Genomic DNA, 71325 nt, shown 5'->3' with positions numbered 1-71325 from the left:
CTGGCAGAGGAGACTTAAAATGGAACTGGGTAGATTCTTGAATATAAAGTTAGATGTGGTTGTCTGGGGCAAGTTTCACTAGCCAAGGGTCTGGGTTGCCAACTCTGGATTCAGAAATACCTGGTAATTTGAGGGTGGAGCTTGGGATGATGGGCTTTGGAGAGGAGAGAGACCTCAGTAGATATAGTGCCATAAGGTCCATCTTCCCAAGCAACCATTTTCTTCCAGAGAAATGGAATAAACCTATGTATTCCGGAGGTCATCTGTAATTCCAGGGGATCTCCAGCCCCCACCTGGAAGCTGGCAATCCTACCAAGGGTGCAGTATGTTTTGCAGAACAGAGCAAATAGCACCTCCAGGCACTGCAAGGCCACGGGTCATGTTCCATATGTGGAAGTCACATTTTTAGGAGGAGGGGATTCTGACCTCGGATATCAGCTTCAATAAGCCTGTACTTTTCTAGATTATTCATATTGTTCTACTACGCATTTTAGATTTATAGCTTTTGTAAAAAAAAGAAGCAAAAAAAGGAAATTTATATAGCTGTTTTCCTAACAAAGAAGCAAAAAAGGAAATTTATATAGCTGTTTTCCTATCCAAGCCAGCAGCTTGTTCCCATGAGAATTCCAGTCCCAGTATACTGTTGTTGTCACTAATCTTTTTTTGTGTTGTCTGAACATCCAAATGTTTTCTTCCCACAGTCTCAGCTGATGAAGACTGCAAGTGGTACATGGACAGGAATGGCTCATGGCACCCTGGCTTCAGCTGCCCCTTCCTATCCTTCTGCTGTGGTAATTGTTACCATCGCTTCTGCTGCTATGACCCCAACAAACTTATCACTGAACGGCAGCAAAAACACTGCATGGCATTCAGGTAAGAATGTAGCAGACATAGACGCGCCCCAGGGAAACAGCCACAACTACACTGCTTTATTATTTCCAGGCATCCACCTATAAAGTCCAGGGCTCATAAAACACATTGGATGGACCTGAAAGCACAAAAAAGTTTCTCTTTTTTGACAGCTTTGTGGGTCAGGATCTCTTTGTCTTCAAAAGTCTGGGCTACAAGAAATCAGTTTTAAGGACCCTCAAAATGTCCATGTCTATTCTATTAGACTGCATGCTGAAGATTACTTAACACAGATCCATAAATAAAGCAGCAGTTCCGTGGCACTTAAAAGACTAACAAAATTTATTCCAAAATAAGCATGAACACAGATTTGTTATTCTTTAACTGATAATCAAGATGATTCCTTCCAACCCCTATAGTAATTGTGAGGCAGCAAGAAGTAGGTAGGCCCGAATAATACCTCTTTCTCTGTCTTTCAGCCCCAAAGCAATTGCTGGTATCGCTTCAGCTGTGATACTTTTTGTGGCCATTGTTGCCACCATTGTCTGCTGCTTCTTGTGTTCCTGCTGCTACTTGTACCAACGCCGGCATCATAGTCAGACACCTTATCAAGGTAAGAGAGATCCCGATATCATTTTCCTTCTCAAAGACTATCTCAAAATTAGAAGCACTGCGAATAGCCATAACCTTCAGATTCCAGTGCAAATGCTGCATATCCACAGTGACAGAAAAGTGTCCTAATAAATGTGAGATGGTATCTTTAGAGGACTAAATATTGGAATACCTATTGGTACATATGAGTGCACATGTTATGGGGTGAGGGGAGCAGGTTTAAAATCTGAAAAACTACTGGAAAAATCTCATGGTCTCAGCAGAGTCTGGGGAATCACTTCTAACAGGTTGTTCTACTGCAGAAGCATCAGCTACCCACATGCTCACAGCCTATTTTCTGTACCTCAGATCACGAGATCCCCCTGTCTGGATACCCTGCTCAGGCTCCAGGACCTTACCCGATGGATCCCAAAGCAGGGCCTGCACAATTTCAGCCTTATGCCCCTGTGGCTCCTTATCCCCCTGAAGGTCCAACTGTGCAGTACCCTTTATACCCACCTGGGCCACCTTACTACCATCCTACAGGTAATGAACAAATGTGGGGGCAAATAGAAAATGAGATTTGTAGCATTGTCTTAAGCATTTCCATTGGACACAGCACCACATGAGCTTTTCGGGGCTGGGCTGGGCAGAAATATAAAAAAAATTAAGTTTTAAAAATATGGCTGTTGTTACAGCTCATCCATCTACTGAATAGGAGAGTGATAGTGGCTCAGTGATAGAATATATGTAGTCCAAAATTTAGTTCCCAAAATTTCCAATTAAAAGTTCTCAAATATCAGGTTATAGGAAAGCTCTTTGGCTTGGTCTGTGTAATGGGCTATTCCACTTCAGTTTGTGTAGAGGTTGGCCACATTTGTAATCCTCTTTCATGTAAAAACTCCCATACATTACAAAATTAGTACCTCTGGGAGAAAGGTTTTCACCTAGCCCCGTGGTGGCGAACCTATGGCACTCCAGATGTTCATGAACTACAATTCCCATCAGCCCCTGCCACCATGGCCAATTGGTCATGCTGGCAGGGGGTGATGGGAATTGGAGTGCCATAGGTTCGCCACCACTGACCTAGCCCTTTGTATGTGGTGCAGGGACAGAGGGAGAGGGAACTGTGCCCAGGGCATGACCTGCCCATGTGCACCCCTGCCCCCCGCCCACCCCCGCTCCTGGGAGAGGGTCTGGGGGTGATTTTCTGCCCCCTGTGATGCCAATGGTGCGCCCCCGGTGCGCGGCACCCCCCACGTCCCATTGCAGCTTTGCCACTGATGTGGTGCTACTTTTCTATATATGGGGAATTAATAACAAAGGAGAACAGTGAGCAGTGTAGTCCCACCCCTGCAGTCTGAAGTGATAGAGTCCATTTTACCACCTCAGCACTCTGCCACATGTCTAGACGCAGTTTTTCTCTACCGAGAAAACCACAGCCTGTCAGATTGGCAACACTGATCTAGTTGGACCAGACGGTCAGAATCCATACGACTGCTTAACATTCTCATAATAAGAGAGGAAAAGGGATAACAGAATGGCCAAGGAGGATGACTTTAGCTAGGTTATCAAGGAGATTGACATTAACTAGATTATTGCCGCGAGTTTTAGGCCAGCATCTTCAGGACAGCAGATACTACTGATGGAGTAAATTCATGAGAGGGGGGAAAAATCCCCCCTCAGCCTTGTACATTCTGCAGTGTGCTGAAGCAAGTTACCCATGCACTGGAGTCTTTATCTTTGTTCTGATTTCCAATCTCTTCCTTCCTCAGCTCCCCCACCCTACCTTCCACCACAGCCTTCACAGCCTTATACCTGAAGAACAACTTAATGGAATGCGTTTAACAGAAGCCTTTTGCCCTGGGCCTGCCAGATCTGTCGCCACCACAGAGCTTGTGTGAGTTTCCTGCCACACTCGAACTTCCGTATTGCCCTCTGTCATTTTCCTTACTTAGTTGTCTTTTGCACTGCATGATGTGAAGCATTTTTTTACTTTCCTCCTGTGCCCCCTTTCCTGATCATTGTCCTTCTCATCATCTGCCATCTGAACTCAGAAAAGGCCTGGTGTAAACACTGGTAAACTGGTTGTTGTGGGTTTTCCGGGCTGTGTGGCTGTGGTCTGGTAGATCTTGTTCCTAACGTTTCACCTGCATCTGTGGCGGGCATCTTCAAAGCCTTCAACAATACACAGCTGGTAAACATATTGCACATATTCTGTGCATTGGGAGACAAGCTCAAGGCCTGTGGATGTCACAGGAGAGCAAAGTCACCCTGGGACTTTGATCCACTGGATTCCCTGATAAGCCTCCAGGATCAGTTTTTTGTCTTAAGGAAGCTCTCAGAGCAATCCTAAGAACATTTTCCTGGAAGTAAGTCCCATTGACTGGTATTGAGTAAGCTTTTATGTAGGTCTGCTTAGGATTACTTCGTCACTTTGGAAAGATCAGTGTCAGGGACTTAAATGCACAAAATCTCTGGGGCATATGATGCAATTATACATTATTAAACCAATTAGTTGCCATCCTAGACAGTCCCCAGAAAGAAGGTAGCTGTGGAGCCCATGTATGTTATTCTGAACTTCCCAAAGAAAATTATGTGCAATACGTTGAAAAGAACTTAAGAGCTGCTTGTGACAGCCTCCTTCAAGAAACGGGATGAGTGTCAGAGGAGAGCATGCAGGCTTCTTAGCACTGGCGGGAAGAATTGATTATAGAAGCGGAGGAGTAGGCTCCCCTTTTGCGCCCATAAGCCAGAAGTCAAATTTGTCAAGAGTATTGCATGGGCACAAAAATAAGGATGACAAACAAGGATGTTGCTCTGGATTGGGCATTATTAATTTTCTTTGACTTTTCCCAGGAAATACTGAAAAGTGCCTTTGATCCTCTCTCATGTTGTCTGTGCAATATGTGAATATTGTTAACAAGGAGCCCATCCTAAATCAAATATATATTCTGCCAACATAAGTTTCACATTCATATTAGAAACAAATTGAACAAAGGGTCATGTACAAAAACCTCCGCCGAACCATGATTACAAACACTGTTTCATAGAATGGGTTGAAACGTGGCTACTTAGAAAGAACAAAGGCTGATTTTTCACAATAAAAATGCCCCGCTGTTGGCACGGAGAATAGTCGGGGCAGCCAGGAGTTCTTCACAGCTTCCAGTGCTGCAGCATGTCTGCCACGTTATTGCCCCGGTGCTTCCCTGTGGCACTGGCTTTGCTCCACGAATTTCCGGAACCGCAAAGGTTGAGGTTCTTTTGAAATGCCCCTTTGTTGCTCTGGTGGCTTCTACTGCCGTGCAAAAGTCTTTGGCAGGTGAACTGGGGCCATTTTTCCCGCCTCGCCACTCTGGCCCGCCCCATCAATGGACAGGTGCTGAGAATCGGCACCCCCCCCCCCCGCTATGAAAAAAAACTGAGGGAGAAACCTTAATTTTTAGACAGAAAAGCGGTATGTGCAGGCACCGTGAATGGGAGGATGGTGATTCTCTTGTACACACAAGGATTTTAGATTTAGATTTTAGACAGAGGGTGTGTGTAGGACAGTGATTCCCTCGAACATGCAAGGATTTTGTATGGGGAGAGGGCGAGTGTGCCGATTCTCAGCTCCTGTTTTGTGTTCAGAGTCATTTAAAACTAAAATAGTGTGGGGGGGGGAAGGGGGGAGATTCAGCCAATCAGAACACGGGAAACAGAGGTTGTCCGCACATGCATGGAAGACAGTGCAGAAAAGCTCATGGTGCAAATGGAGAAGCATCGGGCTCATGAAGAAACAGTTGGGGCATAACGGGCCGGCCCTGCCTCAAATCCCAGGAAGAACTGGGGAGCAGTGAAGGGTCAAAAGCTGGGCAAAAAATGCTGCAGCAGGCACACTCCTGGATCTACTATGGGGCATTTTGGCCGTGAAAAATTAGCCAAAGAACTCATCAAAGTCTGTAGGAGATGTATTGTTGTGACTTAAGGGACACCCAGCATTCATTATTGACACATGCTGATTCACTCTAAAGCAGTTTTTTCACTCGCATACCCTTTGGCAACCAATTTCCCTAAAATTATACCCCCATATTAGCAAACCCATCACATAATTTTTTTCACGTACCTCCAAACACTCTGGCATATACCCCTGGGTATGGACCTCAGGTTGTAAACCACTGCTCTAAAGTATTGGATCTGTTTATTCAATGGTATTACACTGGGGCTGAATAAAGAAACTGGGCCACAACTTGTACCGCTGAGAGAGAAAAAAAGTCCCATTGGTTCACTATATGTGTCAAATATGGTTCTTGGAAGGAGAACAAGAGCTCATCATAGGCCAAATGGGACATATGGGGAAACATCCACCATTAGTGGTGATGACTTGAGTCCAAACCTTGTTTTCCACCAGTACAGGGGGAGGATTTTTCCTTATTTTCTCTCCCCCTGCAGAGCCAGGCATTGCATCCTGCATTGTTCCTGGGGTCTCCCAGCCCTGATAATGGCACTGCAAGGGGGGGGGGGGAGGTTTGCAGTAGAATTGGGGAGACAAGAAAGTTTCATTTCTCTTGCTTATCTCTACTCTGCTTTGAATCCCAAATCCCTGCCAAGAGATTGAAGGAAGAGGCCTGTCTGGTGTCGTGTATCAAAATGCCCAGATCCTATTATAAGAGCTTTCCTGCATATAAATGTGGATTTCATAACATTCAAATGCTTGCCCACAAGCCCAGACTCACATCTATGGAGTAAGGAAGAATAGTGCAGTTGGAGCCTGATGGTGTATCTTCCCCAAACCCCCTTTCCTTCAGTTTGTCCAGTGATCCTTAAAAGGTAGCTTCCATCTCTTTGTACTATACCCATATTTCTTCCTGAGCTTTGCCTGTATTCTTGCTATGTGATTCTTGTCTGACCACCTCATGAATCTGCTACTACAGGCTTAAAGATATTTTATACGTTCAGAGTAATCTGTGGATTTGCTCATTTTCATGTGTTCAGGGTATTTATGTAAAAAATGCCACCTCTGTATTTAAGCCGGGGTTATAATATCTCCAGATCGTCTCCAATGGGGCACTTCTCAGGAATGTAATTTGGATTAAATCCAAGTGGTTTTAAGACTATGCATTCTCTACCTACTAGAGTTTCTGCTGAAGCAGTGAGAAATTATATCCCATGGTTCTTTTGCCTTTAAGATTGTACAGGCCTCTGTAATCATAAGGGGGAATAAAAGAGAAGGCATGAATTGAGAAAAGGGTTACAATATATTTTAATAAACAAGTAAAAATAGCTGCTTCCACATGGGGATTATTCCCTGCAAGGGCAGTGAGAAGACCCTGTAGTAAAGAAGACCATCCAGATGTCACAGTGCTCAATTAATGCATGATTCATCTGGCTCCTGTTTTTTCATCCTTGGTTCTGGAGAAAATGTAAGCCTAATTTTATCTAAGTTACAGGGCAAACTTTTAGAGTGGCTGAAGCTGGTGTGTCCATGGGGATGCTCCCCCAAAACTCTTCAATGGGGCTTTTTAAATTTAGCACCCCATGCTTCAACCATACAGTCTGGCTAGGAAAAAGTCCTTTAAAGGGGAAGGTTATTTGTTTGAGGAGGGCCAGTTCATGGGCAACAATGAGGAGTGAGCGGCAGCAGAGGTGGGCATGTGGACATTGTTCCTGCCCATCACCTGTATGCCTTGCTGCTGCTGCCATGGCAGGGATGTCTTTTCATGTGCCATCTGGGAGCAGCTGATGACTGACAGAAGGAAAGACCTAGATTCAAGTCCACTAGCATCATAGAGAGCAACAAGATTTTGGGATACAATCCTCAGGGAAAGAAGAGAGTGCAAAAATACACTTGAACTTCAAAAACAATCAAGCGGAAGTATTACATGCGAGACACTAACCTCCCTGCAAGGTGAAAATGTAAAGCCCTCTCAAATTTTTACAGTGTCTCATCTGTGTAGGTTTGAGGGTGTAAGGCTCAGCATATTGTACCTCATGTGTGCAAGTATGGTAGCCTTTGGATTGGATCGCATGATGAACTGATTCTGTTTAAATTCCCTGAAGCGGAGTAAAGAAACAGAATAAAGGCACTGGGAGAAAGGCATAATGCAACAGAGGCACAAGGCACCATCCAAGGTACAAAGGCTGCCATTGTGCAAAAGCAGTGAAACTCTTTCCGTCTCCTTTACAAGACAATATCCAAACTGTGTGATACTTCCCCGTGAGCTCAGAGCTTGTAGCAGTTTAGCAAATCAGTGGAGCCATTGTGGAACAGAGCAATGCACTCTGTATATTTCCCTTTGTTGTGGGCCCTTCTTGCGAACTGAGCATGCCATTGCAGACCCGGTCTGTTGATTTGTTGTGAAACTTGGCTGTTAGAAAATGCCTCTATGTCTGCTTCTCTTTCTACACCTCTGATGTCTGGATACTGCAGCTAGGCAGGGAACAACACTTTTACAGCAGGAGGGATTAACAGCTTTAGCTTCTCTCTCTCTCCCCCACCCCACCTCTGCAGCCTAAACCTTGTTCCCACTGTGTGGCGATGGCCCTGATCTATGGTAGCAGTGGAAGCTACCACTGCTAACTCATGTTGTGATTGCAATGACATGTTTGCATCATCAAATGTTTGCTAAAATGTGGATTAAATTTGTAAATACAGATAACATTTTTGCTTTGCGTGTGTTTGTGTGCCTGGATATTTAACTTCCCATGTAGTATATTTCATGTCAATTATGCTCTTGATGTGTCTAATTCAGAGCATTGGGGTGGGGTGGGGTGGGCGACTCTGAGGACAAAATCTGTAGTTTGAAATATAGGCCGATTCCCCACGGTCAATTAATTGCGTGATACTCACGCAAAATATCAAGGATTCAGGAAGAACTCCCCACTGCCTGATCGACGAACAAGGATTCATCCCATTTCTGGCGCTCATTCTTCCCCTTATCCCATGTCTTTGCCGAACCTTCTTGAAAGTACTACTTTTTGAAAAAACACATCTTGGATCCAGTTTGGAGGGGAGGATCGGGGGTCTAATCTTGGTTCAAATTTCCTGCTGTGGAGCGTGATGCAAATGCCTTACAACCAATCCATGCGCAGCGGGCTCTAGTGGTGCGGTTCTTGCGAGAGCACAAGAGCACAATAACCAACCAGAAACTTGGGTGGGGGAGAAGTGCTGATGTGCTGACGCTCTGCTGTCATAATGTAAGCACGTTTTTGCGGGGGGGGGGGAAGAGGTCCCACCTCAACACGACACGACAGCCAATCAGGAGAGACCCGCCAAGCTGAATCCGAGATAGGCCTAGATCAGGGGTAGGCAACCTTTAACACCCAAAGAGCCATTTGGACCCTTTTTCCATGGAAAAGAAAACTCTTGGAGCCGCAAATACTTTTTGACGTCTAAAATGAAGATAACACTATATATATTCTCATGCAGGGAGAAAGCAAAAAAGGGGGGGGGGGGTAAAAAGCCTGTTGTTTTTATACATGATTCAAATGACCAGCAATAGAACCCCTGTTTCACACATTTCTCTTTTCTTGTGTTGAAAGACACTGATTATGCACCCCAAAAGAATCCCCTCAAATTTCACTTGGGATGGTGGATCAAAATTAGTGCCTTTAATGGGGTTGTCAACTTCCGGGGGGGGGGGCTGAACTCCTCCCCCCCCGAGAAAATGTCTGCCATGGAGGGTGGACTCGACAGCCAAATTCCTCACTGCGCATGGCCCCCACCCTGGTCCCAAAAGCCACAGCTTCTGAGAATCTACCCCCGAATGTCCTGGGATTTGCCTGCCGGGAGTTGACAACCCACGACAACCATGGCTGAGGATGATCCCGGCCTTCCTCCCTTCCACGATCTACAAGATTACCCTCCAGTGTCTTACTCTGAAGTAAACCTTCCAAGTTCCACGTGCAAGGCTTTCCCCATGCCCTCCTGCCCCCTTTGGCAATATAGAAGCAAACAATTCCCACCCACCCCGCCTCCCCATCAAACAGCCCCAACGGGTGCAACCTTGCAGGGCTGCAGGTAATAACTCCTTAAAAAGCTGACATCATATTTCTCACCTGGACTCAGTCAGGCTGCCATCCACTAGGAAAGCCCCTGGAGCTCAGTGGGGCTGCTGGGGAGGTCTGTAACCCAAGGTGGCACTGCTGGGGTCCCGCATGTGGTCACGCCCCCCAAGAAGGACCCAGGGGAGGGGGGAATGAGGCCACACAAAGCAGGGTCGATCCCTGACCCCCATTCAAGAGGGAGGATTACGCTGAAAATTTGCGCTCCTGCAACTCCCTCCTGTTTCCCGCCCTTCGCCACCCACCTGTTCAAGAAGATCCACCAGCAGTGCTCCGCCCCTGCCCTGCACCGTCATCACTGTCATCAGCAAACCAGGCAGCTGGAACAGGGAAGTTGGAAGTGGCTTGGGATAGCTTTGGGCTGTGCCTCTCTAGGAATGGGGACTTTTCCCCATTAACTCTTAGGCCGACTCTCTGAAGGAGGCTGAGAGGACCCAAGCCGTGTGGAACCGCAGTGCAAGGACGAAAGAACCGCATGTGGCTCCGGAGCCGCAGGTTATAGACCCTTGGCCTAGATGTCTTCACTGGAAACATGCTGCAGTGGAGAAGTTGAAACCTTGATGAAAAGGTGCAGTTTATTTTCAAACTTGGTTTGATCTAGATTGAATTTCCCAGTGGGGATTCGGCCATAGATGTTTCCACTGCAAAAACCCAGCATGTGAGATCATGACATAAGAACATCTAGTTCAGCACTCTGCTACTTGCAGTGGCCCACCAGATGCCTTTGGGAGCTCACATGCAGGATGTGAAAGCAATGGCCTTCTGCTACTGCTGCTCCCGAGCACCTGGTCTGTTAAGGCATTTGCAATCTCAGATCAAGGAAGATCAAGGTCTGCTTGGACCTTGATGCCCTGAAGACTGGAAGATGGCCAATGTCACACCAATCTTTAAGAAAGGAACTAGGGGGGACCCGGGAAATTACAGGCCAGTCAGTTTGACATCTGTTCCTGGTAATTTAGTAGAATCTGTCATTAAAGATAAAATTATAAAACATGTACAAAAGCAAGACCTGCTGAGAAAGAGTCAGCATGGCTTTTGCAGAGGCAAATCCTGTCTTACAAACTTACTAGAGTTCTTTGAGGATGTAAACAGGCATGTGGATAAGGGGGAACCAGTGGACATTGTCTACTTGGATTTCCAAAAGGCTTTTGACAAAGTTCCTCACCAGAGACTGTTGAGAAAACTCAGCAATGAAGGAATAAGAGGGGAAGTCCTTTTATGGATTAAAAGCTGGTTGAGAAACAGGAAGCAAAGAGTGGGTGTAAATGGGAAATTCTCACAATGGAGAGATGTAGGGAGTGGTGTCCCCCAAGGATCCGTATTGGGACCAGTGCTCTTTAACCTATTCATAAATGACCTGGAAGTAGGGGTGGGTAGCGTGGTGGCCAAATTTGCAGATGATACCAAATTATGTAGGGTGGTGAGAACCACAAAGGATTGTGAGGAGCTCCAAGCGGACCTTGATAAATTAGGTGAGTGGGCTAAGAAATGGCAAATGCAGTTCAATGTAGCAAAATGTAAAGTGATGCACATAGGGGCAAAAAAATCCAAACTTCACATACATGTTACAGGGGTCAGTGCTATCAGTTAAAGACCAGGAAAGGGATTTGGGTGTCTTAGTTGACAGTTCCATGGGAATGTCAACTCAATGCATGGCAAACTCTATGCTGGGGATAATTAGAAAAGGAATTGATAACAAAACTGCAAAGATTGTCATGCCCTTATATAAAGCCGTGGTGCGACCGCACTTGGAGTACTGTGTTCAGTTCTGGTCGCCACATCTCAAAAAGGATATTGAAGAGATAGAAAAAGTGCATGAAGGGCAAAGAGGATGATTGAGGGACTGGAGCACCTTCCTTATGAGGAAAGGCTGCAGCGTTTGGGACTCTTTAGTTTGGAGAGGAGACGTCTGAGGGGGGATATGATTGAAGTCTATAAAATTATGCATGGGGTAGAAAATGTTGACAGAGAGAAATTTTTCTCTCTTTCTCACAATACTAGAACCAGGGGGGCATTCATTGAAAATGCTGGGGGGAAGAATTAGAACTAATAAAAGGAAACACTTCTTCATGCAACGTGTGATTGGTGTTTGGAATATGCTGCCACAGGAGGTGGTGATGGCCACTAACCTGGATAGCTTTAAAAGGGGCTTGGACAGATTTATGGAGGAGAAGTCGATTTATGGCTACCAATCTTGATCCTCTTGATCTGAGATTGCAAATGCCTTAACAGTCCAGGTGCTCGGGAGCAACAGCCGCAGAAGGCCATTGCTTTCACATCCTACATGTGAACTCCCAAAGGCACCTGGTGGGCCACTGCGAGTAGCAGAGAGCTGGACTAGATGGACTCTGGTCTGATCCAGCTGGCTTGTTCTTATGTTCTTATGTTCTTAAGATTGGTAGCCATAGATTGACTTCCCTGACATGTCTGGCCAGTCTCTTTTGAAGAACTGCAGTATGAGCTGTCGTTCACAGAAGCAAGCTAAGCAGCTGAGTGTTTGGGGGTTTGTGAAAAATTAGAACAAAACTGTGTGTATGCAATACTGCCCTCTACTGTTTGGTTACAAATTTCAGAGAATTAGCTGTGTGTGTGTATGCATATGTATATGTATGTATGTATCAGTCAATTGAAGAATACTTCATGCATCTGTTTAAGTGGGTTATGTTCTGTAAAACCTTATGAAATAATACTTTTGTTCATCTTTAAGGAAACTTTTTTTCTTTTGCAACAAAACTGTTTTGACAGTGAATACCAAAATGATTCTGCTAGTGGAAGAGCAATGTTTTAGTCAGACTGGCTCAGAGATTCATCATATTGCTGTTCTCATTCATGCTGTTCTTGGGATGAGCTCAGCATGCCAGCAGATTGAGATGCCAAATCAGCGTATAGGCACTACCTAAACAAAAACAGCAATCTTTCCACACACGGCACTTGATCAGAGAACAATCATAGTGGGAGAAAAGGCTGAGAAAATGAATCTGAGAAAATCAAAGTATTATTCAGCTCTGTCATCATTAGCCTTTGTCTGTTACAGAAAAAATATTATGTGATCATAAAAACCCCCAAAGAACACATGGAATATCTCTGATCTGATGTCAGGCTGGATATCTGTGGCCAAACAGTACTTCTGGGGTTAAGAATCCCAGGTTGATGTGACTTAAGAATCCAGTAACAAAGAGCCACCTGCTGAAAGAATTTTGAAATTGCTATCCTGAGTCAAAAGGCTCTCACTACATAAACCAGGAAATCCACACCCTGCTTGGACCATTTAATGCCATTTTATAATCCTCCAGGTGAATACGCAGAACATAAATTCTAAAGAACCCTCACCAAGCAGTAGTATTTCAGGTAACACCAGGCCCCACACATTATTCGGGTCACACTCTTGACCTGGTGTTTTGTTCTGGGTAGAAAGAAAAAAAAGGCTTCAAGGCAGCCCCCTTGTCATGGAGAGATTACTACTTGCTATGGTTTCAACTTAGAGGGATACCAGGACTCTACAGAGATGGGGCATGTTGGTTTTCAGACAACATTGGGGGATTTTCCTGCTGATATGGTCTGTGCTCCTGTTGATGCCCTAGTTGATCTCTGGAATGGGGAAATGACTTGGGCAATTGACATGATTGCACCTAGGAGCCCTCTCTCAGGTCAAAGAGTTCAAGCATTCCTTTGGTTTACCGAGGAGTCACAGATGATGGAAAGGGGGGGGATATCAGGGCGACTCAGGACAAATCTAATGACACAGGACAGAGCTAATTGGAAAGTCTACTCCATGGTGGTGATGGTAGCAGAGAAACAATATTTTTTCTCCATCACTTCATTCATACTGTGCGACCTACAGAACTCTTGTACATGGTCAGTGGCCTATTGAATTTTGGCCAATGGCAGGAGGTGGACTGTGAAGAAGAAGAAGCGGAGGAAGAATAGGGATTTATACCCCACCTTTCTGTCCTGTAAGGAATCTCAAAGCACCTTACAAACTTCTTCCCTTCCTCTCTGCACAACAAACACCTTATGAGGTAGGTGGAGCTGAATGAGTTCTGAGAGAAATGTAACTAGTCCAAGGTCACCCAGTAGGCTTAATGTGTATGAGTGGAGAAACAAACTCAGTTTTCCAGATTGGAGTCTACCACTCTAAACCTCTACAGACTGCTGTGATCATTTTTTAAATGCACTATGTGGATAAAACACCCATCCATTCAGACTGGGACTCTCCATTAGCAGCAACAGGATCAGATGTTCCCAGGGTGCCGAATTGTTATATTTGCTTTTTTTCTAGCTTGTGCGATCTGAGGTTGTGGACAAGATTCTAGAAAATCTGAGACCTACAACCCCTTGCTCCTCCTGATTACTTTAAGACATGCAAGACAAAATGCAGAGCCAGCTTCAGGAACAGAGCCCAGGCTGGGATGGATGGGAAGGTGATAGCCAAGGGACAGCCAGGGAAGGAGTGCACCCTCCTTAGCTAATGCTGCCAGAGAATCGGAAGTGGGGAGAAGGAGGGCACTAGGACCCTGCAGAGCACTGCAACATAGGAAGATGTGGTGGATTAAGGCACACATCCAGTGGTGGGATTCAGCAGGTTTGCCCCACTTTGGCAGAACCGGTTGTTAAAATGGTGCTTGTAAACAACCAGTTGTTAAATTATTTGAATCTCACCACCAGAACTGGTTGTTAAAGTATTTGAATGCCACCACTGCTTATCTCCTGTCAGCTTTATCCTGAGAAGGGTATATGTTCAAGTCACAGCTCCCAAATGAAGTGAGAATTTACCATTGACTTAAAAAGAATGTCAATTGTTCGCCTATGTAAGAGGTGGATATTTAAACAACCCTTCCTAAAAGAGGGAAATATCGACTGTAAATTCTCAATCTAGGTACCTAACAGATGAAATGAGGGGGAAAACTAGGCCAATCTAGTCCAACCCACATACCTTAAACATCTAGCTAAAATCTGGTTGCCAGGACAACACAAGACTAAGTTGGATCAGTTCTCTTGGCTTACAAAAATATTCCTACAGCTTCAACCCTCCCCCAGTGCAGCCCTTCATTTTCAGGGCACTTTTCTGTGTCTCTTTCCCCATGAAATATTATCCTTCAGGAAACAAAACATTCCTCATTGGGCTAGGCCATAATAGAACATAAGGTTCCTATGTTGCACAGGAATCTTTTAAAATGTTCCATGGATCACATGTTCTTCTGTCGCAAAAAAGACCCTCGGTTGATTTGAGCATCCCAGGCAAACAAATTAGTTTTTGTCCTTTACTGAGAGGCATATATTAAAAACAGGAAAAGGGGGTTAGCAAATCAGGGATTGTACGCTCATTGCTTTGCTACACAGGAGGGTCATTTTGCCTGAAGAATACCATTTGGAGCTTTGACCAGTCAAGGCAGCCTAAGAAGAACTGTCTATATGCATACCACCGTCAGATCATAAGCCTAAAACTATGTATTCTAGAGTACTGCCATTTAGATCATCAGCACTCCTCCACAATAAACAATAGAATGGTGGCCCTTGGTGATATTTCTGACCAAGGGCAGCCCCATGCAAATTCCACAAGAAATTTTAAACCATGAGTAAGACACACCATGATTCGCGGTAGGGATATGAGGAAGCAGCCGTTTGGAAGCATGCAAGTAGCAAGCAAAAACACAAAGGAAAGAAAATGGATAATTGGACCCTTCAAGGGAGAAGGGTAAAGCAAATAAGCCCTGCCTCCTAAGAAATTACTAAGAAGAGATGTACATTTCACAGTTTTATTGAGGTGAAAATGAAAGGTCAAAAATCAGGAAAATCTGAAGGGAAATCTGTCTTTCAACCCCAACACATCACCAAATCCATCTCAGTAGCTGTAGTAAAAACTACTTGTTTATACAAGTCACTTCTAGGGTAAGTGATACCTAGCCATGAAAGGGCATATACACCTAGAGGTGCTCAGCATATTCTGTTGGGATAATCCTTACTGCTTGGGTACCACCTGCTGGCGGAGATAGAGATCCCGAATCTCAGACAGGCTGTTGTGGACACCACTCAGAGCTTCAGCAATGCTACGCAAGAAGGAGGCAGTCTCTCTACAGCTTTTAGTATACTCCTGCTGGAAGGTGCGCACCTCCTGTACTAGCTGCTCATTAGCCTGGATAATTCGTTTCTCTGCTAGACTAAGATGGCTGTTTTCAGACAGCCCTTCCTGAATTGGCACTGTCAGAGGAGCTGCTGCATCTCCCATGTAACAATCATCCTGGTGCCCGTGTGGAGACTTCTGGTCAAATGTGATGCTTGCATAATCTGCACCCAGGGGCTCCTGCTGTCCCCCAAGCTCAATGGGTGAGAGTTCTGTCTGTGAGGAATTTGGGGGACTTCTGCTCCAATCCTCACAGGGTTCATCTGGGATTTGGCCAGAGCTCCTGAGCAGCTGCCCCTCAGTCCCCCGGTTTACTCGCTGCTGGATTGCCTCAATGGGAAGGGGGTTGGCTGGCTCTGGCTTCGCATCTACTGGCTCTTCCTTCACTGGCTCTTCCTTCACACCTGTCCAGAGCAGAGAGGACAGATCAGGTTAACTCAAAGCAACAGCCAGTCAGAGCCCAGTTCAAAAACAAAGAGTCCTTCCTTCCTGCTTAAGTGCCTGAATTTTTATATAAGCCATCTGTAAGTCTGCTAAGGCTCTGTTGTCTAACAGTAATGGGAAAAGGAAATGGTGGAATCAAAATTCAACAATGATGGTTTATCAAGTAAGGCTGGAGACAGATGTCATTTTCTTTTTCAGAGAGTCAATTTGAAATAAGAATCCATTTTCACTTCTTTCACTGGCTGATTCCCCACGGTCAATTTATTGCATGATACTCACAGTAAAAGTCCCGGTTTGGGCAGAGTCCCCACGGCTTCAGTGCCCAACTCGGCTCCATCCCGGCCCTGGCGCGCACTCTCCCCCTCATCCCGTGTTTTTCAAAAACCGGCAAGAAGGTACACCTTTTTGAAAAATGCAGGCTGAGGCCAAATTGGTGGAGAGGCAGCAGAAAAACAATATGGTTTATTTTTGCCGCCCTAGGAGGCGTGCACCAATCAGAGCACAGTGGGCTGGGCACAGAGTGTGCAAAGGGACTTTTTGTGTGTGTTTGCGTGCTGATCGTGGCCTTGTAGGCATGAACCTGCAAAAAGAAGAAGAGATAGCACAGAGTGTGTGTACTAATGAAGCTGCACAGCCAAAAAGTTAAAAAATAGAACTTCCTATGTTTCTACGAAGCTGCACATCCAGAAATAATTTAAAACAATGTCCTCAAGCAGAGAGGAAGGGTCGCAGGGTTGTGTTCCTGCCCCAATACAACAGCCAATCAGAAAGAGTTGCAGGGCAGATCACGGGCTCGTGAAAATAGTTACAGTTTTTGATCCTGGGATTAACTTTGACCCCCTCAACAGACGCACACTGCAGTGGGGAGGCAGAGACCGGAATGAAAAGGTGCTGTATCTTATAGAACCGGGGGGGGGGGGGGGGCACAAGGTTTATTTTCCCAGTGGGGATTCGCCCATTTTTTCCATGCAAAATCTGTTTGACCAGAGGTTAGTTGGCCAAAATAAAATGGGTAGAAACCATGAAAATGATTACTCTTGTCCAAACCACTCTCAGTTTTCATAAGCTTAGCAGCTGTGAAAATGAGATCTGATTCGGGAAGTCTTTGGTCCAAATGTCGCTTCTGCCCAACTTACTAGGCGGTCTTAGGCAAGAATCTCTCTTAGACTTAGCTTCTCATCTCGGATATGGATATAATAATACTGGCCTACCTCACAAATCTGTTGTAAAGATTACTATAAGATCATGTGTGTGAATCAATTCAAACTCCAAAAGCACTGCAAAAATGCTTCTTCTTGTTGTAGTTGTTAAAATGATTATATCTCTGCCTGAATTCCTAATCCCTTGTAACAAAATATCCCTCAGTGTCAACAAAAACCCATCCCAGGATGCCTCCAGAAGAGGACTAGGAGGTAGAGGACATTTTCAATGTGGCAACTTCCACTCATTTTACCATTCATTAGTGGGAATGCAAAGCTTCAAAAGACAGCCTGGGCTAATCCTTAAATAAGTAGCAATTTTAGCGAGTGAGTGGATTGCAAAGGCCAGGAGAGGACAATGACTAAAGCAAATGCAGCACATAAAAACAGGAAAAGGAGAGAAAATGAAAAACAGATATAACTGATTTTTGAGCAAGTTCTTATACGTCCTTAAGGTAGGTTTGTATAAAGTGATACAGTAACTTGTCAGATAATTAAGGTCATATTTCCCCCTCTGCCTGCAAGGATGAAATTACAGAATGAATTCAGAGAATGAAATCAGAGAATGGGGTTCACAGACCCCATCCCCCACCCCCACACTCAGTGCCTGCAAGTCAAAATACAACATAGTGAATAATGGGACTACTAGTGAGATTTCTGTGTCATTTTTATTTGACAAATACAATTTTATTATGTAAAGTAATGCCGAAGTCCCCCAAATTTTGTATTATACAAATCAAAGTTTTACTTCTCCAGTTTTAAGCAACTGAAAATTATTAATGGCATCACATTTTAAGCAGTTGGCTCAGATTTTCCAGGCAGGTTTAAATCTTGTTCTGACTGGAAATGACCAAATGCCAATAAGCTATTTTACATGGTCTTCTGTTTCTTAGTTCTCTCTTGAGAGCTTTGAATCATAATTTTTCCTTTCCATTGGGGTTCAAATGCACAGTCACTTCATCCAGAGAATGGTCATGGATATAGGATCACTGAGGCTTCTGTGAGGATAAAATGATGGAATGAAATGTTGCAACATGTCTACATTCTATGGGATAAATTTGGGAAGAATGCCTAAATCAATCTGTTTATGCCAGGCTTGGAAATAGGTGTAAGAATTGTTTCCAGGTGACCAGGAAGAGATGTTTCTGCAAACTAAGACAGCTGTTCCTTTCCTCCTCTTATAGGCTGAGTGCTACAAATGATAGAAACTCTTGTTTTGAGGCAGACATGCTAATAAGAATATTATGCAGGCTGGTAGTTTTTGTAAACTAATTTGGAACAACCATTAGTTCTGTCATAACCCAATTTCTAGACCTACAGAAACAAACTGAAGATGGAGACCACCAAGACATATCAACCTTTTAAGGAGGAATTCCAGCTGGGTGGGAGCTCAGTTCAAACTAGGGCAGCGCAAGGCATAGACAGGGGGGTTAACCTTTCTACATCCCTCTCACAAACATTTTTTGCTAACTGAAACTGGGCTCCCTGCCCTTTGTTTTAGCCATTTAAAGGGAAAAAAAGATGGGTTTCTGTCTTTTGGCATTCACAGCTCTTCATAATTTCCCCCTGTGCCAATTCTTATGTGTGGAACAAAGGTTCCAGGAGAAAGATACGTACACAAGAGTGACGGGTCCTTTAAAGCTGACAGTAAATGTAAGTGAATGAAGAAGGCACAATATATCCCATGGTTTGATAAATCCTAGGCGCTAGGTTGTCATGGTGCCTAGATATGTCAAGATTGCTGGAATGGCTGCCAAGGAATTGAAAGACTTTAGAGGGGTCATCTAAGCCACCCCCATTTTGCCCTTAGATGGGATATTGCTGAACCATCAAAAGAAACAACAAGATTACCTACCGTAAATGAACCTGGCTGCCTGAAAGAGAAAGCTGGTCTCTAATAAAGCAGATCTCTTCTATAAGACTCTTGAGATGAATCTGAAAACACTATTCCATAATAATATCTCTTAGACATGTAAGAAAAGAGCAGCTTTATATTGTCAAAGGCTTTCATGGCCAGAATCAACTGGCAGTTGTGGGTACACCAGCAACACAGGCGTACATACATGGTTTCAGTATTGCAAACATCTTGTGATGTTGAAAGGTTACAGATGTGGAACTGATCCGGGTATAGGAAAGCTTCCCCCAAAGTTTCGCACCTGAACTCTGCACCGAGCACTAAAACGTCTAATTTCTAAACCTCCCACCCTCCTCACTGTACACAGATAGCTGAATCAAACAAATTAAACCCGTGTATGCCTATGTATGAAGTGTTTTTTCAGGTTGTGGACTGCAGGGGGCGCAGTTTTTAGGCTACTAGCACAAAACTATCAGGGATTTGTTGGGAGACTCTCCTGATTATACCACCCAGGTTTGGTGAAGTATGGTTCAGGGGGTCCAAAGTTATGGACTCCCAAAGGGGGTGCCGCATCCCCCATTGTTTCCAATGGGAGCTAATAGGAGATGGGGGCTGCACATTTGAGGGTTCATAACTTTCGACCCCCTGAACCAAACTTCACCAAACCTGGGTGGTATTATCAGGAGAGTTTCCTAAAGATACCCTGAAAGTTTGGTGCTGCTAGCTTAAGCACTGCACCCCTGACAGCAGGCACCCCCCAAATTTCCCCAGATTCTCCTTTTAAATCCACCCCCTTCAGCATGGATTTAAAGGGAGAATCTGAGGTCCCCAGTTTAAACATTGAAAGTGATGCTGTTCCAGGGTGGGGAATAATCCACCCCAAAACGGCATCACTTTCAATGTTGTTTTAACTGGGGACCCCTGATTCTCCCTTTAAGGTGGATTTAAAAGGAGAAGCTGGGCTCCCCAGTTTAAACACCATTGAATATGAATGGGGGTGGATTCCAGCATCACAGCGGCTGCCGGGGGAGGGCCCCCCCCGCAAAACTCAGATTTTGCAACAGGCTCCATTTTTCTTAGCTACGCCTCTGCCCGGAGGGGAGGGCAGAAGGGATTGCCAGCCCCGCCTGGGAACCAAGCCAGTGGGGGAGGGAGGGGTGGATGGGCAGGTGAAGTCTGTAATCCCTGGCCTGGGAGAGCTGCTTTTATAAGCACTGAGGCCAGAGGCGGGGCTCAGGGAGGTGTGGTCACGCCCCAGGGAGGGGTTGGACCCCGCCCTCCACCCCACCCCATAAAAAATCTATACCTACTCACTGCTAAAAGCCCTTTTGCGCAGCTCCCATTGCCTCTGGGAATTAGGGCTGCTGGAGGAATAACACCCTGCGGGGGGGGGGGGGGGCATTACCGGCCTTGCCATTGCTGGGCGCTCAGCAGGTCCGGAGCTGAGGACTCACCCTGCAGGGGCGCCACTTCGACGGGCCCGGTGCTGGCGTGTCCAAATGGCACACGCCGTGCAGGCACCATTGGGGGCCGAGATCGGGCTGGCTGGGGGGCTCGGTGCTGCCGCCGCAGTCCTTGGGGTGGGGGGCGTAGGGCTGCGCTGGTGGCGCCCGGCCGCGTTGACCTTGCTGGTGATACGCCACCAGATCTTCTGCTTCTCGTAGGCGTTCACGGCGGGGGAGGCGGACCCGAAGAGCAGCTGCTAGTACTTGAGCACCTCGCTCATGAGGATGTCGATAGCTTGCAGCGTGAAGTTGGGTTTGCGCTTCAGCATCCCGCGCCGCCCGGCCATCGCGCCGCCGCTGCTCCTGCGCTGCAGCTCCCACCCGTAGCAGCAGCAGCCTCCACCAGCAGCCAGCCGGGGCTCTTCGTTGCAGCCTGCCGGCCGGCCGCTCCAAAAACACCAGCGTGGAGCGAAGGAGCGCAGGGCAGGCACGGATGCTGCAGCAAGCAGCGCGCAACGGGGGCGCAGGGAGAGATGCTGGCGCTTTGTCTGCTGCCTGGAGGCCGCTGCTGCAACAAGCGCCGGATCCGGCGGTCACTCTCGCCCCCTGGTGGAAATACTTGGCTTGCTGCTCTCCTTGGCCTTGGTGGTAAAGTTGTGGATCAAGAAGAGGTGGGACGGGACCTGGTCGCGCGTGGAATTGGAACCGTTGGCAGTAAAGCGCATAATAACTCTTTGTCCTGCCACTTAGCAGAGCCAAATGTTCAACAGATGTTGTTTCTCCTGCACAGAGACTAATGGGGAACACCTTCATGTTCTTGCCAGTCTAGAACTTCATCAAAGATTTGTTAAAAAATTGCCCCATCAGGTGTGAAAACCACAATCTGATTCTGACCTCTGGTTCTGTGCACACTTACCTATGTTAAGCTTATTACTTCTGAATAAATATTTTTGTTTATTTTATTCAAAATCCATGAGGCCTTTCTGTCCTCATAATGGCTACCACAGTGGCCAACAAATTAAAAACACGCATAATAAAATAGTATCTTAAGAACTATTAAACCAACAAAAACACATAATTGAAACAATTAATACCAGAGCTAGAATTATAGCATACACATAAAACATGCATAGAAAGTGAGGATCACTTTCTCTGTCTGAATTATTGTTCTATATTCATAGTTTCATAAAATTAGATATTAATTCCCTTCATATACAGTTTTCATTAGCTCATAATTTGCTTGGAAAAATAACAAGGCAAGAGTTATCCAAAGTTAGAATTGTGCAACCCAATCCTGGAAGTTCTGGGGAACTTACTGTCAGATACGTGGCACAAGACTGTAGCTTTAAAGTCTTGTTGGTTTCAAAGAGAGAGTGCAGCTCAGTTCCATTTGTACACCACTGGATCTTGTGCCAACACTGCACTGTACCTGTCATTGAGAAGTAGAGTTGTGTATGTGCGTGGACAACATAGTTCAATTGCATATGACTAATACTGTACAATATCCAGGAATGGGTAGATGCAGTCTATGACTTGAAAGTTGAAACCTCTCTTATTAAAATCAGCAGGACTTAAAAGTCTTCAGCAGTAGCTAGATCATGCTGTAAAAACTGATGTACACAGCCCCCCTGCAAACCAGTTCTTCCTTTCCCGAAAGTGCACTTCCTCAGCTACCGTAGTGACTGCTGTTTGTGTGAGAAAATAGAATTAAAGATATGTGTGGAAAGAATCTTGCCACATGAGGGCATAGCTATCTCACTTACGAAGAACTCTAATTCTGGATTACTTTAAACACAGTAGTAGTAGAAGAGGGCTGTTTGAACAGTTGGTGCATATGAGTGATGTGGTTTAGTTTTCCATATGCGGGGGGGGGGGGCGGCTCAGAGAAAGGAATATATGTGTATGCAGGGGAAATATATTTGCAGTAAGATGAAACAGGGCCATGATCCCCCAAAATCACTGTCTTTGGTTCAGTTCAGTGGTATAACCAGAGTGAGTTAATGGGACACCTGTCCTAGAGGGATCATGGGCAAGAACACATGGTGGTTCACGTACCATGTAGAAGATTATTCAAAAAGTGGTGGAATGATTAAGCATTGTTCAAACAGCATGCTCAGCAGCTGAGTGAAAGCAGAAGATAGGGAAGACTGGCACCCTTGCAGTTGCTCTTTGGCTTTATACTTACAGCCCAACACAGTGAAATACATTTGGGCACTGAATCCTGCATATGGGGAAAGAGAAAACTTTACTAAGCAGATAAAATTTTACTAAGCAGAGAAAACTTTACTAAGCAGGATTTTTATAGAAGAAGAAGAGTTTGGATTTATATCCCCCCTTTCTGTCCTGTAGGAGACTCAAAGGGGTTTATAATCTCCTTGCCCTTCCCCCCTCACAACAAACATCCTGTGAGGTGGGTGGGGCTGAGAGAGCTCCGAAAAGCTGTGACTAGCCCAAGGTCACCCAGCTGGCATGTGTGGGAGTGTACAGGCTAATCTGAATTCCCCAGATAAGCTTCCACAACTCAAGCGGCAGAGCTGGAAATCAAACCCGGTTCCTCCAGATCAGAATGCACCTGCTCTTAACCACTGCTCTTAGCCACTTCGCCACTGCTGCTCCTTATACACTGCTTTTGAGTAGAGGCTGTCTGTCTGAACAGTAAAAATTTACAAATTCAGATCCACCACCATTTTTAATGTCCTGGGGTTGATTCCTGAGGGTGCACAGAATTATGCACTTTCTCTGGTCACAGAAACAGCTAGTTATGGCACTGGATCCCTCACTGCCTATTTTCTATCATTTAAGTAGTAATCAGTGGCGTACTGCTCATGGGAACAGGTGGGGTCAAATGATTCCGGGTGCAACAGCAACCCCCCCAATCGCCCCCCTCCTCCCCTGCACCGACTCAGCTTGGAAGAGCTGGGTTGACAGGGGGGAGGTGCCTAAAGACAGAGCCAGCCTGCTGCCATGGCGCCCATCCGAGCTGCCTCCTTCCTCCCTAGGCCCTCGGGGGCGGGGCTTGGGGACGCTGCTGGCCTGCTGCTGCTGCAGTGCATGTCCAAGCTGCCCCTGCCCCCTGCCCCTGAGTGTGGGGGGATGTGGGGACGCCTGGGGCAGGTTCCCCAGGCGCCATTTCCCCTGATATACCTCTGGTAGTAATTAATTTAATGGCTGTACAATAACCGAGAAGATTGGGCAAGGTTATAATGCAGAAATACAGCAAGGATTCTGGATAATCAGATTACTGTGATAAAAGACAGCCATACCACAATCTTCTATGACAGTGATAGTGAACCTTTTCGAGACCGAGTGCCCAAACTGCAACCCCAAACCCACTTATTTATCGCAAAGTGCCAACATGGCAATTTAACCTGAATACTGAGGTTTTAGTTTAGAAAAAATGGTTGGCTCTGAGGCGTGCGACCCATTGCCAGCAACCGAGCTTACTCCCAGGTAAAGGATTGCGCTTTAGTTCTTTGCATGAAAATCAGTGGGGTTTAACAGCGCTTAACAGGGTTACCTACACTGCTTCCCCAAAATTAGATCTTAGGTTTAATGCTAATAATCGAGCCCAGCGGCCCAGGCCAGCCTAGATGTGGGGGTGGGGGTGGGGGGCACTCTGTTTGCGCGTGCCCACAGAGAGGGCTCTCAGTGCCACCTCTGGCACCCGTGCCCTAGGTTCGCCACCACTGTTCTATGAAATACTTATGTAGTTCTTGGTGGGGGGGGGGAATGTTCCATTATTTCTCCAGTGAACAAGGTAATAAATTGCCCCCAGGATTCAAGCCAGTTAAAAACTATACATTCTAAACCTATTCCCCCCAGTCTCAGAGTAAAGGGGAAGGTGGTGGTTGTTTCTTAATGAAGGAAATGCATATCACATATGAGCCTAGATACTGTCCGCGTTATTAAGACAGCACATGTGCCAGAGCTAAATTCTGGAGGATGGGAGAGATTTGGTAGCAGCACATGCAAAAAGGATCTTAGAGGAAGATAAACTGAAAATGAGTCAGCAGGAAACTAAAAAGGCACATGCTGCGTCAACAGAAGTATAGTGTCCAAACAATGTGAAGTGACAATATAATTTTATTCTGCTTTGGTCAGACATCACTTAGAGTACTGTGTTCAGTTTTGGGTCCCACAGTCTAAGAAGAACGTTGGCAAGCTGGAACCTGTCCAGAGAAGATCAGCAAAGATGGTGAGGGGTCTGGAGACCAAGTCCTCTGAGGAAAGCTTGAAGGAGCTGGGTATGTTTAACCTAGAGATGGGAAAACTGAGTGGTGATATGATAACCATTTTCATGTATCTGAAGGGCTGTCATATAGAGGATGAAGCGGAACTGTTTACTGTTGCCCCAGAAAGGCAGATCAGAACCAACAGGTTCTTTTAATTAAATTAAAAGAGTTTTTACTTAAAAATTAGGAAGGACTTCTCAGTGAGACAGGGCAATGTCACTCACCACTTGGAGTCAGGAAGGATTTTTTTCCTCCAGACTGTATTGGCCCAGGGATTCTGGAGGGCAGTGTGGCCGGGGGGTGGGGGTGGGGCAGTCGGGGAGTAGGTGTTGAATCTAGCTGTGAATTTCTTGCATTGTTCAGGGGACTGGACTGTGGGTCCCCTTCCAGCTTTATGTTTCTATGTTTAAGGCCAGAGGGGATCATTGTTTAATCATTGTTACACATGTACTTCCTATAATCCCAGGATGAAGGTGCTGGTCTTAAGACTTAATTTGGAGCTATATATTTAAAAGACCACATCTTCCTACGTAGGCCTGCCTACCAACTTAAGTTGGCCCAGTACCAGGCCTGGATAACTTTTTCTGGTAATTTTTAGGTTTGGCTTTAAAAGACCTGAAAATTTTCAGGGAAAGCTCAAAATAGCCAATAACCAGTATTGCTTTATGTTATTTTGGGGGGGCGGGGGGAGGTTTGTTATTACTGGATGTGTATTTGTGCACAGTAGAAAAACAGGACATATATTTTACAGATAAATAATAAACATATGCATAGTTAAAGCACTTACTTGGCTTGGACTGACTGAAACTGCACATTCTATAGATGTGCAGAAAAATGAGGGTGACCCTCACACACTCCCCTTCAACACCCTGCAGACTGAGATGCCATTCCTGGAAGGATCGGTTTTGTGTGACATTTTGACATTCACATTTTTGATCTTAGTATCTGCAAACAAAAATTGTTCTTTATTGTTAGAAAATGAAGCCTCTGATCCTCAGAGGGTCATGCAAGCAGATATAACAAATAGTCTCTTTTTTTGGATGATGCTGTTTGCCCCCGTTTTCTTCTCATCTGCCACATGCAAGGCACATGGCAAAGCAGCAGCACAAGAATTATACAGGGGAGTTGTGAGAGCAGAGGATGGCTAGGGACCAGTGGGTGCAAAAGAGCATTTCATGGTATGGACATCAGACCCACAGAGGGTAATTGCTCCAGCTTGGAGAAAGGCCCAGTGAGAGGCTGTGGTGATCTGAGCTTTGTTTTCTCTTCTCTGCTGTTCTGGGCAGCTGGAAGCTTTCCCACTCTTAGGAAGAGCAAAGGAATGAGGTTTGCTTGAGCCAGTCTATGCAAAATGCCCAAATATAGACATTTCTCTGGACTCTAAGACGCAGTAGTTCAGAGTCAGCCAGACCTTCGGCAGTGATGGACTTCTCACAGAGTTGGCACGCAATCCACAGTGCTGGCAGCAGCAGAAAGGGGAAGATCCTTTGGCCCCACTCCAAACACCCTCGAGACTGCATGGTGGGCTTGTGTTTGTAAACAAACAGAAACATCCTATCCCAAATGGGAGTCTTAGGTTTCTGCCATACCCTGGTAGGCAAGAGGAATCAAATTTCCACTTTGTCTCTCAGTTGTTAAGAGCCAGGGTCAGCCAATGGATGGAGATCTGAAAGTGGGAAACCTGGGGTCCATGCCAGGCTCAACTAATGCCATAGGCAAGCTACTATTTCCTAACCTCAATTGCCCAATGGCAGTAGCTGTGAATTAGTTCATAGGGCTGTTTGAAAGATGTGGAAAGGTTGCCAACTCAAGCTAGGGAAACAGCGAGATTGGGGAAGGGGCGGGACCTCAGTGGGGCATAATGCCATACAGTCCATCCTCCAGAGCATTTCCTTGAGGGAACTGATTTCTATCATCTGGATATGAATTATAATTCTGGGAGATCTCCAGCTACCATCTGGAGGTTGGCAACCCTGGGGTATGATGAGGGATACCAGGTGCATAAATGCAGCCTCCTAGTGACACAGACCCAGGCTGCCCCATCCTGCCACTGCAGACAAATACTGCTTCATTTCTGACATACATTTGCAGTGTCTAAAGATATTCACCACCCTCAGCCTTTGAAAGTTCCACCAGTCACCAACAGCAGCATTGTGCGAGCTTTATTAATGAAGGTGTGAGTGAACTGTACATATTGTAAAGAGGGTTTACATTCAGGAGTTACAGAGCTGAAAACTGCAGCAGCCTCTGCACTTGAGCTCAAGTGATTTGCCTCTTTTATTTTCTCTCCACCTCCCCCCCACCCCCCCCCACCCCCGGATTTGTCCTAACCACAAAAGACCAGGATTGCCTTGCGTGCAGTGATTTCCTCTGTATCCTGCTTTTATCAGAAGTAACATGAATTTCATTGAGGCAATGCATACATCTCATTACCATTTTAGAAACAGGACTTCTCCCTCCATAATATTAACTGGGTCATCTGGCAAGGGTGAAATCCATACTGAATCTCCAGGATGGACCTGTGTCCATACAATTATGCTATGGAGGACCTGTTGTATAAATAATATACTAGCTTGCACCTGAACTACTTATGTTAGAGTGAACATGATTTGGCAGTTTGTGGGAGAAATACAATACTGCTGCAGGTAGAGTGACATTAGATTTATCCATCCTTCTATATATTAAACTCTTATACAAATGCATAGATTTAAAAAATGTACAGCCTGAGTCACAAACCAGTTAAGCTAAAGTACTTGGACCGACCCCCAAGTGCATGACACTGGTAATACCCAAGAGTTCCAGCTAAAATGGCTTGTGATCAAACTGCCCTTTATTCACCCTTGTGAGGAAACTGCTACTTAATAATTATAACACAACCCTGATAGTTATAGCTGGGTTCCTTTTGCACATTTTTCTTCACATGATATAGGGGATCTTTATGCCCATTTCAAGCTGAGTGCTCATACTACCTGCATTGTTCAGTCAAACATGGCCTTCAGGCAAGGAAAAAAGAGAGCAATTCCCATCTCAAGCAGCAAAAATAGGATGCGTATCCAAAGTTAACTGTTACTTTCCCTTTCTTGGACCAATTCTTGTGACATGTTTGCCACTGCAAAACTGCTCCCCTGCAGTGATCTCAAATGCTAAATCAGTAGCATACAGATGCTCCACACCACATGAGTAGTTTGAATTACCTGGGTGCTTCTCTCATCACCAGTGTACAGGGCTGATGATGCTGATGTGGAATGTGATTAGACTACCCATTTGATACAGAACTTCCATGTGTTACTGAGGCAACATGGAAGCAAACCTCAAAAGAATATTTTGTGGCAGCCATGCTACAAAGATAGTGTATGAATTCAGCTTCACGTGCTTAAAATGAGGGAGGAAACAAGGATAGTTGAACTGGCACTCAATTTAGTTGGAGAACTCAACATCTTCATAGACTGAGCATCTTGGTGTCTGGACCTCAGAGTAGAAGATGTTGGTCTACAGGTTCAGAATGCCATTCACCTGGGGATTTCTTTATTTTTAAATCAATATACATAACAATTTTAAAAAGAGGAACTGGCACAGGAACTTTCTGGCCCATAAAATGTCATTGCAGAAAAAATAAGTGCCCTGGCATGTAGGAAGCAGGAATTTCATGTTGACTTCATCTATCTCCTCCAGGACATCTCTGGAGGCCAGATACTTGAAGAATATCAATAGGATGTTGACAGTGTTTGCCCTGAGCTTTGGTATACTACATGCATTTTTTCAGTGTGATTCAAGGCTTTCATTACATTATACAAGTAATGGCCATTGCTTGCCTTTTCTATCACCTCTCACAAATGACCAGTATTAACTAGTTTCCTTCTCTCACCAGGCCCATCAGGTTAGTAGATTCCCAACTAGTTTGTAAGATTACTCACTTCCAAGGTGCTGGCATTATGTAGCCCCACCCCCAGTAACATGATTCACAATCCATTCTGTTCTAGTGCTCACTCTCATGCTTACCGCTAGGTTTCTGTCACCACAAGAAGCCCTTAACACACTTTATATAGACAAACACATACAGAATTCTTTACACCTCCTGTGGAGGCTACAGAAATCCTGTTCTACATACATCTATCTTTTGTACTATCAAAGAATCAGAATCCTAGAGATCACAAACATAATAGAAAATTGGATTTGGCCCAGTAATTTCTCCCTCATCCTCCTACATGGTTAGCTTCCAGGTAGAATGACAACAGTGCTGCCAGTTGGCTCTAGTAGCAGATGCCAAGAACCTAGTGCTACTTGTTTTGGAGTCATCCTGTGTTGAAGTTGGGTCCAACTGTTTTTTCCTAGTGATGCTGCTCCAGCGTGGTTTTGTTCTTATATTTCTAGTGGCAGATGACTGCAGTGTTGTTGCCTGGTAGCTAGAAGGACAAGCAGCGTTCTCTCGACTTACCATATCTGCCACTTTACTTTCTAAATTCTTTTAAAGGTAAACTGGACAGGCAGACCAGATATACGACTTTCTCCGGAGTCCTTCCTTGGAGCAAATGTTTCTGATTTTAAAAAGTTCTGAGAATAAATATTGTTGTTTTCTGACACCCAGGCCTCCTTGGCAGCTGGTCCTGCCCATCCCTCCAATTCAGTCCCACAGAGAACGCTGGTCTTCTGGGGTTGGTGCAGGACCGATTGCTGTTCCTACTGAGTCTTTTTCATGTAAACAGTCACCTGAGAGACAAACATGGTGATTCAGACTTGGCAATCTCGTCCTTCTAGGAAGTCTAGATTCCATACCCTATTGAAGTAATTTGGGAACCTCCACCTGCCAAGATAAAAAAAGTGTGTTTGTTAGTACAGGGTCTGAAATCAAGGGGGCCACTGGGTAGGCTTGTTTGAAAATTATTTGCATTAACAGCTTTGAAAATTAAAATTGTTTCATCCAACATGTGTTGGACTGTACTTTGTGCATTATAGGTATTTTGTATACATATGGCCACATCCAAATGTGGTGGTGGTGGTGGGGAATTCGCCTGTGGGAGTGGGGCACAGTCCTCCCCAGCACTGGGATGTGGCACTGAATGCTGCACCAGCATAGCAGTGCCCCTGCCAACATAGCAGAGGCAGGCAGGGGATGTAGCCAGGGGAGAAGCCGACATTAGGTGGTTTAAGTCTATTGAGCCCCATGGGGGCTTCTTGGCAGCAGGGTGGCTTTTTTGCTTTACAAGCCTCCCATGCTACCAGGAATGAGAGCAGTGGGGCGGCCATGACCACCTGTCTGATTATATATATGAAGTATTTTATCTGTTAATCTGTATAGATGCATCTACGAATTTAAGATTTTGTTTTAACTTTAAATACAATAAAAATTACTTTGCTATTGAAAATGTACGCATGCTCCAATGCTTTGGAAGCCTTGTAACATTAGAGTTCCAGGGTATCAGAATCTTGGTGCTGATCCAGACCAGCTTTTGCTTACAGGCCTAGATATGCTGGAACATGGCAAACTGCTATGATGGAGCTTGGTAGGCCTCATTTGCTTGTCTTTGGCCTCTTCCGCACATGCAGAATAATGCATTTTCAATCCACTTTCAATGCACTTTGCAGCTGGATTTTACTGAGCAGAACAGCAAAATCCACTTGCAAACAATTGTGAAAGTCCTTAGGGGGAGGGCGTCTATAAACCGAATATATAAATAAATAAATAAATAAATAAAGTGGATTGAAAGTGCATTATTCTGCATGTGCGGGTCTTTGCTTTGTACTATTTGCTAGAAATGAACATATACTTTATTTACCTAAGAAGACCCTCAGCACATACTCCTGAGTGACAGCATCACAGGCCTTTTCAAGAATTTGACTTTAATGAATCCAACAGCACTCTCCAAAATCTTAACCCCATAATAACCTCCTCCACATTCTCCCTTTACTTGCCTTCTTCAGTTGTTTGAGGTTGGTGGAGCGAATGGCTGCCAGAAGTTGATCTCGGGAGTTCTTCTCTTGTGGAGGTAGAGCTTTTTCTACCATCTTCCTTTGAGTTGCTGGGGAAAGAGACTTCCTTAAGTCTTCATTGATCAGGGGAGGGGCCAGAGGAGGGGCTAGAGGGGGTGGGGGTGGGGGCGGTGCATCCAGGGCTGCTTTCTTAGGAGAAGGTTTGGGAGAAGACCATGGGGATGTTTTAGGGGATGGCTTTGGAGAAGCCTTAGGTGAACTCGCTGGCAGGCCTCCAGCCTTCGGCACCTCCAGGAAATCCTTCTTCTCTCCCTTTTGTTGAGCCTGCTTCTGCTCCTGCAGACGTTTCTGTCGTTGCTTGTCCATGTTCCTGCTCAGGAGGTTGGTGACTGTCATGCGGGGTCCTGCTAGCTCAAAGTGGTAACCTAGCTTCAGCAAGGTGATATTTTCTTTCAGCAGCTTGGCTATCTCCATCTCAGTTTTCCCTCCACAAATGTGCCTCTGGTTGTGAAAGCGCAGCTCTGTCAGGGCATTGTTCTGTAGCAGTGCGCGGAAGATTGCAAGGATCCCTTTGCCTGTTATGTGATTAGAGTCTAAGTTTATGCTGGTCAGAGTCTTGTTGGACTTCAACATTATGGCTATGGCAAAGGCAACATGATCGTCAGCACGGGTGTTGGCCAATGCAAAGATCTTGACTACAGTGTTAAATTCTAAGGCTTCAGCAAAGCGCACCAGGATTTCATTGTTGATACAGTCGGAATTATTGACGTTAATCTCTGTCAGATCTGGATCGTTATTCTTCACTTTTTCCAGTGGCTCATCAAAGATACTGGTGGCTTCCTCTTCCTTGTTCTGGTTGGAAGAAGTGTCTACAGATTTAGAGGAGTCGCTATCAGGATCCACTTCCTTTGTTACCTCTTGCTCTTGTTTAGCGTTCTTCCCGTCTAAGGTGACTTTGCTGTCTCTCAGCAATTTCTCCTCGCTTGGTTTAGAGCTTTTCCCCTCTGAGGCTCCTTTGCTGTCTCTCAGTGATTTCTCTTCACTTCCTGTCTTTGAACTTTGCTTTAAAATTGAACTTTTATCTCCTATTCTCTCTGTTCCTTTTTTATCTTCTCTCTTCTCAGTGCCTCTCTTTAAATCAAAAGCCTTCTCCTCCTTCCCTTTGTTGTCAGCTAGTTTGTTTTTTGAGACTGCAGTCTTTTCTTCCCCTCTCACTTTGGCAGTCGTATTTTTGTCTTCTGTTTCATTTTTCTCCTTTAAGACTTTCTTTTCCTCCTTGGAGGACTTCTCTTCTTTGTTCTGTCCAGTTTTCTTAATACTGTCTGGTTCATCCTTTGCTTTTTTATTTGCCTTTGGTACATTTTCTTCTTTTTTACATTCTTTTGCTTGGTCAGAAAGTTTGCTTCTTCTTGTGTCTTTTTCATAAATATCCTTATGTTTTTCTTCAAGAATCTTTCCTTCTTTCTTCTTTGCTGTTTTCTCTTCCTAGCGAAAAGAGCAGGAAAGAAGTATCCATAAGATAAAGGTGCAGTGAGATTGCACTAGATCTGAGATAGGGTTATATTTGTCATATTCACTAAATAAAATAGCAGTGGTTGATGAACACCAGAGGTATAGTTAGGTTTTGACATTTTCCAAGAAGTGACCTAACTGCTAGTCATGTAACTGCCTGCCTAGAATGCACTGAGTTGCTTTTGGTCCATTGCGAAAATAATTTCACTTACCAAATTTTACAAGGAAGCTAGTACTGGCTCCCTGGGTCTGTCTGAGGCTGTAAAAACAGTAGCTAAATGCCCCTTCTACCTGCCTGCTGTTATTGCAAACAGAAAGAGCTGGTGTATGTTTGTGAGGTACAACACCCTTCTTGCACAGGTGATGTAAAGTCCTCATGTTGTTCCCCTAAAAATAAAAGATGTTGTAACACGAAGCAGGATCCTCGAGGGAAGCAGGTCCCACTTGGTTTTTGTGCCTCTGTTAGAGTTGCCAACCCACAGGTAGGACTTGCAGATCTCCCAGAATTAAAACTAAACTCCAGACCACAGAGATTGATTCCCCTGGAGAAACTGGCTACTTTGGAGGGCGGGCTCTGTGGCACTGGACTCTACCAAGGCCCTTCCCTTCCGCAGACATCACTCTTCCTAGGATCCACCTCGAAATTTTGAGGCATTTCCCAACCTGAACCCGGCAACCCTACTATTCCCCTTTCTCTGTGTTACATCTACTATTCTTTAAAGACGGTAGTTCTGTGCACTTTCCTGGGAATAAGCTCCACTGAAAATAGTAAACATCACTTCCAAGTAAACATGCAAAACCATCCAGGTATTTGCCAACCCTTTCCTTGTTTTAAGTGGCCTGGTTTTGCTTTTTTTCAGGCACAGAGGCCAGTCATGCTACTATTATAAGAGGTGATGATCTATAACGATGGTGGCGAACCTATGGCACGGGTGCCAGAGGTGGCACTCAGAGCCCTCTCTAAGGGCACGCGCAAACAGATCTAGGCTGGCCTGGGCTGCTGGGCTCAATTATTAGCATTAAACCTAAGACCTAATTTTGGGGAAGCAGTGTAGGTACCCAGTTCAGCACTGTTAAACCCCACTGATTTTCAAGCGAATAACTAAAGCGCGATCCTTTACCTGGGAGTAAGCTCGGCAATAGGGCTTGCTTCTGAGTAAACCCTCATAGGGTCATGATTCACCTGTTGGAAGCGTTGCACGGTTGCTTCAAAGCAAAGCCACCGACTGCCACCAAGCTTACTCCCGAGTAACACACGCCTTGGAGCCAACCATTTTTTATAAACTAAAACCTCAGTATTCAGGTTAAATTGCAATGTTGGCATTTTGCGATAAATAAGTGGGTCTTGGGTTGCAACCTGGGCACTTGGCCTCAAAAAGGTTCGCCATCACTGATCTATAATTTAGCTTGTGTATCAGCCATGATCTTAAATTAAATAGCTTCAAGTCCCATTGATTTCAGTGGGAGAATTAAGTCCATCAATAACCATGTCACATTGAAATCAACAGTACTTAGATTTGTAAGGTTGTAAAGTTCTGGGTTGGGAAAGGAGTGAAGCCTAGGGAGAGAGCTGGTTTCTTTAGGGGAATTGATCTCTATTGCCTAGAGACCAGTTGTAATTCTGGAAGATCTGCAGCTACTATCTGGAGACTGGCAACCCTATAAAACATTTGTCTAAATCTTGCTAATATTTTCCCTTGAGATATTACTTACAGTACAGTACAATCCTAAAAATGTTTTTTCTGGGATTAAACCTTATTAAATAAGCCTGAATAGGATTCTGAGTAGACCTGTTTAGAATTACTGTTTTAGCTGCCATGTTTCTGTGTGATATGTACCTTTTAGAGTAGGACAATGATTTTCACGGGAATGGGGGGAAACAGAATAATTTCTGTTCTCTCAAAATGTATTGTAAGTCTCCAGTAGAATAAGACAAACATAACAAACACTAATAACCCTAACTTTAAAAATAATGTTGAAGGAATTGAATCTTAATGCTGGTCTAGTATCCCAGCTGAAAACTTAACAGTTTGGTTTTCAAATAGTTGACCATTGTTATTTACGTCCTTTTTCGGACTCACTGTGGACCCAAATCTCATCTATTTTATCTTCATGACAACCATATGAGGTAGGCAGATCATATGATTGGCCCAAGGTCACTCAGCAAGCTTCCACAGTTCGGTAGGAATCCAATTCTGGGTCTCAGTCTAACCACAACTCTGCACTGCTGCCATAGCCAGTTTGAAGCAAACGAGCAAATTTGCCCTTTATATTTGACTAAGGATTTCTACAACCAGAAACAGCTGGATCAAAATATTAGATCAGAATCCCTTTGCTTTACATTGGTCTCAATTTCTAGCTTATGTGTGCCTTCTGACTAAAGGATATTTACAGAAAAGGCAGTCTTTCACACAATTGTATAAAAACTCAGCACATCGTATTATGAAAGGGTTTGCCTTAAGATATTGTTAATGTGTGGGAAATAAACAGACTCCATTTTGGGAAATCAAGGATCTCTGTATTTAGTTAAGAGATTACGAGGCTCATTGGAGTTCTAAACATCAAAACCTGTTCTTCTTGGTCTGGAATGCAAACAGGCCTACATAACATTAAACTGGTATAGGATTATGCTTACTGCTGAATTGGAAAGGCAGGGTACAGTCTTATACCAAATGCAGAAATGCAGAACATGCCCCCCCAATCCCCACATTATTTCAACCTATATGCAGAACTACAAATGATATCCAGAGAAAAGAGAAAATCACTGCTCTGGAGAGAGTAGACTCCATGTCATTATCCTTCACTGAAGTTGTTCCCCTTACTAAACTCCAGCCTCCCCAGATTCTAACCCCAAACTGGGCACTCAAGCAGAGCAGTGAGATCTGGAGAGAGGGGAAAACAGTGCCCTAACCAATCTGTTTCTGTCTTCCCAGCCATTTCTCTCCCCTGCAGTGGAGCTAAGTAACATAAGCCTTACTGTTGAGTCGCAGACTAGGCAGAGGAGAACTGAATGGAGAGGGGGAAATGCTGCTCTATGAGCCTGCTGATTCTGAGCACCTGGATACTGATCTTCAGTTCCTATAATGTGCCGGTGGAAAATGGACAGGGTACAAAAAGTAAACAGAAACAGCCTCACTCTGCAATGGTGGATCGAATCTTGTCCCCACCCCCATGAGAGAAGTAGGGTTGCCAACTGGCCTGTAGGAAAATGTCCTGCCTCAGGCTTAGTGTGTTGAAGTATGCATTGGAAGCTTTTCATGGCATGGGATAAAATAACTTCCCATGAAACCTTAATTAAAACAAAAATACATTTTTCTCCAGGCCTTTTGGCAACCCTAATTAGGAAATGTCACGTAGCCCTGAAGGAAAGATTAATTTCTCACTGAGGAACCTCTGTCAGCCAAACAATCTTCCTCATCATTAGCCCACTGGCTCCTCTCTCAAAGTTCTTTCCCACAAACCATTTCTTCAACTCATTTACCCACATTTCCAGCTGCTGGCCCATGTTCAACAGTTGTTTCCAGGTACATTCAGGAAAGCCTAGCTGTCATGGTCATGCCTTCAAGTATTTATCAGTTCCAGCAATATCCTGCCAATATTTTGGAACATCCATTATATCGCTAGTTTCCCAAATGACAGGACTGTTCCAGTCCTGTCATAGAAAAAGCTACAACCTGGCCAAAAAAAAGAGTTTCCTTTTATGGACGCAGGGTGACGGGATACATCGATGTATTCAGATGTATCATCCAGCTGACATTAAGCCAGAATGTGCACAGGTCCGGCTTGTTGCTATGCTGACAAACATGTCTCGCCGCACCCTTACATGGAGTGTATTGAAGGAACCCTAGTTTAATACTTATTCCAATTACTCATGACTTCATTTATACTTATTCCAATTACTCATGACTTCAGAATACAGACATGCCACTTAATCAGAATTAACTTTTCTGCCACAAACCAGGATTCTAAACTTGGATTAAACCCCAGTTGAGAAGTCTAGCTTATGAGGGGGAAATTAACTCTGGTTAACTCATACACCTGCACTTACACATCATAGGTAACCAGTATTAGTTTAAAAGCAGAATTCCTTCATCACCCCCCACGTGAGGAGGGAGGAAGGAAGTACAGGCTGCGGCACACCCACAAGCGGGCTACATATACATTCATCCTTGATATTGGTTTGATGGGATGTCCAAATGCAGCAATGACAGGGCTCCTGAAACATTAAGAACTGTGTAGAAGTGGGGATTTTGGCAGAAGCAGATTCTTATTCAGGGGGCGATTCCCCACTCATCATTTGATGTGCGCTCAACACTCCAAATAACCAGGTTTCCAGCAGTACTCCCCACTACACCAGCGCTGAAAACGCATCGAGCACGTTTCGGCCACTCCCCGCCCCCCCAGCGCGTGTTTTTTTGGATCCTGGAAGAAAGTGGACCTTTTGAAAAAACACGCACTGAATGTGCAGTAAGGGGATCACCCACCCCTGGTAATGACGTGGAGCCAGGATGTAGTGGGCTGTTTGTGGGCAGCCCTTTAAAAAAAAATGTTGAGTCTGGTGCGGAAGCCTCTCCCAGGCAGTTCAGGAGAAAGGCAACCTCTTTTGTTTCCCTTGGGGAGATAAACTGTTCTGCAAGTACAAGGTCCCGTATGTCACAACTAAGGCGTTTTATTCCTTCTCCTAAGCTCAGAGCTTTACTAAACATGCTCCAGCCTGGACTGTTGGAGGGCCTGGCTTCCCCCCTACCCCTCACCACCACCCTGATGACGTCAACAGGCAGGGGAACCCTGGCGCCGAACACGGGGAAGGAGGAGGAGCGCCCAATGAGCACGGATGGACTGAGAGGAGCACCGGCAGTCCCAGGTGTCTCCCCAGACGTGCAGAGAATTAGGGTGCTGCTGCCCACCCGGAGCGGGGCGGGACAAGCGCGCCAGCTGGAACGGGAGCGGGGAGGGAAGGGATATAGGAAGGGAAGTGCACAAAAAGGGAAGTGTGCGGGCAGGCTGGAATAAGCCGGTCGTGGGGAAGCATGCTCAGTGCACAGCCCCGCTTGAGCAAAACAACATCCCGTTTCCCATCGCCACTCGCAACCTCCCCAGCCCAAACATGGTGTTTAGTGGAAAACATGTTTGAAGTTCCCTGTTTTCCAGTAGAGGAAATACTTGTAAGTGCTGACTTTATGTTACATAAAAAGTAAAAGATCAACCGTTCGTCTCCTCGTGTCTTTGCTGTTTCATCTGCGCATGCTCGCACAGACATGGATTCTACAGGAAAAATTTTTTAAAATTCCCCGCCCAGCAGCAGCAGCAGCAGCCAATCAGGGAAGCCCCTGCACAGAATGCGCGTTCAGTGGGGGATCCTGCATTGCTGCTGCCTCAGGATCGTTTGGGGGGCACAAGCTTCAGTGGGGAGTATGAAACCAGGATGAAAAGGTGCCAATTCTTTTCAAACCTGGTTCTATTTGCATTCTTTTTTCCAGTGGGGAATCGACCAGGGATAATAAAAACTCTACTGGCTAAAATTCCTTCAGCATCAAGGAAAGCCAGATTTGACCAGCAGGACAGACCCCTGTAGCACTCTTCTCTTTAACTAAATTTGTGTAAAATAATCTTGCCCACAGTTTCACTTGACAAGAAACAGTGAGACTCCATGTATATTTAATGTACATTTTATTGTACTGCTAGATCAAAGAAAAACTGGCTTGGCCAGCTCTTGAGTATGATCTGCAGAAGTTTGTGTGAAGAAGACTTTGGATTTATACCCTGCTTTTCTCTCCTGTAAGGAGTCTCAAAGAGGCTTGCGAACACCTTCCTCTCCTCACAACAGACACCTCGTGAGATAGGTGGGGCTGAAAGAGTTCAGAGAGAACTGTGACTGGCTCAAGCTTACCCAGCAGGCTTCATGTACAGGAGTGGGGAAACAAATCCAGTTTACCAGATAAGAATCTGCTGGTAATTTGGAGGAGTGGGGAATCAAACCTGGTTCTCCAGATTAGAGAGCACTGCTCCTAACCACTACACTGTGCTGGTGAAGTCTTTCACAGCACAGAGACAAATATCACCTGCTAATTTCGGCAGATTAAAGGCAGACCTGTTGAAAATTAGACAGTCCTACTTCTGGGCAACACCTTTGCTCCTCATTCAAGCATGTGGCTCCAAGCCTGTGAAATCCCCATTGCTTGGTGGTGCCTCCTGTGCATCAAGATTTTGGAATTTTCTAGGCCTTATCAATCTTTGGAAAACACAACAGCCCCTGTGAATATAGAAGATGGTAAGCCTCATCTTTGCATACATCTTTGAAAGAGTCAAGAGTCCTTCCGTCCACCTTTGCACTGGGTCACCCTCTGTGAAAGTTCTGATGATTCCAGAACCCATTCAGGGTTTGCCTGATGCTCTTACCAGCACCATTTCTCTTGTGTACAGGGTGTCTGTGGAGCCACCCTGCCTTGCAGCTATTAGCATGAACTTTGCATCTCTTGGACCTGACCTTCCTTGAAAAAGAACCAGCCTGATTACTGTGCTGATTAATCACAAATGTTTTGACAAACTGAAACTCCACTAGTTCTTTCTAAACAGACTATAATGAGCATGGTGTTGCCGCTGCTGCTTGCTGGCGATAATGGTCCTCAGTCCCGCTCAGACAATTCCTTAAAAGGAACAGGAGACTTGGGAGATTCTTGTTTAGAATCTGGGCACAAAGGCACTAATGATCTTTCCTTGGGTGCAGCTAGCCTGCTGGATCTGGGCCCAAGGGTGACTGTGAGCAACAGTTACTAAGCAGGGACCTACAGATTTACTTAAGCTGACTACATGCTTTAGCAGGTGTTTGACAAGAGAAGTGACATTCACTTTGTTTTGAGCATTTTTAGCAGCCAGAGCTTAATGAATGATGCCTCTCTTCTTCACGTCTAGCAGAGGGCCATTAACCAAGGCTACAAGCCTGAAATCAGTTTATTGTCGAAGGCTTTCATGGCTGGACTCAACTGGTTGTTGTGGGCTTTCCGGGCTGTGTGGCCGTCATCTGATGGATCTACCCACAACAACCAGCTGAAATCAGTTGTTTATGATGATTCCAGACTGGATTTTTTTTCGTGAGATTTGCCATAGAAGAAATGCAGGGGTCATGCAGTCCACACAACGTTCCATCCCTGGATTCTTTACAAGCTGTTTTGGGGAGCAGCCACATGATATCCTCTTTTCTTCCTGTTTCCACATTTGTATGTACACGTTCTTTCCAAGCCTTGTGGAGGCTTTTGGACAACACTGGTCTCTTTGTTCTGATCCTTAGCCAGTGTAGTTCAGTGGCAGGCTCAGGAAAATATTTTTCCTATTTTCCTGGCGGTAACACCCTCTGCTTTGTTCTTTCCAAAACCTGGTTTGGTATGATCTTTTTGAAAAGACTGCAGTCAAAGCAGTGTAAATATTTGAAGATTCCTTCCCCACAAGTACTGTTTCCATTGCCTTGGCCCTTGAAGCCACCATTTCTCCCCAATTATCAAAGACCTTTTTTTAAAAAAAATCTTGAGTTACTGGATAGCTGTAGAACAAAAACATTAAAATAAAATTAAATGTATTTATTTAAAACATTTCTTAGCTGCCTTTCTTCTTTGCAGAACTCAAGGCAGCTAACCAAATAAATAAATCATTATAAAAAACATCCAGGATAAAAACCCATAAAAGTCAAATTTAAACTCCAATTAGGACCTGTGTCTGGAGAGGTATTCTGGCAATTTTCGTTATGGAAAATATTGACTACAAAATGATTCCCACAATAGTCATAGACTCAGTCCATGGAACTGTTATTTTAGTGCAACAAGATCCAATACACTTCCATAATACATCCGTCATTGCCAGGTTGAGGAAAGATCATGCAGTTACCAGCAGCCTACTAAATAGTGCCAACTGCACCTCTCAACCCGAAGGTGTCAACATTTCCTGAAAGGTCAGTTGCTTTTCAATTACAGTTGGATGCAAACCATTCAGACAGTGTGAAAAAGGAATGTGATTGGCTAAGTAATATAAAGACGCTGTTATCTAAGAACAAACCTAAGAATGGTCAGATGAAGTGTCCAGCATTTCAGGCTTAGCAGAATCAGACAAGAATCTTTGTCAGCCTTTTTTTGATATCAGACTCTCACCACTGGTCAGAGGACAAATATTATGCATGCAACTGCAACAACCACCACCCCCCGATCACAAACCACTGCAACAGATGTGCATTCGTCAAAGCCAATCCCCAAAAAAGTCGAAAGCTTTTTGTGGCCAAAAAATTGTAGTTTTAACCTGTAGCTGGCACTCCTGATCCCGATTTGTGCTGGGTAGCAGGTTGGGTGGCAGCTCTTTAAAGTTTAAATAGCAAAGCTCCATTGTAGTCTGTGGAGTATCTCGGGGGGGGGGGGGGTTCAAGGTAGGTATTCCAGATTTTCAGTGTAGCTGCTAGTGACTCCTTAGAAGAACCCCCAAGTTTGGTCAATATTGTGTCAGGAGGTCCAATTTTATGTGCCCCCATTTTCTATCCATTGTCTATGACTATTGTGGGAATCTATGACACAAAAGTCTATGATTATTGTGGGAATCAGAGGATGGATGGGGTGCCATAAAATTGCAGCCCCCCTGACCCAATTTTTCCCAAATTCAGTGGTTCTTCTAAGGAGAGTTACCAACAGCTATGCTGATATTTGGTGCCTCTGCTTTGAAAAACAGCACCCCCAAAGCCCTGGGAATATTCCCCTTGGGGTATAATGGACTCAGTTTTTTTTTTCAGATTTCCAAACTCCTCCCCATCAAAAAAATCCCTTGTACTGGTATGGAGTTTGGAATTTTTCAGGAATCCTGAACGTTTTCAGATTCAATATAACCAAATTCAAATTTTACCAATTTTTTTAAATGCACACTCCTATATTAAAAGGACTTGCTTGGGACTCCAACAGTGAATCCCTGAGCTCTACCCTTCTGGTGGTCTTGTCTACATAATGTGAAGTACACAGGATGGGCTTGTGTAATAGACATGAGTTGCAGGCTATCCTCAAACTCACATGTGTAGTCAGATTGTGACTGTAGTACATCTTTTTCCTGACCTGAAATCATCTGGTTGAAGAGCTATTTCGACTGTTGGGAAAACCCACGAGTGGGTCAGGGTCCCATGGCACTGTTTCAAATTGAGGAAATGGCAGAGGAGTGAAGGCTGAAGTACTTTTTCCACACATGGCTCAGCCATATTTGAATCAGGCACCACACATATAGGAACTGAGGAGTACCCACAACTCATCAGACCATTGTATCATCAGGATACAGGATGTGGAACCTAGACCAATCCTGTACACTCTGTGGTGTGTAAAATAATTCATTAAAATATGGTATTATCAGTTGCTTATCACTGCCAATGATATTTAACTCACCACAGGATACATAATGAACAACCAAATTTACTCAACAAATATGAAAAATATAAATAAAAATATGCAATATTTAGAATTAAAAAGTGTTCAGGAAACTATCTCAGGGATCTATCAATAATAAGTTCCTACAACAACATGTGACGTAGCTAACTGAACAGAGCCATATAATGTATACTTTCTCTCCAAACCTATGGAATTTTTATTCTACCTAGAGGCATCCTGTTTGCTGAAATCACTGACTACTACATTTGACTCTGATGCCAACAACTTCACAGTCCCAAGAGTGATGATGGAAACTTTATTCCAACTGTGTATGTGTTTACATCAGTCTCTGTGTATTACTCCATCGAACATGCTTTGAAAACCGTTACTGCTGAGTTGTGCAGCCTGCATGGGGTTTTTGGAGATGCCTTTGTCAGACCTAGACTAGAGTAACCAGAAAGGTTTGGTTCTGGCACCTGATTGTTCTCTTCCTCATCCATTTTGTCTGGCTACAACTGAAGCAGAAATTACCAAACAGCAAAGGGATGAAGCACATTCAAGATATTATGCTTTAGCTCTAGGAATCAGACAGCAACCAGGAAAAGCAGAACTTCACTCTATCATAATAGTCCTCTGTTAGCAGATGAGAATCTGCCTGCATTGGCTTTACGTCACTGCGTGGCCAAACTGTCCCATATGAACCTCTTGAGGGATGTCAGCTCCCAGTATATCCTGGCTATCATCTGGCTGATTGCATCATGATTACCTGGGTTCTTATGGTTTCTGCCTCCATTTCCTACCTGTCTTAACTATGTTTGTGCTTTGCTTCCCTATTTACCACACTGGGTTGCCAGATCTCTGTTGAGAAGTTCCTGGAGATTTAGGGACAGAGCTCAGTGAGGTGTGATGCCATAGAATTCACCCCCTGAAGCTGCCATTTTCTCCAAGAGAACTGATCTCTGTAATCTGGACAGATGTTGTAATTCTGTGAGACCTTCAGGCCCCACCTGGAAGCTGGCAATCCTATAATGCCACAATAATAGAAGACTTGAATCATGTGGTTTGTAACCAGTGAAAGAGTTAATCAGAGGAGTCTGTGGAACAAATCTTCCCAGACCTTCCCTTAGTAATCAGCTGTTTCCTCCAAAACTTTTCTGACATTTGTGAAAGTATTGCAAGCAAAATGTTCCACAGGACAGGGCCCTGCAGCAAGGAGGAAGAATCAGGTAAAATCGCACCTTTCTCCTTGTATTTTGAATCATGGAGAAGGAGGGAGAAAGAGGCCATTTTATCCTAGTCGCCTTTATTATTGCATGTGCATAGTCACACACATAGAGGCAGCAGATAAAATGCAAAATGGTGAATTTTGCTTGCGAGGCTCTCCTGATTCTCAAATTCTTGAGACAAACTGCAGGCGGCCAAGGGAAGGTGGAGAAAGATCCAGTACTTCACCTCTTTCTGCGAACTCTTCAACTGGATCCAACCAACTGAATACATCTCACAAAACTAATCCACAGCCTGACCTCAGACTGAAGTTTGAGAGTACTGCCTACCTGCCAGGCTTCTGAAAATAGTGTAGCAGAGAGGATGAAGAGAGGTAAAATACAGAGAGGTAAAATTTCTGGAAATTTTGAAGTCATGGTGTGGACAGACCTACTGGACAAGTTACAATTCACTACTGCAGACTCTATTCTGTTCTGTCGTCCCCAACTTTGCTCATTTGGGAAGTCGCCTTTTAAGGCCTTTGCTCCAGCAAGGCAACTCCCCAGCTTCAGGTGACTCATATCTTTGGATTTTTTTGGCAAGACATAATGCAACACTGGCAATGGCAAATTGACATTGGCTGCCATCAACCCCAGAGATGCCAACAAGGCTGATCTGTTGTAATCCTCCTCAAAGATATATCCATAAGAAGTCCTGAATATCAGGAACAGCTTGCCATGGTACTTCGTCATGATTTTTTTTGGTTTTGCTTCTAATCAAGATTAAAGAATTATCTCTCTATATTCAGATGCTGCAGCCTCTTGATTGCACCAGAGATTTGGGCTTTTCTACACTTAATTCTATCCAATGATCAACCTTTTAAGAGATGGATGATAGAAGGCTATTAGAACCCTTTAAAAAATTCTCTTGTTGAAATGGTTGCATGTCTTTCTGTGCACTAGGAACAGCACCACAATTCCATGGCTAAAGATGGGTGGCAGATAAAAGGTAGATTGGTGAATGGCTGATGAGAGAATGAGATAGGGAAAGGGGAGAGGATACGGAGGATGCCAGAAGGAGGGAAACAGAATATTGTATGGGGAAGGAGGATACAGGGGAAAGTGATGTTTCCCTCCACAAGTCTTGAGGGTTGCCTACCGTGCACATAGGTCTGGCCCAGTGGCCAGCACCACACAACTGAGCGATGGTTTTCTTAGAAGAGGCTGCTGTTGGAATGGGGAGCTGAAGGTAGAGGGACAAATAAAGGTAGGCTTGCTATTTGGTGGGAAGGAGAGAAGAAAGCAGGAAATGAGGAGAGGCTATGGAAGAAGGGAAAAAGGAAATAGCAGGAGACTGGGAAATGCGATGCCCCGGAACAAGCCTTTCTGGATTCCCACTTGTTCAGTAAACTTGACATGTTTCTTACTGTCAGGTTCTCCAGAACTAGGGTCAACTGGATTAACATTGCTGGAGTGTCTGAAATTAATACAACCCAATGCAATTATTAACATTCTCACTGATAACCTGATGACCTTTTGAAGTAAAATATTGCATCACAATTAACAACCCAGTAGTAGTTAACAGTGGCCCAAGTAGCTTGTTGATTGAGAAAAGAATATCCTGAAAGAAACTAAAAAAACAGAAAGCAAATCTGTGTAGAAACCCCAGCAAGTCAAACATATACAAACTAAAACTGTGTTTGAAAGAAAAAAATTTAGACTTACTTGTTTGGACAACAAATGGCTGTAGCCACTAGGATACCAACATGGAGAAAAACTGTGTGGAAGTGGCCATAATTCCAATGTAGGGAGACAAGGTCAGCTGCAAATTGTCCTATACAAATTGTTTTCATGCAAGAAAAGCCAACATGTCGCCATCCCCAAATCCACTGCTAACTGTGTGTGTTTCCTTTCATGAGATTCACATCAACAGATGAGCCAAAAGGGTCTCATGTTTCGACAGCCTTCACTCTGGTCTGCTGAGAGGAGTCGAAATGTGCAATGGTCAAAGGCATCTCTGGTTGCTACTGATGCAGTTGCAAGGAGCAACCAGCCACTTCAAAGGGAAAAAAGCACTTCAGCCGTGAGAAAGTCTAAAGCATAATGCCTGATGCTCCCACTTTAGTCTGATCTGTGAAGATAAAGGCAAGGGAACAACTGGGGAATTGCATTCCATAGGAGACTACTGGCAGTCTTACAAAATCATGGGACACCCAGGGGCGTAACGAGGCAGCCCTGGGCAAACTGTAGCCCTGGGCAAAACCTGAGTTAGATCCGCCCCCCATGGGCGGCCACTCCACCACGACCAAATTTTTTTTGCACCAGGACATTGGTGCCTGCAGGGGGTGCATTATTAGACATATCAGCACCAAAATTTCAGCATATCCTCAGGAGACTGTCCTTATGCTACTCCCCAAGTTTGGTGAGGTTTGGTTCAAGGAGTCCAAAGTTATGGACTCCCAAAGGGGGTGCCCCATCCCCCATTGTTTCCAATGGGAGCTAATAGGAGATGGGGGCTACAGTTTTGAGGGTCCATAACTTTGGGCCCCCTGAACCAAACTGCAACAAACTTGGGGGGGTGCCATCATCTCCAGATGATACCCTGAAATTCTGGTGCAGATACATCCAAAAATGCACCCCCTGCAGGAACATCCTAGAAATTTGCCCAATAATCTTTGTTCTGCATTGAGTTTTCTGCATTGCTGTCAATGGGTGTTGCAGGCTGTGGGGGGCACATTTCTGAAGGCACAGTCTCAAAACTTTCAGGGTATCATCAGGAGACTACCCTAATGATACCCCCGAGGTTTGGTGCAGTTTGGTTCAGGGGGCCAATGTTATGGACCCTCAAAACTGTAGCCCCCATCTCCTATTAGCTCCCATTGGAAACAATGGGGGATGGGGCACCCCCTTTGGGAGTCCATAACTTTGGGCTCCCTGAACCAAACCTCACCAAACGTGGGGGGTAGCATAAGGATAGTCTCCTGATGATAGGCTGAAATTTTGGTGCCACTAGCCTAAAAACTGCGCCCCCTGCAGGCCAAAAATGGAAAACCACTAAAATACCCAAAAACGAACCCAGCATTTTGATGCCCCCCACAAGGTGATGCCCTGGGCAGCTGCCCACCTTGCCCAATAGCCATTACGCCAGTGGGGACACCCCTGACCCAGCTCTAACCACAGAGGCTGCAAAGAACATGCCTGAGAGAGGTGAGTTTAGATGGCCTGGGGGAAGGAGGAACGGGCAAGTTTCATTTCCCAGTTCATACCCTTGCTTAGCTGGGCATGCCTGTATGTGGTACTTTTGCACCTGAACAGCTATAAATGTGAAAGAAGTGGATAGGGGTATTGGAATAAGAAAGGAGTCCATCCTCAAGTTACAGTGTGGGAACAAATTTCCAGAATTCTTGTGGGACAGAAAAACTAAAATATGAACAAGAAGACGAATAAGAGCTTGGATTTATACCCCACCTTTCTCTCCTATTAGGAGACTCAAGGTGGCTGACAAGCTCCTTTCCTTCCTCTTGCCACAACAGACACCGGCTGACAGAGTTCCAAGGTCACCCAGCAGGAATGTAGGAGAGCAGAAACATATCTGGTTCACCAGATAAGCCTCTGCCACTCAGGTGGAGGAGTGGGGAATCAAACTCGGTTTTCCAGATTAGAATCCACCTGCTCTTAACCACTACACCACGCTGGCTCTACCTTCACCCCATGCTCATCTAAAATATTAATAAATTATGCCAAGATAGCTGATCATGCAAACAAGCCCTCAGTATTTGGCACTCCAGCAGAGGGGAACTGGGCTGGGGATGTGCTGGAAATGGTAGTAGTGGGGAATGTGTTAAGCAGCACCCCATCCTCCCATTTCCTTGAGGCAACTGCTGCTATCCAATTCCACTTTGGAGAAAGAAACAGCTGTGGGAGTTGTTACCAGAACTGCAATGTAATTTGTAGTTCGGCCTATGAGTTTCCCTTGAGTCAGAACTTTCTTTGCAGGTCTGAGATTTGTCATGATCCTTTTATACTTTGCTAAAGGTGAGCTGCCCTTTCCTGAGCAATAGGAAATAAAGGTTAAATGATGCCTTTCATGCCTGGCTACTTGAGTGTGAAGAAATCAGAGAGAGACTCATTTCTATTTTGGGCTGTTTATAAACAGCTTCCTGGTTACCCATGGCTGTCCTGCTTGTCACAGAAAAAGAAGATGTATCATTATATAGTCAAAATGCTTCCAGATATAACACACTTATTTGAGAGTAAATAGGGAACTGAGATCATAAAGACCCTCTGCCTTCTCTCTCATTGGTGGATTCCGCACAGCATAAATATAACATCTTTAGGACATTATAAAAAGATCCATTTTAGTATTTTGTGTTCCCATGGTGGGAGAGCACAGGCGTTGCCAGCCAAAACGGATCTTTTTTCCTGCCTGCTGCATGGAGCTCGTGTCAGTTTCACAGCGGTGCCCGCCATTTTGTGTGCTGCCGTAGATTCTCCGTGAAGATTCCCCATGGAGACTTCCTCTGCTTGCAACTAACCCGTTTGCTATTTCACTGTGAAAAGTAGATAAATAAAGTTTATTTTGCCTAGCAATCCCATGCACGTGCAGTTGCACCTCTTTTTTTGTTTTGAGGAGGAAGTCTGCGAAGATACGGCAACACAAGTATGTGCATATTGCAGATTCTCTAATCGTGGGCTGTATTTTTGCAGACAAAAAAAGGAAAAACAACACATGCATGGGATTGCTCGGCAAAAACTATTCATCTACTTCTTACTGTGAAATAACAAACAGATAAGCTTCAAGCAGAGGAAACTTCAATGGGGAAATCTTCACAGAGAATCTATGGCAGCACACAAAATGGTGAGCACGAGAGGCGGAAACACAAGTAAGAGGTTTGGGCAATAGAAATAATGGGTTTCCTGCCTGCTTGTGTTTGCTCAGCGGGCAGGGCACATCTCCAACCCGGGTTGGGGGAAACAGATCATGAATTTAGCTCAGGTTGAGAGAAATATAATGGACTGAACTCATTTTGGGGAAGAGAGCTGTGCGAAGTTTTTCTCCAAAATGCTTTTTATAACATCCTAAAGATGTTATACTTGTGCTATGTGGAATTTACCATTGCCTAATAAATTCCAAGTGAATTTTAACCACCAGGGCAGACTGGGCTACATTTGTTCTAGGAAAATGATCAACAGGGACCCAACAGATGCAAAACCACTTATTCCTCAGACAACTGCAAACCAGAGGAAGTAAATTTAGCTGCAAGAAGTGGACACTGAATTTGTAACCTTCAGTACAGCTGGCAAGTATTTACTTGGGGATATCTGTCTTGGCCCATATCTCTTTTAGAAGGTACATATTTTAGATACCAGTAAACCTCCACTGAATGAGTTTACAGTGAAGAAGGTTAGGTCAGTAACCCGCTTTTAAGTCAATGGAATGTTAACCGAAACCAGACAAGATTTGAGAATATTGCAACATGGTATTCATGAGTCCTCCAGTTCATACAACTATGATGTGGAAAGAACTGGCCGTCTGATATCCCAACAAGGAGCTGGGAACATGAGGCATAGGTGCCTGAGAAGGGGAGAGACCGGTATGGCAGTTCTACATACCGGTATCTATACAGCATATGATAGAACTGTGGGGTAAAGACATACTGTGTAATCCAGGGATCTCCAACACTTTGAAGCCTTCAGGCATCTTTGGAATTTTGAAAGGGGGTAGTGAGAAACACCCCAAAGGACTGCTGCAGGAGGGGCACAGCCAAACAGGATACTCCCTTCTTCACCCCTCCTGGAATAAAGGAAAGCCTGAATAGAAGGAGGAATGGAACCACACACACTGACTTTTAAAAGTCCATGTGCTTGCCAGTCCTGATATTCCAGTGGAACTTCCTTTCACTTTAAAGAGGATAGCCAATAACAAGCTGTGCATTATAGTGGCCTCACCTACTTTCTAATAATGTTAGTGGGTGCTAGGGAAAGCATGCTGGGGAACCCTCATGTAATCAATACAGAGGAATGCTATAAAAACACCACACAATGCGGTACCTGTTTCATGGGGCATTGCTTCGTGCTTATATAGTTTGTTTCTGAAATGACAACCAAAGGTATTTAAGAATGCACCAGCAAGCTTTATCGTCATTCAAAGTATTATGCCTTCTGATCATTTTGCCTCCTCTGAGTTAAGGAATGACATATCTGGCTGCAGAAAATACCCTCAGTATTACATATTCTCAATAAGCTTTTACATCCCATACATAAATACAAATTCTAGATCTACGTGGCTGTATGTGGTTGTAAGTCCCACTAATATCAATGAAACACATATCCACACTTACTAATGTCAGTTGCTTAAATCTCTATGTATAGCAGCTGTCTGCATCAGTGACGTAGGTATAGATTTTTTATTGGGGGGGTTGAGGGGCATGGCCACACCCCCACCCACCCCTGGGGGCATGGCCATGTCTTCCCAAGCCCTGCCCCTGGCCTCAGTGCTTATAAAAGCAGCTCTAGGCCAGGGATGGCAGACTCCCCTGCCCCCCCCCCCGCCCCGCCCCCCCACTGGCTGGGCTCACAGCCGGCAGTCCCTTCTGCCCTCCCCTCCGGGCAGAGGCATAGCTAGGGAAAATGGAGACCGGTGCAAAATCTGAGTTTTGTACCCCCCACCCCCCCCGCCATGGGCGGCCACTGTGATGCTGGAATCCATCCCCAAACAGCATCACTTTCAATGGTGTTTAAACTAGGGAACCCAGATTCTCCTTTTAAATCCACCTTAAAGGGAGAATCTGGGATCCCCAGTTAAAACAATATTGAAAGTCACTGGCGTTCCTGCCTAGGGACATGGGGTACCCCTTGTCCCCCGGCCTTGATCGATTAATGAGTAGTCGACAGTGCGGGCGCCAAAACATCCCTCCCTACACAGGGAGGGATTAGGTAGCAAGCCCTAGAAAAGCAGGCACTACTTAGGCTTAGTAGGACTGCTCCCAGTGCCTGTCATTGGCCGCCCACTCATGGGTGGCTGAAACTTGGTATAGCGGTGAGAAGTCCCACTGGGCTCTCAGGAGCAGGACTGGGGAGCTCCGTCTCCCCTCCCTCTAACCCAGCATGCCTAATTCGCTAAGTGTGGCATTACTCAGAAGCACTTCTCCCCAGCAGCCGGGCGCCGGCTTAGTGCGCTGCAGGGGAAAAAGGCATTAAGCTGAGCAGGGAGCCCAGAAGCAGCAGCAGAACTGAAGATGATGCTGATGTTTGCTTGGTAAACCTTCAGATGGGGGGTGACTTGTGAGAGATTTACATGCTTAAAAGTTAATTCCCCTTGCACTGGCTTGGAGCTGTTTCTCGAGGACTAGCGCCTACCTCTGCCAGGAGTTGGTGTGAGGACACAAATTAGTGAAAAGTGGTGGGGAAGGAGCCATGTATGTTCTTTGCTGGGGGTAGGAGGCAAGTGATTTGTGAGGAGATGATGCTGATGTTTGGCCGGTAAAGCCAACCTTCAGAGCTGGGGGGGTGACTCTGTGAGAGAGATTTACATGCTTACAAAGTTAATTCCCCACTTGCACACTGGCTTGGAGCTCTTTACTAGAGGCTAACAACCTACCTCATAGGGTTGGTGTGAGGACACAATTAGGAAAGAGAGTTGAGGTGGGGAGAAAGCCATGTATGTTTTGCTGGTGGTGGGAGGTGTTTTGTGAGCTGGTGCAAAAAAATCATTGTTTGGTCGTTGTGGGGGAGGGTGGTCGTCCATACCTGGGGTGGGGGTGGGGGGGCACCAAACTCAGATTTTGTCCCCGGGCTCCAGTTTGCCTAGATTCGCCCCTGTTGAAAGTGATGCTGTTTTGGGGGTGGATTCTCCCCCACCCTGAAGCAGCATCACTTTCAATCTTTAAACTGGGGACTTCAGATTCTCCCTTGAAATCCATGCAGAAGGGGGTGGATTTAAAAGGAGAATCTGGGGAAATTTGAGGGGTGTTTGCTGTCAGGGGTGCAATTGTTAAGATAGCAGCACCAAACTTTCCAGGTATCTTTAGGAGACTCTCCTGATGATACCACCCATGTTGGGTGAAGTTTGGTTCAGGTGGTCTAAAGTTATGGACCCTCAAAAGTGTAGCCCCCATCTTGTATTAGTTCCCATTGGAAACAATGGGGGCACCCCCTTTGGGAGTCTATAACTTTAGACCCTCAGAACCAAACCTCACCCAACCTGGGTGGTATCATCAGGAGAGTCTCCCAACAAATCCCTGAAATTTTGGTGCTGCTAGCCTAAAACCTGCGCCCCCTGCAGGCCAAAAACCGAAAATGCTAAAAAATACAAAAAACCACAAATGGTGGGCGGAGCTTCAGACATGTAATGGGGGGTTGAACCCAAGAAATCCCCCCCTTACTTATGCCCTTGGTCTGCATGGAATGAACCAATTTGATTCATTCATCTGAAACAGAAGCTGACTTCTAACAGCACTGCAAACCATTCATTGTGGGTTAAGTGGTTACACGCCAGACTTATGCTAAAAATGTAAGTCTCACCTTTTTGAATCAGTCCAATGATCCGGCAAATCCTTCCCTCTGTGGACAATTGTGACCAACCAGATGTCACAGGAAGCTCACAAACAGTATTATGGAATTAGCCATCCTTGCCGTTTGTCTCTAGTATCTGATACGCAGAAATATCCTGTCTCCAACTATGAAGTCAATATGAACCAACATATTTGTCATAAGCAGATATGGCCCTTGCTAGCAAAACAGCCACCACAAGCTAGAAGCAGCCATGTGCACTGGCTCACTCTTTGATGCACGGTTCTGCAAAGTACAGCCAAATAAGATATTTTCCACTGCTCAGGCAGATTCTCATATCACCCTTTCATCTTAAAAATCACTTTTACCACTGCATTAATTTACTTTATCAGCCACAGAGAACAATCCATAAGGTAAAGTACTACAAACGGTGTGATCTTCCAGTAGTGCATTCTTTGAAGCAGGATAAAACTCTGAATACAATTCAACATCTCATCAGGGCAAGACCCCTAGTTTTTCTCCTTGGGACTATTTTTTAAAATTAAGACTTTTAAGACATACATAAAGAAAATACCAAACAAACCAAAAATCAAACAGAGAGAAAAGTACACAATAAGTATATTAAAAATGCATTACAAAGGTCGACTCCCCATGGTCAATTAATTGCGTGATACTCACATGAAATATCAAGGTTTCAGCAAGAAATATCAAGGTTTCAGCAAGAACTCCCCAGTGCTTGAGCAACGAACAGGGGTTCATCCCATTTCTGGCTCTCGTTCTCCCCCTTGTCCCGCATCCCGGCAGAACCTGCTTGCAAGTACAACTTTTTCTCTTAGCACGCTTTCGATCCAGTTTCGTGGGGAGGAACGGGGGTCCAATCTGTGTTTGAAATTCCCGCCATGGAGTGTGACACAAGTCTAGCAACCAATCAGCTCTTGGCAGGCGCTGAGCGATGCGCATGCAGCCTCTTCCGGGTTTTGGTTTTGCCATTGGTCTCGGCGAGAGACGTTAGCATAACGAAAAACCGCTTAAACGATTAACCGTTCACCCTTCCAAATGAGCGAAAACCCGCTTAGCACCTAAATGCTTAAACATTCATCCTTGCAAACGAGTGAACCTCAGGGTAGCAAGTCGCAGGGAAAAATTTCCTGTCCCAAAAAGGTCCCGCTGTAACATGACACACCAGCCAATCAGGAGAGACCCACAAAGGAGATCGTGTGGTAGTGGGGATTGCTACATTTCTGGGATCCAAGATAGGCCTACATGCAGTGGTGGGATTCAGCAGGTCCGCACCACTTCGGCAGAACCGGTTGTTAAAATGGTGCTTGTAAACAAACAGTTGTTAAATTATTTTAATCCTATCACCAGAACTGGTTGTTAAATTATTTGAATCCCACCACTGCCTATATGTCTTCACTGAATACATGCTGTAGTGAGGAGGTTGAAACTCCGATGAAAAGGTGCAGTTTCTTTACAAACTTGGTTTGATCTAGATAGAATTTCCCCGTGGGGAATCGACCAACGAGAAAGGGAAGGCTCTGGATTTTGTCTGCACCAAATAAAAACACACTTAACAATTTACTGTTCACTCTCTAATTACAATTATAACATTAATTTACTTATTCTTACTGATAAGGTTCATACTTTTCTGTGTGATATTTTCTTGTTCTTCTATTCCTCAAAACCACAAGTCACCAATTCATTATTTATTATGCAAAAAGTCTATCAGATGTTTCCAATTATCAGTGAATTTAGATAAGTTATTTTCTCTTATCAAAGAAGTAAGTTTAGCGATCTCCGCCAAGTCTAACAACTTCACAAGCCATTTGTCTGTAAAAGTTTCATATTTTTTGTTAAAATTTTCATTTTTTAATTGATTTTAAAATCTGCTTATACACCAAATTATCTCAGTTTCAACATTAACAATCCAACACCCTTTAATAGGTTTTGTAAAACCAACATCAAGTCATCAGCAAATGCACAGGCACTATGAGGAAGGATGGAGGGGGCTCAAGTACCAGGCGCAACTTCCCTGGGGGGCACGTTTTGCCCCCAGCCCCCTTCTTCCCACCAGGAGCAAGGAGCATTGCGCTCCCTGCTGACTCATCCTCCTGTGCCCTGTTACCCCATGCCACTCCTGCCACCACCAGTTGCTTTAAAATTAAGCATAACTTACTACCAGGTGAGCAAGCAGTACTGTGTCTGGGAAGAGACTAGGGGACAGGCTTTTTTTGGTGATGGGGGCAGCAGGGGGTGGGGAGAAAAGTGACCCACATTCCCCCTTGCCACTGCTGCCCCCCCCCCCCCCAAGCCTGTGTTGCTTTAACATTCAGTTTACTTTGCCTCCTGGGGAATGGTGGCTGGAGGGAGACTGGGGGCCAGGATAAAGCCAGGGAAGGAGCGCCCTCCCAGGCTTGATCCCCATCCTTCTGGGCCACAGAGCGCACACCTGGAAGTAAAGTAAGCTTAATTTTACAGCCAATTTTAATTTTAAAGCAGAGGCAGCGGGGGCAGGGGGAAATGTGGGCAATGTTCCCTGCCGCCCCCACTGCCTCTGTAGCTCTCTCTTTCCTCCTCTCTTTCCCCCTTTCTCTCTCTTCCCCCTTCCTCCATTTTTTGTAGCTATACCGCTGAGCAAATGCTCTCAATTTATGTCTCTTATTAAGCCTTATTTCTCTATTTAGTACTTCAAGAACTGGTATAAACAGGACAGGAGATAGTGGGCAACCTTGTCTTGTTCTTTTTTGTATCTGACATGGGCCCCTTCCGTACACGCAAAATAATGCGTTTTCAAACCACTTTCACAACTGTTTGCAAGTGGATTTTGCTATTCCGCACAGCTTCAAAGAGCACTGAAAGCAGTTTGAAAGTGCATTATTCTGCATGTGCGGAATGAGCCATGGTTTTGTCAAGTCTCTATTAACAGTCATTTGAGCTGACTGTGACATATAAATCAATTTCACCAATTTTATAATATCCTCTCCAAAACCTGTATTTTTCAAGACCTTGAACAAAAGAGACCAATTCAAATTATCAAACACTTTTTCTGCATCTAAAAAGATCAAAACAGCTTGTTATTCCAAAGCATGTATGACAGCTGAATCACACTCTGCTCTGCACAACTCGCAAAAAAACCACTGAAAGCAAATGAAGTGTGCAAAAATGGGAGGACTTCATAGCCATGTTGTATAGAAATCATATCACTTCTAAGAAAGTTGTAAATTAAAAATACAGAACTGTAAGAGTATAGTGAACAGGGCCGCATCAGCGCACCATGAAGGGAGGCAGGCAGCTGCCAAGTCTGGAAGGGCCCACTGTCACACAGCCTTCTGAACACATGCCGTTAGGGAAGGACAATGGGGGCACTTCTGGTGGGCTTACTGGTGTTAGGTAAAGGACAACTGGTCAGTAGGAAGGTGTGTAAATGGATGATGTAAGGAAGGACTCTGGAAGGAAGGCATGAGTGGAGGATCCTGATGGTGGTCAGAGAAGGAGAGGGGCTCCTTGCGTACTCTCTGCCCAGGGTCCCCCCAAACTTGGATGGTAAACCCTCTGACAGGGTAAGCCCTGATCGTAAGCCATCTGACAGGGAAGAATGTAAGAGGCACGAGATGTTTATCAACAGGTGAATTTTTTTCCCCTTGTGTGAGCTGGTCCCTGTTGCAGCTCGGAGCTGCTGTTTCAGAAGTGCTAATCTCCTCATTACCAACAGGTCCTTGGAATAGGAAGGGAATGGATGGGATTTCTCTCTCTCTCTCTCCAGGGATGGAAAGAGAAAAGAGTCAGCTTGCGAGATCTTATTACTGCAACATGATCTAAAGGGCTAGATTTACCAAATAGTTGGATGGCCGGCCTGTGTGCTTTGTCTTCTCTAGTTTAGCACCACAGGAGTCTGAGCTTTGAGCTTTGCATAGAAATGTCACAGCCTGTACCTCTTGCAATCAAATGGCTTCTGACCCCATTGCTGACTACCAATTTTCTTCTGTGCCCATATGCCAACTGAGAATATACTCGTGCATTTGATGAAGGTGATTTCCTCACTGACGATTAATCCTGGGATAGTCACTCGAAATATCGAGGTTTCCTCGAGATCTCCTCACTCCTGAACCGTGGAATACAGATCAGTCCCATTTCTGGCGCCCCCCCCCCCCCCCCATCACGGGATTTTCCTGGACCTGCTTGTATATGCATCTTTTTGAAAAAACACTCCAATGGGAGCTAATAGGAGATGGGGCTACATATTTGAGGGTCCATAACTTTGGTCCCCATGAACCAAACTTCACCAAACCTGGGTGGTATCATCAGGAGAGTCTCCTATTAATATCAACCAGGTTTTGTGAAGTTTGGTCCAGGGAGTTGAAAGCTATGGAGTGCCCCATCCCCCATTGTTTCCAATGGGAGCTAATAGGAGATGGGGGGCTACACATTTGTGGGTCCATAACTTTGGCTCCCATGAACCAAACTTCACCAAACCTGGTTGGTATCATCAGGATGGTCTCCTAAAGATACTCTGAAATTTTGGTACTGCTAGCTTAACAATTGCTCCCCTGACAGAAGGCACCCCCCCAAGGGTCAGGCCTGGACATCTTCACTAGAAACATGCTGCAGTGAGGATGTTGGAAGGTGGATGAAAAGGTGCCGATTCTTTTGAAACTTGGTTGTATCTAGATTAAATTTTCAGTGGGAATTCGGCCAAAGTGGGCTCAAAGTGAAGCAAACCCTGACCTAAACACACATTTTCAACATTTTAGAAAATGCATAAATGTAAATATAAGGGACCATCCCTATAATGCAGCCCTAGAAACCTGTATCTTTTGTAAGCTTTAACCTTTACTGCTATCCTGAAAGCAAAATCAATGAAACCAGGTAAAGATTTTCTGCTATGTACATTGTTTCAGATCCCATTATCAATTTAGAAGCAAAAACAGGAAGACAAAAACATTAAAGGCATGTTTTAAAGCATCATTTGCAAAATTCTACTTCTTGCAGATTGTACCTGAAGTCAAATGTTCCCAAATGTTTCCAAATTATTTAAGCTCCCCACAAGCAGAAAAACAAACACAGACAATCAGTTTGCTTGGCATAAACTACCCTCTTGACTTTAGCCTGGGATATGTTTTTCATCAAAAATATAAAGGCTATTTACCTCAGAGAAGGCCCCCAGAAAACAAAAAACTTTTTATTAGAAGTAATAAAACATTCTTCCCTGACTTCCAGTGCTGATAATCTATATGACGATAGTCATCCTGTCAAATTTACTGGGAACTGGGTTGCGGGTGGGCAGCTTGCATGCAAGAAAGAAGCTCTCTGTTCATATAACAAATATGTGTAGACTCTGTATGTGTGTGTGTGTCCTCTACCAACCGAAAACAGTCTGTGAGCGTAAAACTTGTATGTATGTTAGATTCAGCCTTTTTGGATCAATGTGTTTGTGTGCCCGTGTCCTCTATTGACTGAAAACAGTCTGTGAGAGTAAAGTTTGTATGTATGGATCAGTGCTTGGAGAAGATGAGAAGAAAGCCTGGGTTCTCCTAACTGCTTGCATTGATTTGTCACCTTTGTTGTATAAGGAAGATACTCATGCCTTTGTGGAAAACTTCCCATGTTTCCTTCACTCTTATTTCACCATGAAATAAGTTGATCGTTTGATCCCCCAAAAAGGACCCCTCACAAAATGACTATCATATCTTAACCAAAGAGGAGAAGTTTTGCGAGGTGCTCATTTTTGAAATCGTTGCCCACCTCTTCCATAGTAGTCATGCTTAATAAGTCAAGCTATCAAGAAAACCTCAGTGGTGAAATAAATATGCTTTGGGTGAAACTAACACTAAAAAGTGAAGTACTGAAGAAGAGGTAAGATTTTCAAAATGGGGCAAATGAAGATATAAGTCAAAGTAGTCAGAAATTACATGAAAGGAGTTGCTATAACTGGTGCATATTTTTCCTGCAATACAGTCATATACCACTTCAGTTCCCTCAAATCTCTTTGTACTCTTCTTATATAGTACATATTTATTCCTTGGCTTTTACATACATTAGATATTAAATATGAACTGGACATTAAATAGGAACTGAATTATGCCTTTTTCACTGCAGAATTTAGGCCATGATGTAAACTAACAATCAATGCAAAATCAGCGCAAAATTATACTAATGATTTTTAAATCAATGCAAAATTATATTAATGGTTATTGTGACTCTTCCCAAATAAAAGCTAAATAAACACAGACCGATCTTTTTGTAGGGACAGACTATTCATAGGTGCAGGCAATAAATCAAGACAAACGTGGAACCCAAGCTCATGTTTTCTTTCGTCTCAGAAGCAGAACTTCATGGAGTTAAGCTCAGGACTTCTAGTGCCCAAAAAGAAGAAGATGCACATGCACACACACACACATATGCACACAAAACAAAAATCTCCAGTGGAGCAACATGGCAAATAGCACCTCCCCACTGTGACATTTCAGGTCAGGAGAACAGTGCAGGGAAGTCTCTCTCTCTCTCTCCTCTCTCCCCCCCCATGCACTGCAGTCCCAGTCTGAATTGGACCTGTATGTATCTGGGAGGTATAGATGCCCAGGACACATCTGCTGACCCAGCCCAGAGACATAAATATGCACAGAGTTTGGCCGCATTTATGGAGACTTCTGCTGAAGGGAGCACTTTCTTGCTTTCTCTGGAGGAGGTATAAATCCTCCGTAGCGTTCAAATCATTCTGAGTCGCATGAGAAAAAGGTTTGTCTTTGTTCACTCTTCCTAAAACGAGCTACTTCTTCATTATGTTGCTGTTTATCATTCCATGAATACTTGCATTCCAGTCAAAACACAGCCAAGCTTGTTATTTATTCTGTAGATCCAATTGTTATTTATTCTATTGCTGCCCGAGGGTGGATCACCTCTTGTGCGAGGCCCTTTACAGTGACACCCTAGAGCCGTGGTGGCAAACCTTTGGCACTCCAGATGTTATGGACTATAATTCCCATCAGCCCCTGCCAATTGGCCATGCTGGTAGGGGCTGATGGGAATTGTAGTCCATAACATCTGGAGTGCCAAAGGTTCGCCACCACTGCCCTAGAACAATAAAAACCCTAGAACAATAACACTCAATGAAAATAGGGCAGCAATCATATACAAAAATACAAACTACCCATCAGCACCATGAGGGGAATGACAAAACTTACAAAAATATCCCTGTCAATCGACATCTGATTGAAAAGATATATCTTTACCTTACATTGACACCAGGAAGATAGTTGAGGGAAAGTGATTTGCATTTAATGTGTCACCACTGAAAAGGCCCTGTTTCTTACAACAGCCTGGCTCATTTCTGATAAAGGAAGAGAAATGCAGCAGAGCTTCTGAAAATCATCTCAGCTACAGACTGATACATATGGGAAGAAATAGTCTTTTAAGCGGTCTTTGTCTGAAGTTTTTAGGGCTTCAGCAGTCATAACTCGGTTTGCCAACCTCATGGTAATCTCCCAAAATTACAACTCATCTCCATACAACAGACACCAGTTTCCCTGGAGAAAATAGCAGCTTTGGAAGGTGGACTCTATGGCATTGTACCCACCCCTCCCCAAAGTCTGCTTTCCCCAGACTCCACCCCAAATCTCTAGGAACATCCCAACCAAGAGCTGGCCAACCAGGTCATTACTAACACTAGGGTATGCGCTCAGAATAAAACATGAAGCCAGGGCAATTCTCTCAAGATAGGCAAAATATGTTCCCTGTGTAAAGTACCAAGGGGAAATGTATCTGCTGCAATTTTTACCATTTTTTTTGTACAAATGTGTACATTTTTTACCAGTTGAAGCATCTGGGAGAGCCAATGTGGTGTAGTGATTAAGAGTGGCAGGCTGTAATCTGGAGAACTGGGTTAGATTCCCCACTCCTCCGCATGAAGTCTGCTAGATTACTTTGGGCCAGTCACAGTTCTCTCAGAACTATCTTAGCCCACACAGAGGCAGGCAATGGCAAACCACTTCTGAACATCTGTTGCTTTGAAAACCCAAGGAATCTCTGTAAGTCTGCCGTAAGGTGATCATACACACAAAGCATCTGAATGATCTTCACAGGTAGCTCCACATAGGCAGCTCCACATAGGCAGATTCCACATGGGTATACATGACACCACATGGGTATACATGACACCGGTGCAGCCCTCAGGCCGTTCACACACTACCGTGTCCACATGGAGGCGCGCCACTGTTTTTTAAAAACTTATCTCCCCTTCCCTGCATAGCTCTGTCAGGATGAGGGGATACGCTCCCGTGGCCTGGCAACACCCTGGGGGTTGGGAGGCGTGTCCCCTTGTCCCCACGGAGCCATGCAGGAAAACAAGGTACGTTTTTTAAAAAACAGCGGTGTGCTGAGGAACAGCGTTCTCCAACTGGTGCCGTTTGCTTGACACCAGGAGGACACTGCTGTTTTTCAAAAGACTCGCTCATTTAGCTAGTTGTAAAAACACCGTCGTGGGGGAATAACATTGTTGTGACTTTGCTCCAGTGGTGGGAGCTGTGTGAAGTCCTCCCCCACAATGGCGTTTTTAGTGGCTGCACACTGCTGTATACAGCCCGTGCAGAATCCGCCATAGAGCCAATATCTTTAACTCTAGTTTGTGGGAAGGAAAGCTCTGCATAATGATTTGAAGGATTAGAGCTGCAAGATAGTATTCTATGCATGCCTCACAAAGTCTACAGCAGGTATGGTTGCCAGCTTTAAAGTGGTTCATTTAGCTGTCTAACATCAGTTTTATCTACAGCAATTATCTGGTGATTTTATTTTGACTTCCAGACCTGAAAGGATTTTACTACCCATTCCTGCATGTTAAGCCTCTACTAAAGGAACAAACTATTTTTTCCCCTGGCCAGCTGGGAATTTTAATTTTAATTTAGCTCGATTTGAAACCAAACAAACCATCAACAATGGCTCCCATGAGGTTAATAGACTTCCTGTTTTTGCTTCCATCTGAGACTGTACTAAGGGTTGCCAGCCCCAGGCCGGGAAATACCTGGAGATGTTGGGGGAGGAGCCAGAAGAGTGAGGGTTTGGGGAGGGGAGGGGAGAGACTTCAGTGGGGCATGATGCCATAGAGTTCACCTTCCAAAGCAGCCACTTCCTTCAGGTGAACCGATTTCTGTCTCCTGGAGATCAGTTATAGAGGGAGATCTCCAGTCACTACCTGGAGTCTGGCACCCTTAGACTGTAGATAGGGTTGCTAGCTCTGGATTAGGAAAATCCTGGAGATTTTGGGGTGGAGTCGGGGGAGAGTGGGGACCTCCGTGAAGTATAATGTCATAGAATTCACCTTCCAAAGCAAGCCATTTTTTTCCAGGGGAATTGTTTTCTGTATGGAGACCATTTGTAATTCTGGGAGACCTCTAGCTACCACCTGGATAATGGCAACCCTAGTGCAGAATCATAGTGGCCGTTAACGACATTGCGGGCTTTGGGGAACAGATATTTTTCAAGGCTGGATCTAAAGGAAAATGAGCTATCCAGATGAAGAGTTGGTTTCTATACTCCACATTTCTCTATCTTTAAGGAGTTTCAAAGTGGCTTGCAATCAATGTCTCTTCTCCCTACAACAGACACTTTCTGAGATAGGTGGGGCCTGGCTGAGAGAGTTCTGAGAGAACTGTGACTAGGCCAAGGTCACCCAGAAGGCTTCCTCTGCTGTGGAGCAGCAGTGGCGTAGGAGGTTAAGAGCTCGTGTATCTAATCTGGAGGAACCGGGTTTGATTCCCCGCTCTGCCGCCTGAGCTGTGGAGGCTTATCTGGGGAATTCAGATTAGCCTGTACACTCCCACACACGCCAGCTGGGTGACCTTGGGCTAGTCACAGCTTCTCAGAGCTCTCTCAGCCCCACCTACCTCACAGGGTGTTTGTTGTGAGGGGGGAAGGGAAAGGAGCTTGCAAGCCCCTTTGAGTCTCCTACAGGAGAGAAAGGGGGGATATAAATCTAAACTACTACTCCTCTTCTTCCTCTTCCTCTTCCTCCTCCTCCTCTTCTTCTTCATGTGAAGGAGTGGGAAAACAAACCTGGTTCCTCAGATCTGAGTCTGCCACTTATTATGGAGAAGTGGGGAATCAAAAGCAGTTCTCCAGATTAGAGTCTGCCGCTTTTAACCACTGCATCCATAATGATCGTTCTATTTCAAATACCACAGTGCTTTTTCATCCTGGCCTTCTTTCAGCCCGCAATAGAATCACACACTTTTTGTGAGTGTGTGCCTTGACCCCTTGGATTAGGGCAGGCTCAGGAGACTAAGTAAAAGGCAAATAAAGGACCTATAGTTGGAAAGTCATATTTTAAGGAGCTTGTTCCATATGATGTACGAAAAGAGAACACTGAATGCACAGAAACAATCCAAGCTTCTACCTTCATATAATCTTAATATTTAATTGCCAGAGATTAATAAATATTTCCAAAGAAGATTTGAATGAGATGGACATCCCCATATCCAGTGGTGAGATTCAGCAGGTTCGCACCACTTCGGCAGAACGGTTGTTAAAATGGTGTTTGTAAACAACCAGTTAAATTATTTGAACCCTACGACCAGAACCGGTTGTTAAATCATTTGAATCCCACCACTGCCCTACTCAAGGCTTAGAACAGTCCATTAAAAACAATCTGCATAACTGAGAAACCGAAAGGAGCTAGACTGGAAGCTTTTGCATAGGATGTTCCAAAGAAGGCTAAGGCAAATGAAAGGGACCAGAGCACAGTGAGGGAGCTTATGATCTCCACCGGGAGGACCGTGTGCCCCATCCTCAGGTCTGCTATTGCCTGCTTCTGTGTAACTATCCTGGTGGTCTCCCATCCAAATATTAATGAGAGCTGAGTCTCTTAGCGTCCGAGTTCGGAAGAGATCAGGCTATCCTGGACCATCCAGGTCACAGCTATTGCAAAGAAGATGGCATCGCTCTGACTACTAGGTAATGAAGCAAGACACCACTGATACACAACACCTCTCCCTGCCAGTGGCCACACTTGTTCAGGTCTTTTCCCAGCAATAAAGCAGAAGAAGGTGTGTAAGAAGAGTCCTGCTGCATCAGACCAGCACATGCGTCAAATAGTGGCCAACCAATTGCCCTGCAGGGTGAACAAACAGAACATAGAGGCTGAGAGGCCTTCTCCTAATTTTGCTTTTTGGCACTGGTACTCTATTGATTAATGCCACTGGGTTTATTTATTAGTGGATGTGGAGGAGATGGCAAAAGTTAAGGTCAGGCTGCCAATGCAGGAGGATAATTAATTATTTCACTACATATGCAAGTGTTTCCAGTTTTATCATATCCACCAACAAAAATTAAGGTATGACATATATTTTATACCACATACAAGCTTGTATATCTCCCTAAACCTGTGATGTGCTGGTCATTATGACGGAGGAGGAAGCAGAATGACCCATATACTGTGGACTCTCAACAGTCAGAGCCCAATGTATCAACAAGGAGCATGGCCCGAATGACAGAGCATAAGCTTTGCATGCAGAAGATCCTGGTTTCAATCCTGGTTTTTTTGCAAAGAGATCTCAGGTCTTGGGAAAACCCTTTGTCTGTCTGGAGACCTGTTGCCAGTAAAGGTAGATGATGCTATGCAGTAACTGACCCATATTCTGACAGTATAAGGAAGCCATTTGCATTCAGTGAACAAACTGTGCCTTGATCACAGTCTCTGATACAGAGGCAAGGCCACCCAGTATTTGGGGCAGGTTTTGGCTCTGCCTGGGACTCATCAAGCATGGAGCTTTTTTTTGGGGGGGGGGGGGTTCTTTGCTGTGTAGTGCAGCCATAGTGGAGTCTCGGTGCCGTAAGCGTAAGCGCATCTATATAGAAATCTCTGCCGTGAATAAAACCTTCCCTCGTTGTGCAGGAGAGCAGCAGTGTGTAATTGGCCTAGGCATCTCAAATGTTCCTGAACTGGTATGGATGAGATCTATGGCTGGAGTAATGAACAGGTTTAGACTCAATCAGAGTTCTCAGAGCTGGTTCAACATTACTCTGGCAAGCAAAAATGACTTACCCATGCAATCTTGTGCATGCCTAACATCTTATTTGAACTGCACTGCAACATATGGCTTACTTACTACTTAGTATGCAATGCTTGCAACAACGTCCACCTGGGCTATGGATTGCCAGCATGTTACAAATGCACTCAAAAAATCACTGAGGGCCCAGTTTAAATGAGATATTGGGCACATGAAAGGCTCAAAGACCTTCCTAGCTGCCTGAATCATGTTTAAATCTTACAACCCCAGGCGACTGGTCCTGCCTCTAAATGACTCACTTGATGGCCTGACTGCTCCTCTGGGAAAAAGCAGCAAGAATCCCACATTCCTTTCACCACTGCTTGCAAGGCTGCCCTTTTTGGCTGGCCCTGATTGTGAATTTTTAACACATATGTTTGCATTTGAAACTTTCCTCAGCATGAAGGTCGGTGCAGGAGAAAGCTTTATCATTAAATTTTTGCATGCTCAGCTGGTGTTAAAGAAAATAGCTAAAAAATGTTGGCAGTTTTATCATGGGCTCTCTCACTGACTTGCGGCAATTGCACATCTCTCAGGCACAGCTACTGAAGAACTGAGGTTGGATTTCCAGAGTCAAGCTAGGGGCAAAGGCATTGGAGGGAGGGGGTGCCTGGGAATCCCAAAACCTGGAGCTCCAGCCAGTCCTGATAGGGAAGCGCCCCCTGCTGGGCAGAAGGGTGCAGAGAGTGTAAGACCATCAAGTGGGAAAACCCAGGAAATGGACAGTGTTTTATATTTCAAGATATGAGGAAGGCAAGACAGAATTTGTGACAATGCAAGGTAGTAAGTTAACAGTCCAAAATTTGCAGCCCAATGCTTTGATCGTCTCCCTTTCCTCTTTAGAAGAGTTTACATTTCAGACTGTTGCATTTAATGCTGAATCTTAATGTGTTGCTGCACCTTATCATGGTAAGACCCTCTGTTTAGGATGAACAATTGTCATCTTTTTACATAGATTTTTCCACTTCACTGCCTTGGGTTTTGTGGCCTATCAAGGATGTGAGCCTATTCTTCTGCAGTGGAAGTTCCCCATCCCACTTCCCATGGCAATAGAAATAACTTACATCTGCCGCCTTTTCCCTCTGCAAACTCCTCTTGGGCTCTTTTTCTCGGCTGTACTTCCCACTCATTTGCTTGTCAGTTTGGTCTTTCTGCCCAAGCCCCACAGGAAGGCTTCCATCTGTGTCAGATGCATCCAGCTCTTTTTCTAGCTCTTCCATCTCCTCTGGAGACAGGGTCGACAATAAGTTGTCAATATCCGGATCTTCACTGACTTGCCTTCTGTATTTGGCTACCCTGGACATCTTGGCAATTTGCTGGTGAAGTACAACTCAGATGGGACTGTTTGTGTGTGTGTGTGTGTGTGTGTATAGACAAAAAAGGTAAAGAAAAAGCAACAGTTCAACAAGATTTCTGTGAAAAGCGTCCAGTGAAATAAAGTTCTTCTTTTCTTCCCTTTGGAGGTGTTGATATGTTGAATGTAAGCAACTGTAGCTTCCCTACAGCCTGGAATATAATGGTTATGCAGAAGGGAACAGTTGGCCAATGAAAGACACAGCTGCAAATCCTTTCTCAGCTAGACCAATCAGACATGGCGGGAGGTGGAGCTTCTGCCTATCTGAGGAGTTTGAAACCTGAGGACATTCCAGGGAATCTTGAAGAGCTTCATGACCAAATTTAGTCCTGAACATTAACTTTTTAACAGCAATGGGAAAGAAAACATGCTAAAACCCAAACCAAACAAAATCCCAGAACATGCAAGCAAAGTCCTAGATTCAGAGAGCAAAACAAAAGTTTATAGGGTGTGTCTAGAAATTGCTTGAATTTCTGACAGCAAATGCATCCAAACTGCATGTTGAAAAAGTTTGTCTTGCATTCAGCACCCATGTAATTAACAGCTCTCTCCTCTATTCAGCAATATAATATGGGAGACCAGAGCATGCTTGCGGTTTTTACTAACCATTTATTATAGTACATGATCTGCCCTCCTTTTCAAAGTAAATGAGCATTGGGTGTTGCTGGTTTTCCACAGGAAGGATATTCAATACCATCCTTTAAACAAAATAAATAAAAGAAGAAAGGGGCTGCGTTTTATTCACACTTTCAAATCATAGTTAGTCACACAGTCTTGTTATGCCAGTGTGTGAAGTAGCTAGAGCAGGGGTGTCAAACATGCAGCTCAGGGGCTGGATTTGGCCCCTTGAGAGGGCTTAACAGGCCCGCAAGCCACCTGTCCCTCCCAATCTGGCCCAGTGAACCATTGTGGGATGGCCAGTCAAGGCACCCACCATACCTCTCTCCTGATCTGGCCTTGTGAACCACCACCCTTCCCCACCAATCTGGGTGGTAAGCCTGCTGTAAGGTTGCCAGCTGCGGCAGCCCTCCCAGTGCTAATGTGCCCTAGTAAGTCTGTAGTGGGCTTGCCAGTTGTGGCAACCCCCTCCCACCCAGTGCCAACCACCTCCCTCAGTGAGGTTCTGAGCTGGCGAGCCCTTTGTGGGCTGGACAGCTGAGTTAGCTACCCCCCCCCCCAATGCTGATCTGCGCTGAAGGGCTTGCTGTGTGCTCGAAGGCTGAGGAACCATGCCACTCCTGGCCCTGGCCCAACCAAGTCACACTGATGTCATATCTGGCTCTCGTAACAAATGAGTTCAACACCCCTGGGCTAGAATGTGGGCAATTTCCCACTGGCAATTAATCCTGTGATAGTCACTCGAAATATCCAGGTTTCCTCGCGATCTCCCCACTGCCAAACCGCGGAACACAGATCAGTTCCATTTCTGGCACTCCCCACCCCCCTTATCACGGGATTTTCCTGGACCTGCTTGTATATGCATCTTTTTGGGGAAAAAAACACTCCAATGGGAGCTAATAAGAGAAGCGGGCTACACATTTGAGGGTCCATAACTTTGACCCCCATTATCCAAACTTCACCAAACCTGGGTGATATTATCAGCATAGTCTCCTACTGAAACCACCCAGGTTTTGTGAAGTTTGGTCCAGGGGGTCCAAAGCTATGGACTCCCAAAGGGGGTGCCCCCACTGTTTCCAATGGGAGCTAACAGGAGATGGGGTCTACACTTTGACTCCCATGAACCAAACTTCCCCAAGCCTGGGTGGTATCATCATCAGAGTCTCCTACTGATACCATCCATGTTTTGTGAAGTTTGATCCAGGGGGTCCAAAGCTATGGACTCCCAAAGGGGGTGCTCCCATTGTTTCCAATGGGAACTAATAGAAGATGGGGGCTACACTTTGGCCCCCATGAACCAAACATCACCAAGCCTGGGTGGTATCATAAGGAGAGTCTCCTACTGATACCACCCATGTTTTGTGAAGTTTGGTCCAGGGGGTCCAGAGCTATGGACTTCCAAAGGGGGTGCCCCCATTGTTTCCAATGGGAGCTAATAGGAGATGGAGGCTACACATTTGAGGGGCCATAACGTTGGCCCCCATGAACCACACTTCATCAAACCTGGGTGGTATCATCAGGAGGGTCTCTGAAATTTTGCTGCTTGCTTAACAATTGCACCCCTGGCAGCAGGCACCCCGTCCCCCCCAAGGGGCAGGCCTAGACGTCTTCACTAGAAACATGCTGCAGTGGGGATGTTGGAACCTGGATGAAAAGGTGCCAATTCTTTTGAAATTTGGTTGTATCTAGATTAAATTTTCAGAGGGAATTCGGTCTGTTACAGTAAGATATGGGATAACCAGGTTTAAATCCCGGCTCTGCCATGAAGATAGTTTGATGATTCTGGGCTGGTCACTCTCTTTCTCTCTGCCTAACCCTCTTGACGGGGTTGTTGTGAGGATACATGAAGAGGAGAGTACAGTACAGTGCTCTAAGTTCCTTGGAAGAAGAGTTGGAAAACGTGTTACATTTAAAAAGCACAAAGACTAATTGTATGCAAAAGTTCAGAAAAGCACTCGATCAGTCTGCATAGAATCAGACTACTCATATGCATTTTAAAAAAATTAATACTTTAATACTATTGAATCACTAATGAAGAGGTGCTCCAAAGAAGCAGCATGTGCAAACTCCATACCATCATTGCACACAGAAGACTTTGACTGGCTTGCCAAGTCCTTCACATGGAGAACGGTCGGATCCCAAAGATGGCAATGAGGTGGACACCTCCTGATGCCAAAAGACAGTGAGGACACGCCCCCCCCCCCCCCGCAACACCTGGAGGCACTAAATATTGCACGGGAAGAGGCTGAAACACTCGCCCAAGACCAGAAATGCTGGAGAGCACTTGTCGCCTGATATGCTACTTAGCATGGTGGATTTGATGATGATGATGATGACGACGACGACGACGACGACGACGACGACGATGACAATAATACTATTTGAAGCCCCCCCTCCCCCAGTATGGCTGCTGGAAAATCATTCATGAACCAAACTGTAGCCGATTTAGGAATATATGGAAAAGTTCTTAATGCTATCAAAATTATTTCCAATATTCAACAACCATTAAAACTCTGAGGATTTGACATTTATTCTGAAGTCTGTTGTCTATGTTTCTTTTTCTGGGCTGCCCAGAAGAAGAGGCTAAGCAGCAAGAGGAGACAGTGACTCAGTATAAGCAGATTACGTACATGGCAGAAACATCTCCCAACTACAACAATTCCTCCGAATACGTTTGTCCCAGTTGGTGTATTTGTGCTTAGTGTTTCTATTTTCTGCCTACTATGCTATCTTACTGGTTTAGAGAGGGCTTTTCTGCTTCTATATCAGCAGGGTCCTACTCACCCGAGGTGGTTTATCATCTGTGGCTGTCTGCATCCTAAAAAGACTGGGGAAATACTTTGTTTCATTGGCAGTCACACAGGCGTGACAGATGGAAGAGGGGGAGAAAGGTTATAACTCACCCTGAGGGCATTTTAAGGTGCATTGTCATCCTCAGGCAAGGCACCCTTGGATCTCCTGCATTCTCTCCTTTCTTTTGTTCCTCACCCTTTGAAAGAGAGGAGGCATGCCCCTCCACTTTTGATCCTTCTTTCAATATTGGGCAGCAAGCCACACACAGCCAGTAAATCTTCCTGAATCCCTGTGAGATCCCCTCATCTTGGGAGAATTTGTATGCTGTTTTGACATCTCCTTCCTGTGCTGCCCCAAGCAAGCACTTGGATGGCTTGGTGGGAGAAATGGCATTTCCCCTCTCCCCACAGCTAGACTAACAGTACAATCCTAACGCTTTTATGAGAATAAGTCCCGTTGAAAAGACCCAAGTAGGAATCTGTGTAGATCTAGTCAGGATTGCTCTCTAGACCTGCCAATCTTCCTACCATAAAGATGATTGAAGAAAATACTATAGCTGGCAGGCAAGAGGGCAGGCTGCAGAGATGGAGTGGAAGACATAGAGATGGATGATGAAATGCAGTGAGCTCTCTGCTCCGCAGAAAGACAGAGGAGAGGGTTTTTTAAAAACCTGATGAACTGAATATGAAGCTGAACGTATGGAGGCAGAGGCCAAGATTAAGGCATGGCTTGTATCCTCACATCTGTTGCTCCATTATTGTAGCAAATTAATGGAATTTCTCTTAAAATTATAGAATTTCTCTTAAAATTAGTAGAATTTCTCTTACGGCCCTGGGCCCCGCCTGGTGGAATGCTCTTCCACCAGCTGTTAGGACTCTGCAGGACCTTGGTGAGTTCCGCAGGGCTTGCAAAACTGAGCTGTTCCACCGGGCCTTTGGGGAGGTTAGCCGTGGACTGTCCGCCCCCTATTGATGCCCTCATGTACCATCTAGCCGTGCCATCTATGGCAATTTGTTGATCTCCTCCCGGATATCCGGACACCGTCCATAAATATGGGTGGGCAACGTTGTTGCTACTGATTTTAGTGAATTTTAATGGATTTTAATTTATCTGGTTATGTTGCTTGTAATGCTATTTATTGTTTGTTTTATTGGTTATGTTGTAAACCGCTCTAAGCCCTTTCGGGGTAGAGCGGTACACCAAGTTAAACAAACAAACAAACAAACAAACACACAAACAAACAAATAATAAAATGGCCCAACAACTGTTAGTTAGATAGACTGTTCACGCTGAGGCTCTTAGGAAAGGAGGGGAAGGCTTTGTCAGGCCTTATTCAGACCTGCCAGTAGTCGACTGGACAGCAAGTAACAATTTTACAATACCATACTAAGTGGGGTTAGGTCTTTTTAGAACTATTTACTTCAATGAATGCAGAAGGAAGTAACTCTGCTCAGGAAGGCATTATTCATTACCTCTAGAACAGAGATGTGCATTGGTCTTTACCTGACATTGGGGAGGCCCTTGGATAAGGGATGCAATTTCATCCCAATAGAATAGGTGGGGGAAGGACACCCAGAAATGTGTCTTCCTTTGAAACCAAATAAACGATTGGGTTTATTTCTGTATAAAACAACCAACGCTACCTCTGACATTAATAGTGCCATCCTAAGCAGAATTTCACCCTTTTAAGGCTGGTTACGTCAATGGACATGAAAGGGCATAATTCTGTTTAAGATTGTTCTATGAAGAATCCGCTTTTAAAAACTGTTGGAATAGGAAATGTCTGGCGCATAAAGAAGAACAGAAGATCCTGCAGGGGGCAGCAAGATGACAGTTAGATAGGATAGTGAGATCAGCACCTTCTCTGCTGTTCACCGTCATTCCTTTTTAGTCTCCAGATTGATGCTCTTATGGCAACATCCTGCTTCTTCTCAGAAGTTCCATACTTAGCCCCTCCACACTCTCTCAGCTAGTTATGCAGTTAGGATACTTTCTGTTGTTGTTACTAATACGTATGTCAGTTCCTGAATAAAGTTTAATCTGCACTTTAATCAGGATGGGCACTCTTGCTGTGTTAATTACTCTGCCAACAAAAACCACATACATGACATAGAATTCCAAATCTAACTTTGTGTGTGTGTGTGTGTGTGTGTGTGTGTGTGTGTGTGTGTGTGTGTGTGTGTGTAGCACCCTGATGTTTGTGTTTATCTCATTATTCTCCCAGTGTCCCTTTGCATCTAGGAGTGAACGACAATTTATTCCTTTTTCATTGAAGGAACCAGAAAGATTGCATGGTTTTTAAAATAATAATGATAATAATAAATATTCTCACATAAATACCACCAAGGAACACTGCCTCTGCCTTCATATAAGCTTGCTTGGTAGCAGATAGAGCGAGAGGGAATGCAACAGCTGTGTGTCCTGCCTCATTCCTTAACCATTCCCCTCACCCTTCTTCCTTTCCTGCCTACCATGGGACAAAATGGGAATCTTATTGCTTATTTACAGCAAGCAGAGAGAAGAGAAGGCGGGAGAAGAACTGTTAGGAGGGCAGCCGCTCGATCGTCTCTTGCTTCCTCAGAAGGTTTAAATGCTGAGGATTAAAACCTGACTACCATAACGAAGCAGAAAAGAACACACTGGGTGTCCAGTATGTCTGTTACTCCCAAAAACTTTGATCAGAAAGCTGTAGGACCTGTAAGGATCACACTATGCAACAAATGAAGACTAAAATGCCCATTTATATGGGAGACAATAAAAGTCAGGTCTTCTGTACTTTTAAAGAAAATATAGGAGAAGCTGTTTTGGAAAGCGTGGCTTGTCATATCCAAGAGCAGAAGTGCTGAGAACATTTCTTATCCTACACAAGTGCTACCACTACAAGACAATTGAACTCTGCAGTCTTAGTATATCTGGTTACCCTACATATTGGGAAATGAAGTTTTAAAACTGCAGCAGAACTAATCTTTTTAGGACTTTTGGACAGGCCTAATAAATCTGGAATTGTCTGTCAGTGCTTGAGCTTTGGAATTTCACACAGACTGGCCGCTCACTCCCTCTGCCCTCCGCCCTGTCTCTCCTACATGTAAACTTTACAGATTATATGCCCCATCTGCTGGCAGCCTCTCTTATTGCAGATGCTTAGCACAGGAACTTGGGGGGAGTGGGAACCATCACTTCCAGGCTGTGTTGCTACAGGACATTGGGGTTTTT

General features: G+C 44.8%; 3 protein-coding genes across 4 annotated transcripts in view; 1 reads left to right on the top strand and 2 right to left on the bottom strand.

The window, feature by feature from the left end:
- SHISA4 (shisa family member 4) overlaps positions 1-8078 on the top strand; it is a 19694-nt gene extending 11616 nt beyond the window's left edge. The window contains exons 2-5 of the mRNA XM_048497998.1: positions 702-873; positions 1329-1462; positions 1810-1986; positions 3216-8078. Coding sequence (XP_048353955.1) covers positions 702-873; positions 1329-1462; positions 1810-1986; positions 3216-3262 — 530 coding nt within the window. The 3' untranslated portion in view covers positions 3263-8078. The remainder of the gene's footprint in view (positions 1-701; positions 874-1328; positions 1463-1809; positions 1987-3215) is intronic.
- A 7229-nt stretch (positions 8079-15307) lies between these two features.
- LOC125432448 lies at positions 15308-21113 on the bottom strand. The gene is made up of 2 exons (XM_048495965.1): positions 20557-21113; positions 15308-16008 (listed from the first exon to the last, which is right to left on the bottom strand). The coding sequence occupies exons 1-2, from the start codon at positions 20624-20626 to the stop codon at positions 15443-15445; spliced, it is 636 nt and encodes a 211-aa protein (XP_048351922.1). The 5' UTR covers positions 20627-21113; the 3' UTR covers positions 15308-15442.
- A 5815-nt stretch (positions 21114-26928) lies between these two features.
- On the bottom strand, positions 26929-65322 carry LMOD1 (leiomodin 1). 2 transcript variants are annotated; one of them, XM_048498432.1, is made up of 4 exons: positions 65308-65322; positions 64412-64572; positions 30690-32192; positions 26929-29580 (listed from the first exon to the last, which is right to left on the bottom strand). In XM_048498432.1, exons 2-4 carry the CDS (start codon positions 64565-64567, stop codon positions 29554-29556), a joined length of 1686 nt encoding a protein of 561 aa, XP_048354389.1. In that variant the 5' UTR covers positions 64568-64572; positions 65308-65322; the 3' UTR covers positions 26929-29553. The 2 variants fall into 2 exon arrangements, with proteins under 2 accessions (XP_048354389.1, XP_048354388.1); XM_048498431.1 differs by lacking the exon at positions 65308-65322 and having other exon boundaries at positions 64412-64840.
- Between the last annotated feature and the right edge of the window lie 6003 nt (positions 65323-71325).

Source organism: Sphaerodactylus townsendi, linkage group LG05 (genome assembly GCF_021028975.2).
Source record: "Sphaerodactylus townsendi isolate TG3544 linkage group LG05, MPM_Stown_v2.3, whole genome shotgun sequence".
Classification (NCBI taxonomy): Eukaryota; Metazoa; Chordata; class Lepidosauria; order Squamata; family Sphaerodactylidae; genus Sphaerodactylus; species Sphaerodactylus townsendi.
Note: the sequence above shows the minus strand (reverse complement) of the source record. Positions and strands in the feature narration are given on the sequence as shown.

What these genes read in the sequence shown, in the direction of transcription:
- LOC125432448 (XM_048495965.1), bottom strand. Translation starts at nt 20,626, where the DNA reads ATGGTGCCTGCACGGCGTGTGCCATTTGGACACGCCAGCACCGGGCCC. An exon ending in CGAAGTGGCGCCCCTGCAGG is followed by an intron (nt 16,009 to 20,556) that starts GTGAGTCCTCAG and finishes TGCTCTGGACAG; the next exon opens with GTGTGAAGGAAGAGCCAGTG.
- LMOD1 (XM_048498431.1), bottom strand. Translation starts at nt 64,651, where the DNA reads ATGTCCAGGGTAGCCAAATACAGAAGGCAAGTCAGTGAAGATCCGGAT. An exon ending in AGAGGGAAAAGGCGGCAGAT is followed by an intron (nt 32,193 to 64,411) that starts GTAAGTTATTTC and finishes TCTTTTCGCTAG; the next exon opens with GAAGAGAAAACAGCAAAGAA. An exon ending in ACCTCAAACAACTGAAGAAG is followed by an intron (nt 29,581 to 30,689) that starts GCAAGTAAAGGG and finishes TTATCTTGGCAG; the next exon opens with GTGGAGGTTCCCAAATTACT.